Source organism: Lathyrus oleraceus, chromosome 6 (genome assembly GCF_024323335.1).
Source record: "Lathyrus oleraceus cultivar Zhongwan6 chromosome 6, CAAS_Psat_ZW6_1.0, whole genome shotgun sequence".
Lineage (NCBI taxonomy): Eukaryota > Viridiplantae > Streptophyta > Magnoliopsida > Fabales > Fabaceae > Lathyrus > Lathyrus oleraceus.
Window position 1 is genome coordinate 451,572,080 of NC_066584.1, and position 64,488 is coordinate 451,636,567.

The 64,488-nt window shown below is 37.8% G+C and overlaps 3 protein-coding genes across 4 annotated transcripts; 1 reads left to right on the forward strand and 2 right to left on the reverse strand.

Annotated features, from left to right (window-relative positions):
• Positions 1-33,664: 33,664 nt before the first annotated feature.
• Positions 33,665-34,609, reverse strand: LOC127096199 (uncharacterized). Its single transcript, XM_051034801.1, has one exon. The coding sequence runs from the start codon at positions 34,607-34,609 to the stop codon at positions 33,665-33,667; it is 945 nt and encodes a 314-aa protein (XP_050890758.1).
• Positions 34,610-40,900: 6,291 nt separating this feature from the next.
• On the forward strand, positions 40,901-42,272 carry LOC127097173 (uncharacterized). 2 transcript variants are annotated; one of them, XM_051035684.1, is made up of 2 exons: positions 40,901-41,049; positions 41,489-42,272. In XM_051035684.1, exons 1-2 carry the CDS (start codon positions 41,024-41,026, stop codon positions 41,955-41,957), a joined length of 495 nt encoding a protein of 164 aa, XP_050891641.1. In that variant the 5' UTR covers positions 40,901-41,023; the 3' UTR covers positions 41,958-42,272. The 2 variants fall into 2 exon arrangements, with proteins under 2 accessions (XP_050891641.1, XP_050891642.1); XM_051035685.1 differs by having other exon boundaries at positions 40,907-41,049; positions 41,499-42,272.
• A 4,188-nt stretch (positions 42,273-46,460) lies between these two features.
• Positions 46,461-48,782, reverse strand: LOC127096200 (uncharacterized). Its single transcript, XM_051034802.1, has one exon. It carries the CDS (start codon positions 48,780-48,782, stop codon positions 46,461-46,463), a length of 2,322 nt encoding a protein of 773 aa, XP_050890759.1.
• Between the last annotated feature and the right edge of the window lie 15,706 nt (positions 48,783-64,488).

The window sequence follows — 64,488 nt, forward strand, 5'->3', positions numbered from 1 at the left end:
GTACATAGTTGTTTCTCTTTGTGCATCTCAAGCAACATGGATGGTGAATATGGTCGAAAAAATTACAAGGAAGAATCATGGGGCGATTACCATGAAGATCGACAACATGGTGTCATACGGTGAACTGACTTTTTTGTGTTTTTTAATCGCAATGTCGCGGTTAGCAAGAGTCGCCACCGACTTTTCTTTTATCCAATAAGGAAAGGTGGAAAAGAACAGGAAAGACCTCAATAGATTTTGGGTTCGGGAGGTACATTATACAAAGGGAAGGTGTTAGCATCCTTTGTATCCATGGTTATCCAGGGGCTCTTAATTGCGCAATCATTTATGTTTTTTTTTTTAGTTTGCAAAAGAAAATAGTGCCTGAGAAAGGTGTAGGAAACGCTTCAAAAGGAGAATTTAACTTTGTAATGATTCTGGTATGAATGTATACAAAGTGGTTATCTCGTTTAATTTTGAAAGTTGTTTAGAAAAATATAACTCGGCAATGATCCTAGTACGGATGTATGCTAAGTGGTGATTTTCCAAAAAGGATGTTTGAAATGTGTGAGGTGTGAAAAGTATTTTTTAGGTTATGAATGAGCAATTAAGGGTTATACCTGTCCGAGGTCTTTCCGGGAATTTCCCATCCTCATGAGGGTAAAACTGTCCTTACTATTGAGAAGTAAGTAGTTTTATCCTTTGGATGTTACAGGGTCATCGAGGGGTCATCAATTGGTCATTGAAGGCAACAGTCGTGAGGATACCTTAACATTCGAAGGGACTATCATCATTTAACTGTAGGCTACACCGAAGGGTCATCGAGGGACAAAATCGTATTTTCGAAGGCAACGTCCGAGGGACCATGATTTATTTTATGATGATTTAACCGAAGGGTCTTTGCTAAGGGTATCCCCATATTCGCGGGACATGACCGTAATACCGTAATCGTGGGGTCACAAAAGAGAGGTCCGATATCATTTATTTAAGGTCCATATTTTAAAGTTAATTAGGTAAATCTCCACATTAAAATCAATACATTAACAATGATACATTAAAAGTACTATATTAAAATTAATTGAGTAATCCAGAGTGAATTTCCATAAGGGTATCCCACACATAAGGTGGAACACCTGGCCAGCCGTTTCTTCGAGAATATGTAGCCTTTGCACAATTCAACACACAGGTTAGAGTATCGAGGTAAAATACAATTGAAATTGCACCACAACATAACAGTCCCTAAATCAGACCAAATAATGCAGAATTATCATGAATATTGATCGGACAAACATAAGGCACCGCAGCAAAGAAACAAAACAGCCACTGCTTCGTTCGCTCCTGCCTCGCCTAGCGAAGGCTCAGCGAATGCTCGCTGCAGGCTCGCTTAGCGATGTGCTAGCGAGTGGCCACAGGTTTTGGATTTGATGGCAGCATGATCGCCGGAAACCTGAACTTTCATGGCATTGGATTACAGGCATAGCATAGACAATTATACAGGATATTCAGACATATTTAGATTCACATATGAAATCAAATTACATATCAAAACTTTAATCGTAATGCATCATGTATGTAAAGAATATCGATTGGAAACGCAAAACAGTGGTGATACGCAAACCTGTGTGCAATTGCGATGTTGGATTGCAATGTTGAAAGGGACTGATCACTCTGGATGTCGGCTTGAGTAGGGCGGCGGTAGCTTCGGTGCGGACGAGCTGCCTTCAGGGTTTCCTTACTCTGAATTCTCCGGGTTAGCAGGGTTTCTGTCCTTCTCTGTCCGTTTTGGTCTCTCCGTTTGCCTCTGTTTTTCGTGGCTGAAGAGCTGGTATTTATAGTGGTAGTGGTGACCTAATGGGCTCAGACTGAAGCCCGAAAATTATAATATTCGCAAGCTTCGCTAGGCGAGTCTGTAGCGAAGGTTCGCTAGGCGAAGGATTTGCTCGCCTAGCGAGCATGCAGTTTATGACCTAATGGGCTCAGAGTGAAGCCCAACCATTCTGGTAATCGCGAGCTTCGCTAGGCGAAGGAGTTGCTCGCCTAGCGAGCAAGCTAGTTTGGGCCTCTTCTGGATTGGGTCTGTTGTGAGCTGGGCTTTTGTTTCTTTAAGATCAGTGCCTTGCAGAATAAGTCGGAACGCCTTGAAAGATTCCTTGTAATACCAACGGGCAAATTTTGGGGTATGACAGCTGCCCCTGTTCAATATTCTTGAACCGAGAGAGTAGAATGGTATGTGCCGTTCGTGGTCTGGAGGTGAAAGAATATTGAACACTAGAATGCCCAAAAATTTGCGCCTGTCAATTAGTCTTGATGGAGATGGGCTTAAAGATGTCATCCAGGTAGTTGGATGATGAGGGCTCCGGATTGCGTCGTATGTTAGACGATACCTGGAGACATGGGTGTCATACCGGGTCATACGCTAGACAGTATAGTGAGTCATCCATTATGCTGGGGAGTCAGCGTGTGCTATATACTGCTGGGGATAAGGGATCAGAATGGATCGTACGTTAGACCGTGTCTGAATACCAGAGTGAGTTGTTCATTAGGCGGATGGCTTTGCTGGGGATGAAAGATCAGAAGGGATCGTACGCTAGATCGTATATGAGTTGCAGAATGAGCCGTACACTAGGCTGTATCTGACGAAGAAAGTAGTCGTACGCTAGACTACACCCCGGAATGTACCGTACGCTAGGCAACATTTGAGGATTTGAGTATCCAAATGGGTCGTACGTTAGACCGTATTGGAGTTGTTGAAAGTCAGAATGGATCGTACGTTAGACCGTATCTGAGCTGAAGGTCCAAATGGGTCGTACGTTAGACCGTATTGGAGTTGTTGAAAGTCAGAATGGATCGTACGTTAGACCGTATCTGAGCTGAAGGTCCAAATGGGTCGTACGTTAGACCGTATTGGAGTTGTTGAAAGTCAGAATGGATCGTACGTTAGACCGTATCTGAGCTGAAGGTCCAAATGGGTCGTACGTTAGACCGTATTGGAGTTGTTGAAAGTCAGAATGGATCGTACGTTAGACCGTATCTGAGCTGAAGGTCCAAATGGGTCGTACGTTAGACCGTATTGGAGTTGTTGAAAGTCAGAATGGATCGTACGTTAGACCGTATCTGAGCTGAAGGTCCAAATGGGTCGTACGTTAGACCGTATTGGAGTTGTTGAAAGTCAGAATGGATCGTACGTTAGACCGTATCTGAGCTGAAGGTCCAAATGGGTCGTACGTTAGACCGTATTGGAGTTGTTGAAAGTCAGAATGGATCGTACGTTAGACCGTATCTGAGCTGAAGGTCCAAATGGGTCGTACATTAGACCGTATTGGAGTTGTTGAAAGTCAGAATGGATCGTACGTTAGACCGTATCTGAGCTGAAGGTCCAAATGGGTCGTACGTTAGACCGTATTGGAGTTGTTGAAAGTCAGAATGGATCGTACGTTAGACCGTATCTGAGCTGAAGGTCCAAATGGGTCGTACGTTAGACCGTATTGGAGTTGCAGAATGAGCCGTACGTTAGGCTGTATCTGAAGAAGAGAGTAGTCGTACGCTAGACTACACCCCGGAATGTACCGTACGCTAGGCAGTATCTGAGGATTTGAGTATCCAAATGGGTCGTACGTTAGACCGTATCGGAGTTGTTGAAAGTCAGAATGGATCGTACGTTAGACCGTATCTGAGCTGAAGGTCCAAATGGGTCGTACGTTAGACCGTATTGGAGTTGTTGAAAGTCAGAATGGATCGTACGTTAGACCGTATCTGAGCTGAAGGTCCAAATGGGTCGTACGTTAGACCGTATTGGAGTTGCAGAATGAGCCGTACGTTAGGCTGTATCTGAAGAAGAGAGTAGTCGTACGCTAGACTACACCCCGGAATGTACCGTACGCTAGGCAGTATCTGAGGATTTGAGTATCCAAATGGGTCGTACGTTAGACCGTATCGGAGTTGTTGAAAGTCAGAATGGATCGTACGTTAGACCGTATCTGAGCTGAAGGTCCAAATGGGTCGTACGTTAGACCGTATTGGAGTTGTTGAAAGTCAGAATGGATCGTACGTTAGACCGTATCTGAGCTGAAGGTCCAAATGGGTCGTACGTTAGACCGTATTGGAGTTGTTGAAAGTCAGAATGGATCGTACGTTAGACCGTATCTGAGCTGAAGGTCCAAATGGGTCGTACGTTAGACCGTATTGGAGTTGTTGAAAGTCAGAATGGATCGTACGTTAGACCGTATCTGAGCTGAAGGTCCAAATGGGTCGTACGTTAGACCGTATTGGAGTTGTTGAAAGTCAGAATGGATCGTACGTTAGACCGTATCTGAGCTGAAGGTCCAAATGGGTCGTACATTAGACCGTATTGGAGTTGTTGAAAGTCAGAATGGATCGTACGTTAGACCGTATCTGAGCTGAAGGTCCAAATGGGTCGTACGTTAGACCGTATTGGAGTTGTTGAAAGTCAGAATGGATCGTACGTTAGACCGTATCTGAGCTGAAGGTCCAAATGGGTCGTACGTTAGACCGTATTGGAGTTGCAGAATGAGGCGTACGTTAGGCTGTATCTGAAGAAGAGAGTAGTCGTACGCTAGACTACACCCCGGAATGTACCGTACGCTAGGCAGTATCTGAGGATTTGAGTATCCAAATGGGTCGTACGTTAGACCGTATCGGAGTTGTTGAAAGTCAGAATGGATCGTACGTTAGACCGTATCTGAGCTGAAGGTCCAAATGGGTCGTACGTTAGACCGTATTGGAGTTGTTGAAAGTCAGAATGGATCGTACGTTAGACCGTATCTGAGCTGAAGGTCCAAATGGGTCGTACGTTAGACCGTATTGGAGTTGCAGAATGAGCCGTACGTTAGGCTGTATCTTAAGAAGAGAGTAGTCGTACGCTAGACTACACCCCGGAATGTACCGTACGCTAGGCAGTATCTGAGGATTTGAGTATCCAAATGGGTCGTACGTTAGACCGTATTGGAGTTGTTGAAAGTCAGAATGGATCGTACGTTAGACCGTATCTGAGCTGAAGGAGTCATATGTTGGGCTGAATCAGAATGAACCGTACGTTAGGCTGTATCTGATAATATTTGTTGTATTTGCCGTGAATATCTGGGATGGGCTTAGAGATGCCACAATTGGGAGGATGTCAGAACGTTCGTCAGATGGATTACATCTGAGAGCTGTATTCGAATCTTGAATGTGATCAGGAGGATAATTAGCCTGAAAAATAAAGTTAGTTTCATGCAGTGTCATGATGCATGAGATGTAACTGTTATATGCATGCGTATGTATATACATGCTATGAAATGATGTAAAGTATATGATGCGGAATAAAGTAAATGTGCATATTGTATGCAGGTATGTAATATGAAATGATGTAATGAATGCACTATGCGTCTGAACATTCTTCCAGGGAACTCTACTGGGGAAATAAATCTCCTCTTCTGGTCGGAGATATTGGTATTGATGACCCTGTCTCAGCTGGGGAAATACTCCATTTCCGTCTGATGGTGGAAAGATCCAACAGCGCCTGGCTGGGGATAGAAGAGGTGACCAATTCGTCCGGTTTTGCCAATTTCTTCTGGGAAATAGCTGGTTCTTGTTGGGGGACAGAATTAGCGACGGACTCATTGGAAAGCGTGATTAGACCTTCTCCTCGATCCTGAAGTCTAGTAGTAATCGCTATTTCTATTTTATGCCCGTATTTTTGGTAAACATCGATCATATCCAAATGCATATATTAATTCGAATTAAATCAATGGACGCTTATGCAAACAAAACAGAGAAAGTAAAACAAAAGCATTTTTATTTTTTTTGAAACTAAAATTATATTGATTTCGAAAGAGGGCCTATAAACAGGCAATTTGTGTACAAGGAGACAGAAATCCTAGTAAGAGGAAATTGTCAAGAAAACAAAGAGAAAGCTATGCCGAAAACGTCCTATTGACTTTAATTCCACTACTGCCATTATGTCTTCAAGCCTCTCATCTCCTGCTGTCGGATAGAAGTGATTGGCTTGTTCCGTCCCTTTGACTTGGATGAGGCTGTCTGAGAACGGGACATAGTCATACGCTTTAATCCCTAATTTTTGCCTGGACCGCCTTTTCAGGTTTTCAATCCATCAGGATACCCCTTTTTGCCCAAGCCGCCTTTTCAGGTTTTCGACTTGCCGGGTGCACATTTTTTTATATATTTATCCCTAATTTTTGCCCGAACCCTTTTGGTTCGCCGGGATGCCCTTACTTTTGCCTAGGTACGTCGACCTAGCGGGTCTCTTTTATGCGTAGTATTTTTTAACTATGTCCGCGTTCACAGGATGCGGGAAGTCTTCGCCATCCATTGTAGCAAGTATCATGGCTCCACCGGAGAATACCTTCTTAACCACAAATGGCCCTTCGTATGTGGGAGTCCACTTGCCTCTGGGATCCCCTTGTGGTAGAATGATACGCTTGATCACCAAGTCGCCAATTTGATACATCTGTCTCTTGACTCTTTTGTTAAATGCCTGGGTCATGCGCTTCTGATATATCTGCCCGTGACAAACAGCCGCAAGTCTCTTCTCATCAATCAAATTTATCTGATCGAGCCGAGTCTGAATCCATTCATCCTCGCCTAAACCCGCCTCTTTCATGATCCTTAGAGAGGGAATCTGAACTTCCACTGGTAAAACGGCTTCCGTTCCGTAGACTAAAGAGAAAGGAGTTGCCCCTGTCGAAGTGCGTACTGAAGTGCAATAACCATGGAGAGCAAACGGTAACATCTCATGCCAGTCTTTGTACGTTACTGTCATCTTTTGTATGATCTTCTTGATGTTCTTATTAGCAGCCTCTACGGCGCCATTCATCTTTGGCCGGTACGGAGAAGAGTTATGGTGTTTAATTTTGAACTGCGTGCAGAGTTCAGTAATCATCTTGTTGTTCAAATTAGTACCATTGTCAGTGATAATTCTTTCAGGGATGCCGTATCGACAAATAAGGCTATTCTTGATGAACCGTGCCACCGCGTTCTTGGTGACAGAAGCGAATGAGGCTGCCTCTACCCACTTTGTAAAGTAATCAATAGCGACGAGAATGAAGCGATGTCCATTAGAAGCCGTGGGTTTAATCTCTCCAATCATATCGATGCCCCACATTGCAAAGGGCCAAGGTACTGTCAACACGTTCAATGGAGCAGGAGGCACATGTACTTTGTCCGCATAGATCTGGCACTTGTGACAGGTTCTGGAGTGATGGTGGCAATCAGCTTCCATGGTAGACCAATAATACCCTGATCTCATAATCTTCTTGGCCATCGTATGTCCACTAGAATGAGTCCCAAAAATACCGTCGTGCATATCTCCCATAATCTTTTCTGCTTCCTTTTTATCCACACAGCGAAGCAAAGTCGAATCGTGGTTACGTTTGTATAACACTCCATTACTCAGAAAGAATTTAGCGGAGAATTTCCTCAGGAATTTTTTGTCATTGATGGATGCCCCTTTAGGGTATTCCTGAGCTTCTAAATATCTTTTTACATCGTGGAACCAAGGTTTCCCCTGTACCCTCTCAGTGTGAAGTTCATAACAGTGTGCTGGTTCATCCAATCGTTCAATAGTGATCCTAGGGGCTTCACTGTCCCATCTGACTCTGAACATAGATGACATGGTAGCTAATGCGTCTGCCAACTGATTCTCCTCTCGTGGAATATGTTCAAATGCAATCTCTTCAAAGTATGGGATTAATGTCATTACCCGCTCTCGATAAGGGATGAAATTTGGATGTTTAGTATCCCATTCTCCTTTGATCTGACTGATTACCAAGGCCGAATCTCCGTACACTCTCAAAAACTTGATTCGCCGATCTATAGCAGCTTTGAGTCCCAAAATACATGCTTCATACTCAGCCATATTATTGGTACACTGAAAGCACAGTCTAGCAGTGAAAGGTGTATGGTAACCTCCGGGAGAAATGATTACAACCCCAACACCGTGGCCCAATGCATTAGAAGATCCATCAAAGACCATAGTCCATCGGGATCCCAATTCGGGTCCTTCATCTGGTCTAGGTTTTTCGTAATCAGTAACAAGCATGACATCCTCATCTGGGAACTCAAAATTCATAGATTGATAATCGTCCACCGCTTGATGAGCCAAATGATCAGCGAGCACGCTTCCTTTGATGGCTTTCTGGGTAGTATACTGGATGTCATACTCCGTTAAGATCATCTGCCATCTCGCTATTCTTCCGGAGAGGGCAGGTCTCTCGAACATGTATTTGATGGGATCCATCCTAGAAATCAACAAAGTGGTATGATTCAACATATACTGTCTTAGTCGGCGAGCAGCCCAGGCCAAAGCACAGCAAGTTCTCTCGAGCAGTGAGTATCTTGTTTCACAGTCGGTAAACTTTTTGCTCAGGTAGTATATGGCATGCTATTTTCGACCAGACTCGTCATGTTGCCCCAACACGCACCCCATTGAACTTTCTAACACGGTCAAATACATGATAAGAGGTCTTCCTTCAACTGGTGGTATCAGAATTGGAGGTTCCCGGAGATATTTCTTGATTTTGTCAAAAGCCTCTTGACATTCGTCATTCCACATCATCTCTTGATTCTTCCTCAGTAATTTGAAGATGGGTTTGCAGGTAGCGGTCAAATGGGAGATAAATCGGGCAATGTAGTTCAAGCGTCCCAAGAAACCTCTGACTTCTTTCTCCGTACGGGGAGCTGGCATTTCTTGAATAACTCTCACTTTAGCCGGGTCAACCTCAATTCCTTTACCACTGACAATAAAGCCCAAGAGTTTACCGGATCTTACTCCAAAGGTGCATTTGTTCGGATTCAATCTCAACTTGTACTTCTTCAACCTCTCGAACAGTTTGTATAAATGATCGAGATGTTCTTTTTCAGTATAAGATCTGGCTATCCTGTCATCCACATATACTTCTATTTCATGGTGAATCATATCATGGAACAAAACCACCATAGCACGCTGGTACGTTGCCCCGACGTTCTTTAAACCGAATGGCATTACTTTGTAACAGAAAGTGCCCCATTGTGTCACAAACGTAGTTTTCTCCATGTCCTCCGGTGCCATCTTAATCTGGTTATAACCCGAGAATCCATCCATGAAGGAGAATACTTTGTGTTGAGCGGTATTGTCCACCAGAACATCAATGTGCGGGAGTGGAAAGTCATCTTTGGGACTCGCTTTATTCAAATCTCTGTAATCCACGCACATTCGCACCTTACCATCCTTCTTCGGCACTGGTACCACATTAGCAACCCATTGAGGATAAGAAGTAAGGGCTAGAAAACCGGCATTGAATTGTTTCATAACCTCAGCTTTGATTTTCTCAGACATTTCAGGACGCATGCGGCGAACCTTCTGCTTAACAGGACGACAATCTTCCTTCATCGGCAGCCGATGCACCACTATACCAGTATCCAATCCGGGCATGTCTTCATAAGACCAAGCGAAAACCTCTACATAATCATGTAACATCTGAATCAATCTTTCTTTGACACTGTTTTCCAAACCTGCTCCTATTTTGACTTCTTTTCTGTCCACTTCAGTACCTAGATTTACGATTTCGAGTGACTCTTCATGCGGCTGTATAGTCCTTCCTCTTGCAGTAACAGTCTGGCAAGCTCTCCAGGTACTTCAGAATCTTCCTCACTTCCATCTTCGGCTTGGTAGATCGGATTTTCAAAGTCATAATGAACAGTAGCGGAATTATTATCCATAGGATCCAGAGTGGATACGGATCTGCAATTCGTTACGTGAGTGTGTGTAAGAAAGCATAGCTTGTTTGAAAGACGACAGGAAAGATAAAGAGCGCAACATTTGAATGCAACAAAGTCCATTGATTTATTGAATATGAATATGCTTATGAAATGACAAAACCCTTAACAAATTAGCTATTGTGCTCCGGGCGTAGACACAATGCTTTAAGAAGTTCAATTGAAAAATTAAAAATTTGCAATACTAAATGGACAATAACAATTACTCCTGACTAAAGGAGATCGGGATAGTGTCTTCAGCCTTCCAATTATTGAGTCCGTCACCAATTGTTGGGAAAATCCAGCTATCCAGGTCGCAATCACTGTCAGCATCTTCTACAGTATTGATTTGATCTTTGACCATCTTTTCAGAGCTAAATCCCAGACCAGATTTATCAGACTTGTAGGGTATGTTGATCAGTTGACCCCAGCCAGTACAGCCACTATCTTCAACCACAGCTTGAGCGTCCTTCAGGGAAACCATGGCAGGAGGAGCTCTAACAACCTCGGGCACAAAGGGAGTTGGCTTAAGGACAGGACTGGGCGGAGGAACCACTTCAAATGATTGAGACGGAGTCTCGAAGAATTCACCATCCATCTCAACGTATCTGAAGGTGTGCACACTACTGACAATGTATTCTTCTTCCCCACACACAGTGACAATCTTACCCTCTATTGGATATCTCAGCTTTTGATGGAGAGACGAAGCTACGGCACCTGCCCCATGAATCCAAGGGCGACCCAGCAAGCAGGAATAAGCGGGGCGAATGTTCATTACGTGCAAGGCAGTGTCGAAAACCTGAGGTCCTATCTTGATAGGGAGAACCACTTCACCATGGACAACACTCTTCGCACCATCGTAAGCACGCACCACAATGTCACTAGGTTTCAGTTCAAGGCTTTTACAGTCAAGTTTATCGAGCACGGCTTTTGGTAGCACGTTCAAAGAAGAGCCATTATCGATCAACACATGAGACAAGGTGATCCCTTTACACTCAATGGAGATATGCAGAGCTTTATTGTGATTCTTTCCCGCTGGTGTCAGGTCAGCATCGGAAAAGCCTAGCCCATTGTCAACAGTCAGATTAGCAACATAGTTTTCAAACTGATCGACGGAGGTCTCCTGAGGTACATGGGCAGTCTTCAAGAATTTTATCAAGGCATTGGCATGAGATTCAGAAGATAACAACAAGGACAACATCGAGATTTTAGAAGGAGTATGCCCTAACTGTTCTACCACATCGAAATCGCTCTTGCGGATGATTTTCAGCACTTCTTCCATCTCTCGTTTGGCAACGTCCTCAGTAGTAGCTTCGATCGGTACCTCTGACTGAGAAGGGTTGACTGGTTCCTTTCCTCGGTTTTCAGGAACTGGAGGTGAGATTTCTGGAGAGAAGATCCTTCCGCTTCGAGTGACTTTACTAGTCCCAACAATGTCATTAGGATTAACAGAATCACCAACTTGCTTTACGCCATGGATGTAGACATCGCCTCCATAATTCCACGGAATGGCTTTACTTGAAGAATACGGTACTGGGCCAGGTGCGGTAATGATTAGGGGGGCTACCTTGGGCTCAGCAATAATCTTCACAGGTACTCTGGGAGCAGTAATCTTCACTGGAACCTTGGACCTTGCAATCACAGATATTTCTTCCATAGGGTTTTCCGCCTTAGGAACCCTTTCAAAGAGAATTGTACGATCGTCCATCAGCCGTTGAACACCATTCCCCAATTTCAGGCAACCATCGGGTCGGAATAGACAGAGATCGCATTTTCCGCACAACCTGGAAATAAACCAGCTTGCAACAACTTCTTCTTGATGATCAGGAGAGAAGATGTTAAGTCCGCTACAGTAGTGATGAGAGAATCGTCATCGAGAGCATTAACAGCCTTGTCATGATTAGGCATAGGGGCAGTGATGACATTAGGAGTCTCCGGAGGCTCGAATTCAATTTCCCCAGCGTCGATCATATCCTGAATTTTGTTCTTCAACAACCAACAGTCGTTTGTATCATGCCCGGGGCTATCGGAGTGATATGCACACCTGGCATTGGGATTATAACGAGGCGAAGCAGTGTTGACATTCGCAGGAGGACCTCTGAGAGTGATTAAGTTTGCCTTTAGCATACTTTGCAGTGCTTGTGCTAAAGTCATATTGAGCTTGGTAAACTGCCTTCTCGGTCTGTCTTGTCTTTGCTGGAAGTTTTGAGCTGGCGGGGCTGCGATTGTCACTGCTCCAACGGCGTGGTCACCATTTTTCTTATTATGATTCTTTTGACCATACACAGCATTCGATTCATTCTTCCCATGGTAAGACTTTTTGCTGCTTGTAGAGGTAGCTGCCTGTATCTTTCCACTTCGAATGCCGCTCTCCACCCGTTCACCTGTCAGTATAAGTTCAGTGAAACCTGATGAAGAACTCCCCAGTAGGTGGCTGTAGAATGGGCCAGTCAGGGTACCCATGAACAGGTCTACTAATTCTCGGTCAGTCATAGGGGGTTTGACCCTGCCGGCCAAATCTCTCCATTTCTGAGCATACTCTTTGAAGCTTTCTTTAGATCCCATAGCCATATTCTGTAACTGTAACCGAGTAGGCGCTAGCTCAGAATTATACTGGTACTGCTTATAGAAAGCTGTCGCTACATCAGTCCAGGTGCGGATGTCAGAGCTCTCGAGCTGATAATACCATTCCAACTGTGTGCCAGACAGACTCTCTTGGAAGAAATGGATCCATAGCTTCCTATCAGTGGTATGCGGCTGAATCTTTCTCACATAAGCCCTTAGATGCATCTGAGGACAGGACGCACCATCGTACTTAGTGAAAGTGGGGATTTTGAATTTGCGAGGAATGGTCACATCGGAGACCAGCCCCAAACTTTCGAAATCCAGACCAGGTGCCTTCTGACCCTCCATGGCTAGCATGCGTTCTTCCAGCAATCTGTACTTATCATCTCTTGGAGAGTACTGTTCATTTTCATACTCTTCATCGTCATCCTCAGGGTTGGAGAAATCAGCATTCTCTTCCTCTGAATCATTCTCCGCCCCCTCTTCTGGGCCATTCGGGATTCCAAATTTGATTCCCGTAGCCTGTCCTTTACGCCTTCTTCCCGGGTTAATGAAACTCACAGCTTTCTTGTCTTTCTTCTTTTCGACCAAAAGAGCCTTCAGTTCCTCCTGCCCCTTGGATAAGCTTAGCATCATCTCCTTGAATTGAGCATTCTGAGTCTGGAGATCTTTGACGGTTTGTTCGAGATCCATTTTTCTGTGTAAGAGGCAGACCGTGAGAATATGGTCCTTTAGAATACCTGTTATGCAATGTTATGTTATGCGATGAAATGTATGAAATGTTTTCAAGGACTTTTGGAATTTAACTTTGCGTAAATCACCCACAAGAGAGAAATGTTTATTGCTAAAATTTTTTTTGATCAATGTTCATTACAAAAGGAATAATAATGAAAGCTCAAGTCTCCCAGGGGCGACTTCTTTTTGGGCGAAGATATGCATTGAGTCTTCGTTCCTCATTAAGCTGGCTGGTGAGCTCTAATACTTTCTTCCTTTCCGCATTGAACCAAGCTTCGAAAGTATCTCTCTCCTCTCTCAACTGGGTCCAGGATCTTTTCAATTCCTCAACATCGGTAGGCATATCTGGGTAAGAAATGATCTGGGAAGTACCTCCTTCGACCTCTGATTCAACAATCGATGGTCCGACTGCAAGATATGGCATGACAAGTTCACGAGCTCTGGCGCGTACCCATCTGAGATAAGGCTCCATAGGAATAGAATTTTTCTGTCCTAAAGTGCTTCTTTTCACCATGCCCCAAGCTCGTACAAACCTTTGGCGGAGACCTTGAGAGTCGTCGTCATAATCAAACACAGTGCCTTGAATAATTACCTCATGTGGACCATCTCTCCGCGCATACCCAAACTGACGTAGAGATAAAGCTGGGTTATAAGTAATACCTCCTCTTATCCCCAGGAGTGGTACGTTAGAGAATTCTCCACAAAGGTCGATGAGGATAACATTTTCTCTGAGATTAGAACACCAACGGATGTCTGAATGGGAGAGTGCCATTATCCTTTGAGGCCATTTCAGATTTTGATCATTCTTCAAGACTGACTGAGGAAGGTGCGAAATAAACCACCTTGACAATAAAGGTACGCAGCACATGAGAGTCCCTTGTCTCTTCATAGTACGGGTGTGAAGGGAATGCAAAATATCTCCGAGCAAGGTAGGCACAGGGTTATGAGTGAGAAATATCTTAATAGCATTCACGTCTATGAACTGGTCTGGATTAGGGAATAACACCAAACCATAGATCAGTAATGCTAGGACATCTTCAAAAGCATGGACATTCATAACTTTTAGGAACTCTCGGGCCTTATTTATTAGAAATTTGGCAAGTAAACCCTTCACTCCACTCCTTGTTACCCAATTAGTTTCAATGTCGGACTTTGTCATGTGTAAAGCTGCGGCAACTTCTTCAGACTTTGGCATCCTTTCTAAACCACTGAAAGGTATTTGATCAAGAACAGGTATCCCAAGCAGCTTGGAGAATTCTTCTAATGTGGGTACCAACTGATAATCTGGGAAAGTAAAACAATGATGTTTAGGGTCGAAGAACTGGAATAGGACTCTCATCATATCTTCTTTGAAACCAGTGGTAACTAGAGTGAGAAGAGAACCATGTCTCTTGTTGAACTGAGCATGATCGGGAAGTTCTGACACCAAATCCTTGAGTTGAGGAGAGATTGCTACAAGATTGATCCGGATAGTCTTCCTGGAAGCCATAACCTGTTTAACAGAGCAAAGCTAAATTCCTAAGTCCTTGAAATGGTTAGTATAATGATGTTATGATGTTATGTAAATAACAAGCACAAGCAAGTCACACAACAATCATTCCTAGGTTTTAAGGCTTGCATGAGTTCCATAGGTAAGTACCCTCCCCACTGAAGTTTGGTTGGTTCAACCTGTCCTAGAATAGTAACCGGGTTCTAGAAGGATCTCCAATCATTGACCTTCCTTCAAGTCCACTTCAGTGCAACACCAAGTGGTTGACCGAAGCTTCCCTAAAGTCCAATCTCAAAGAGTGTAGTATCGAGTCTCAACCAACCCCAGCCGGAACCGAAGTCAGTTATCTCACTACTTTCTAATGGCTAGGATGAGTCAATTAGGGTTCTAAAGGTTTGGTTAACGCTTTGATGACACCACGCGAACGCCAAATTTTTCCTCAAGTAAACAGGAGGAACATCAGGACATCCAAAGCGTCACGTTAACCGTAGCCATCATTTTAACCATTCCAGTATACGCCGGATAGTCGCGATGATCTATTGCTACTTACCTAAGGCACACTAGATCCGGGTGTAGGATCTTTCACGCGACAATACCCTTAAAAGAAGGAACAATTTAAAACATAAATGATTTTTAAGGTGACATCTCTTTGTTTTCCCCAGCAGAGTCGCTAGTTCTGTCATACGGTGAACTGACTTTTTTGTGTTTTTTAATCGCAATGTCGCGGTTAGCAAGAGTCGCCACCGACTTTTCTTTTATCCAATAAGGAAAGGTGGAAAAGAACAGGAAAGACCTCAATAGATTTTGGGTTCGGGAGGTACATTATACAAAGGGAAGGTGTTAGCACCCTTTGTATCCATGGTTATCCAGGGGCTCTTAATTGCGCAATCATTTATGTTTTTTTTTTTAGTTTGCAAAAGAAAATAGTGCCTGAGAAAGGTGTAGGAAACGCTTGAAAAGGAGAATTTAACTTTGTAATGATTCTGGTATGAATGTATACAAAGTGGTTATCTCGTTTAATTTTGAAAGTTGTTTAGAAAAATATAACTCGGCAATGATCCTAGTACGGATGTATGCTAAGTGGTGATTTTCCAAAAAGGATGTTTGAAATGTGTGAGGTGTGAAAAGTATTTTTTAGGTTATGAATGAGCAACTAAGGGTTATACCTGTCCGAGGTCTTTCCGGGAATTTCCCATCCTCATGAGGGTAAAACTGTCCTTACTATTGAGAAGTAAGTAGTTTTATCCTTTGGATGTTACAGGGTCATCGAGGGGTCATCAATTGGTCATTGAAGGCAACAGTCGTGAGGATACCTTAGCATTCGAAGGGACTATCATCATTTAACCGTAGGCTACACCGAAGGGTCATCGAGGGACAAAATCGTATTTTCGAAGGCAACGTCCGAGGGACCATGATTTATTTTATGATGATTTAACCGAAGGGTCTTTGCTAAGGGTATCCCCATATTCGCGGGACATGACCGTAATACCGTAATCGTGGGGTCACAAAAGAGAGGTCCGATATCATTTATTTAAGGTCCATATTTTAAAGTTAATTAGGTAAATCTCCACATTAAAATCAATACATTAACAATGATACATTAAAAGTACTATATTAAAATTAATTGAGTAATCCAGAGTGAATTTCCATAAGGGTATCCCACACATAAGGTGGAACACCTGGCCAGCCGTTTCTTCGAGAATATGTAGCCTTTGCACAATTCAACACACGGGTTAGAGTATCGAGGTAAAATACAATTGAAATTGCACCACAACATAACAGTCCCTAAATCAGACCAAATAATGCAGAATTATCATGAATATTGATCGGACAAACATAAGGCACCGCAGCAAAGAAACAAAACAGCCACTGCTTCGTTCGCTCCTGCCTCGCCTAGCGAAGGCTCAGCGAATGCTCGCTGCAGGCTCGCTTAGCGATGTGCTAGCGAGTGGCCACGGGTTTTGGATTTGATGGCAGCATGATCGCCGGAAACCTGAACTTTCATGGCATTGGATTACAGGCATAGCATAGACAATTATACAGGATATTCAGACATATTTAGATTCACATATGAAATCAAATTACATAACAAAACTTTAATCGTAATGCATCATGTATGTAAAGAATATTGATTGGAAACGCAAAACAGTGGTGATACGCAAACCTGTGTGCAATTGCGATGTTGGATTGCAATGTTGAAAGGGACTGATCACTCTGGATGTCGGCTTGAGTAGGGCGGCGGTAGCTTCGGTGCGGACGAGCTGCCTTCAGGGTTTCCTTACTCTGAATTCTCCGGGTTAGCAGGGTTTCTGTCCTTCTCTGTCCGTTTTGGTCTCTCCGTTTGCCTCTGTTTTTCGTGGCTGAAGAGCTGGTATTTATAGTGGTAGTGGTGACCTAATGGGCTCAGACTGAAGCCCGAAAATTATAATATTCGCAAGCTTCGCTAGGCGAGTCTGTAGCGAAGGTTCGCTAGGCGAAGGATTTGCTCGCCTAGCGAGCATGCAGTTTATGACCTAACGGGCTCAGAGTGAAGCCCAACCATTCTGGTAATCGCGAGCTTCGCTAGGCGAAGGAGTTGCTCGCCTAGCGAGCAAGCTAGTTTGGGCCTCTTCTGGATTGGGTCTGTTGTGAGCTGGGCTTTTGTTTCTTTAAGATCAGTGCCTTGCAGAATAAGTCGGAACGCCTTGAAAGATGCCTTGTAATATCAACGGGCAAATTTTGGGGTATGACACATGGCTACTATCAATTTGGCAAAGAATTTGATAGCGCATGGATGAAGCAAGCACATCGAAATGAGGTTCCATTATCTTCGAGAGCATGTAGCAAAAGCGAAGCTGAACTTGAAACACTGCAGAACTGAGAATCGAATTGCAGACATCATGACAAAGGGAGTGCAGGTCGAAGTGGTTAAGAAGTTAAGGCGTGTGATGAATATAGATTGCTTAGACGCAGTGAATTAGGTGTTGCGTTAAGTTGTAATTCCTTGTGTCAAAGCAGGTGTTCGACAGAAGCAAAGAAGTGTCGAATCACCTAGGTGTTGAAATGTTAAAGAGTATCTCAACAGTAATGTTAGACTTAACTTTATTTGTTCTTTTAGTTGAGTTAGTTAGATTAGTTTTAGACCTTACTTTAGAAGCAAGCAAGTTCAAAATCTATAAATATAGAGTAACCCATATTATTGTAAACACTTGAATCTTGCAGTTGCAAAGAATAAAATCTCAATTTGAGAGCAGAGAGTTACTCTCCAGAAACTCTTCTTCTTCTTCTTCTTTCCCTCCCTCGATGAAACCCTAATTTCCTTTCTTTCCAATTCAATTTTCTTTTATTGTTTCATCATCATTATGCAACGATACAATCTTGCAACCAAGGTTGATTGATTCACGTGACCAGGTGTGATTGCATCAAAAGATGTCGTTGATGATGAAGGTGGGCTGGTACACTATGCTTTCTATGCATATATCGAACCAGTCAATACAACTGAGGCATTGAAGGATTCAAACTGGGTGAAAGCAATGAATGAGGAATTGAAGTCCATCGAAGATAATAACACCTGGTCACGTGTCGAATTGCCTCAAGGCAAGAAGGCAATCGATATGAAGTGGATATACAAGGTGAAGTTGAATCCCCAAGGTGAAGTAACTCGACACAAGGCAAGAATTATGGCGAAAGGATTTCTTCAGAAGGAAGGAATCGACTTTGATGAAGTTTTTTCACCTGTTGCTAGGATCGAAACAATCAGGTTGATTGTTGGTCTAGCAAACACGAACAACTGGCACACATGTCAGATGGATGTGAAATATGCATTCCTGAATGGCCCCTTAGATGAAGAAGTGTATGTTGTACACCCAACTGGGTTTGTGATATAAGGCAAAGAAAGAAAGGTATACGGGCTGCATAAAGCCCTGCATGGACTTAAGCAAGCTCCAAGAGCTTGGAATAAGAAGATAAACAATTTTCTAAGGGAGAAGGAATTTGTGAAGTGCACCATTGAGCATGTAGTATATGTAAGAAGAAGAAATACTGAATTGCTTATACTATGTCTTCATGTCGATGACCTAAGTGAGGAGTTTGAAATGTCAGACTTGTGAAATCTCTCATATTTCCTTGGCATCCAAATATACATGAGTGGTAGAGGCTTGATGATGCACCAAAGAAGATATGCAGGTGAAATACTCAAAATATTTGAGATCCAAGATCACAATCCAACTTCAACTCTAGTTGAGCCCAAATTGTAATTGTCGAAAGACATAAATGAAGATGATGTTGATCCAACATAGTACGGAAGACTCGATTGGATTACTTCGATACCTTTATCACACTGGACCTTATCTAGCATACATTGTAGGTATGATGAGTAGATTAATGAAGAATCCAAAGGTATTACACCTAGCAGCGACGAAGAGGATACTAAGGTATCTGAAAGGAACTCTCGACTATGGCATTTTATTTTCTGCAGCTGATGAAGAAAAAGAATACAAGCTAGTGGGGTACACCGATTCAAGTTGGTGTAGTGATGTTGAGGATAGAAAATCCACAGCTGGACATGTGTTTATGCTAGGAGGTGCACTAGTTGCTTGGAGTTTGAGAAAGGAACCAATAGTAGCATTGTCTTCGTGTGAAGCAGAGTACATAGTTGCTTCTCTTTGTGCATGTCAAGAAACATGGATGTTGAATTTGGTCGAAGAAATTACAGGGAAGAACCATGGAGCGATTACCATGAATATCGACAACATGGTTGCTATAAATTTGGAAAAGAATCTGATAGCGCATTGACAAAGTAAGCACATCGAAATAAGGCTCCTTTATCTTCGAGAGCATGTAGCAAAAGTGAAGTTGAACTTAGAACACTGTAAAACTGAGAATCAAATTGCAGACATCATGACGAAGGGAATGTAGGTCGAAGTGTTTAAGAAGTTAAGGTCTATGATGAATATAGATTGCTTAGACACAATGAATTAGGTGGTATATTAAGTTGTACTTCCTTGTATCGAAGCAGGTCGTTCGACAGAAGCAAGGAAGTGTCGAATCACCTAGGTGTTGAAGTGTTAAAGAGTATCTCGATAATAATGTTAGACTTAACTTTATTTGTTTGTTTAGCTGAGTTAGTTAGGTTAGTTTTAGGCCTTGCTTGAGAAGCAAGCAAGCCCAAAATCTATAAATAGGGAGTAACCCCTACTATTGTAAACACTTGAATCTTGCAGTTGCAAAGAATAAAATCTCAGTTTGAGAGCAGAGAGTTACTCTGTAGAAACTCTTCCTTTTCTTCTTCCCCTATCTCGATAAAGCCCTAATTCCCTTTCTTTTCCAACTCAATTTTCTTTTATTGTTTTCATCATCATTGTGCAACGATACAATCTTGCAACCAAGGTTGATTGATTTACCCGAGTGAAGAGTGAAGAACAAGAGAGAATTTGATCGGTTGACTGAATCTTGTTCATTAAGATTGACTCGGAATTACTCAAAGTTTTGGGTTTAATTCCAACAATAACATTTTAGGTACATTGAATTTGAAAATATGAAGTGAGTTTGATGAAATGTTATACGTGCATGGCTGCGGGAATGAAAATCGGGTTTTTATTGGATTTGTAAATTAATTTAAAGTAAAATCAAATATTTAAATTGATCATTTATTTAAGTTTGATGTGAATTAGAAATGTGGAGTGTATTTTTACTCCGCAAGAAGCATGGCGTTAGTAAGTTTCATTTGTAATGAATGTTATAATTTGTAGGTCTTTCGATTTGGAAAAGAAAACACTAGTCGCATTTTTAAAAGTAAATTTATATTTTTAAAGTAATTTCTTGGATAAAATCTAGGGTGTGACACTACTAGGAAAAATATTTTTGGGTTGAGACGAGTTTGTGTGATACTTACTTTAATTATGCCTGAATGTTTGATTTTCTTGTTGTTGGACTTGTTGTAAATTATTAACATTTAATAATTTTGAGTGTGTTTAAAAAAATGACAAAAATATAGAAGTGAAGGTTAATTTTTTGAATTTACAAATATGCAACAATTCGTGAAGTATTGCAGAATGCGAAACAGTATAGCCTTTGAAAACTGTTGTTGTAGACGAAACAATGCCACGTTTGAAAAGTGTTGTCGTAAGCGAACAATGCAACATTTAGCAAAAGTATTACTGAAAGTGAGAATTTCATCAAGGGTCGCAACCTTATGAAACAACACCGGTTTGACCTATAAATTTAGTATTCCCGATTCAGAAAAACACATTAGAAAAATCTATTTCTTCACACAAAATCCCGAATTCATCTTTCCCACTTCAACTTTTCATCGGTCTTTTGCAAACTCGAGTATAGGCTGAATTATCCGAGATATTCCTGCATAAAAACTCTAAGACAATTTGAGAGTGCTTGAAATATTATAAAAAATATGATTTACTCACGATTCTAATCTCGATCCTTTTGATTTACAATCAATTTTCTAACAATCTTATAATATTTTAAATAATAGCAACCAAGACAATCAAGACTTCTATATCAAAAATCAATAACAATAATTAACATCATAAATTCAGATATGTTTTGTTATTCTTTTATAGAAATTCATATAAGTATGAAATTTATATTATAAAAATTTAAATAGAATTTTTGTAACAATTGATATTAGAGTTTTGATTGCCGACATTGTAATTTTCCTGTATCTATTGATATGTATGATAATTTAGTTTTGATATGTCATACATAAAATAATGTTCATAATGTAAGTAACGTTGTCGTAAGGATCCAGATGTTTTCATACAATACTTATTCAAAATCTAAAAGAAAAAAATGCATGTGCAGTTTATTGGCATAAGAATATGATTCATACTATATTTTTTAAAAATAAAATTCATATAGGCATCTTGTATAATGTTTATTAAAGAAATAAACAATAAAAAAGTTTTTTTTGGTAATACATCATGTTTTGGTACACTACGAGCATTTCATTTTCATACTATTTTCAACTTTTTGTTACATGCATATTGTCGATAGAACAAATGTTCATCATGAAAAGGAGATGAAAAACAGTTAGGTATTCATCAAGAAGAAGAAGTTACATTCAAGAAGAAGAAGAAGAAGAAAGTACTATTTCATTGATTGATTAATAATGATTACAACTTGGTTTATATATACAAAATAGTGTTATATAGTGTAAGCTAAGGTGTGTCCTCTGTACAATATAATGTGCTATTTCTAATATCCCCCCTCAAGGTGGACTTTGGATACTACAAAGACCAAGCTTGGATAAAAGAGAAGTAAAGGTTGGAGAATGTAAAGGCTTAGTGAACACATCTGCTAATTGTTCTTTAGTAGAGATAGGTATCAAGTGAATGAGTTTAGACACAATCTTTTCTCTAATAACATGACAGTCCAACTCAATGTGCTTACTCTTTTCATGAAATGTAGGATTGTGAGAAGGTACACTGCTGATTTGCTGTCACAGTAAACAGAAGCAGCCTGAGGAAACTCAATGAGGAAATCACGAAAAAGAACGAGAAACAGTGTTTTGTTTCTTAGATTTCCAGCAAATGAGTGAGGATCCAAGGATAACACAAAAACCTGTAATTGATTTTGTAGATGTTTGATTGGCTGCATTTTATGGTAAAACACTAGCTGGATTCTAATGTCTTGACTGATGCCATGACATGCTGTGGAGATGTTTGTTTGACTGCATTGTGTGTTAGATCATCTAACTGTACTCTGATGTCTTGACTGATGTCATGACATACTTGAGTAGTATGCTGCAGGTTTAGCTAATACAAGACTTACTGAATGTCAAACTAGATGTTATGACATTCATCCATGTAAGCAGATACTGAGGAATAGAATAGTTGGTGTTCTTTTATAACTCAGTATTTATTGTCAGTCTATTTATCAAGGGAATAACAGACCTGGCACAAGGCCTGCTGTCTGAATGTCAAACTGGATGTTATGACATTCATTATTGACAGCATATACTGAATAATAGGCAGGTTGGTTTTCTGCTACATTTCAGTATGTATCTCAGTCTGTTCTTCAGGAGAACAACAGACCATGGCATAAGGCCTTATGTGTAAATGTCAAATTGGATATTGTGACATTTATTAATGTAAGCTGATACTGAACTATGGACTGAGTGGTCCTGTACAATACAACATTTTGTACAGTCTGTTTTCAGGAAAAACAGACTTAGCATATGGTCTATGATGTGGAAGTCAAACTGAATGTTGTGACATTCATTCCTGACAGCATATGCTAAATTGTAGGTTGTTTAAATTCTCTGTTTCAGCATTTTTCTCGGGCTATTCTTCAGGAATTCAACAGCTGAGCTAAAATCTAGGAAACTAACAACTAAGCTACAATTAGTGAACCTAACAAATAGCCTATTTATTAGTACCCTAAGATGTGGAAATTAGGTTAACTTGCTTGACCTTAATTTCAGGAAATACAAGTACAAGGCCCAAGTGCTGCAATATAAAAGGATGGCTATCCTTCATTCAGAACTCGGGGATTTTAGGCGTGAAGATTTTGTTGGTCCATTATACTTCACTGCTGTATTTTTGTGTGAGTCTTGTATTAGGTGTATCTTGTAAGCCAAGCAATTATCACCTAGATGATTGCATTGGACTAGGGTGTTCATTGAGTTGTAAATGTTGTGTCACTCTAAGCTTTTAAGCGTGAGTGCTGTGTATCTTGATTAACGCTGTTAAGCACAATCAAGAATTGTTTGAAGTGTGACTTCACTATAAACTTTAATATAATTAAAGGTTGTAATCACTGAGGTGATTGAGGGGGAGTGAGTAGGAACTCTGATCTTAGTGTAAGATTGAAATTACATTGGGTAGGTATTAAGTGATAGGATTAAACAGTTGGTTTAAGGTCTAAATTAATACTAGTAATAGTGGATTTCCTCCCTGGCTTGGTAGCCCCCAGACGTAGGTCATGTTGGACCGAACTGGGTAAACAATTCCTTGTGTTATTTACTGCACTTACTTTTTAAGTTCTGCATAATTCTTGTCTGCGCAGAATTGGATGTCATAACATCCCGTGTGACATCGAAAGTCTGTTAACTAGAATTTCTATTGGTATCAGAGCAGGCACCCTGCCTGTTAATTTCTGGGTGAGATCTAGGGAAGTTATTTTCTAGTACCATGGACAAGGATGTAGGATACTCAAATAGACCACCCATGCTGGATGGTTCAAACTATGATGACTGGAAGCCTCGTATGATAGCCTTCTTAAGGTCTCTAGATAGCAAAGTCTGGAGAGCTGTCAACAAAGGATGGGAGCATCCAACGAAGACAGGTCAAGATGGAGTCAGTGTGCAAATTCCTGAAGAAGAGTGGGACAAGGAGCAAGAGGCATTAGCCCTTGGAAATTCTAAGGCCTTGAATGCATTGTTCAATGGAATCAGTAAGAACATCTTCAGACTGGTGCATCACTGTGAGCTGGCTAAGGAAGTTTGGGATACCCTCAAGATAACTCATGAAGGTACCTCCAAGGTGAAGATGTCTAAACTTCAGATGCTGACCACCAAGTTTGAAAATCTGAGGATGAAAGAGGATGAGACTATTCATGACTTCCACATGAATATTCTTGAAATTGCAAACACCTCTGGTGGCTTAGGTGAGAAAATGGCTGAAGAGAAACTTGTAAGAAAGATTCTCAGGTCATTACCTAAGAGATTTGCCATGAAGGTCACTGCTATAGAAGAGGCTCAGGAGATCTGCAATATGAAGGTGGATGAGCTCATTGGTTCTCTCCAAACCTTTGAAATGGGTTTGTGTGAGAATGTTGAAAAGAAGAAAAAAAGCGTAGCTTTTGTATCAAATACTGAAGAGGATTCAGAAGCAGGATGTACTGGAGGTGATGAAAGCATATCAGAAGCCATAGCCATGCTTGGGAGACAGTTCAACAAGTTCGTGAAGAAGATTGATCACAAAGGGAGACCAAATGTCAAGAACATCTCGTCTGACATCAGGAAAAGATCAACTTCTGAAGAAAAGTTCAACCAAGGCAAGGGAATCCAGTGCCATGGATGTGAAGGTTTTGGACACGTTAGAGTTGAATGTCCTACTTACCTCAAGATGCAAAAGAAGGGGTTATCTGTCACATGGTCTGAAGGAGATTCTGAGAGTGAATCTGAAGGAGAATCTGCTAAACATGTCACTGCACTAACTAGTGTCTGTGCCACTGATGATGACTCAAGTGCGGATGAACTGACCTTTGATGAACTTGCTGCATCATATAAGGAGCTATGTGTCACAAGTGCAGAAGTGCGTGTACAAGGAGAAAAGCAGAAGAAACTCATCAAGGAGCTGGAGGATGAGAAGCAGAGGCATCTGACAGTCATAGATGGTCTAAATGGTGAGATAACCTTGCTGAGCTCCAAGCTAGATCAAATGACAAAATCCATCAGAATTATAAATAAAGGAACGGACACCTTGGAAGAGATCCTAAAGGTGGGACAAAAGTCTGGAACCATCTCTGGTTTAGGCTTTGTGAAAAAATCCTCTGCTGAAATCAAACGCTCAAAGGCTGAAGTTCAGAAATTCAAGCGGAGGTCACACCCAATGTCTCAACATCAGGGAACCAGGATGAGCAACCATCTGAGGAAGAAATTTTAGAGATGGAGGTGTCACTACTGTGGTAGGTTTGGTCATATAAAAGCCTTCTGCTACAGGATGCATGGTTATCCTAACCAAACCCCTCATGTCAGACCTAAGCATAAGGCATATAAGCATAATGCCCCCAGCAAGAAACGACAATGGTATGCTAGGCTAGCTCACACAGCTCTAAGGGCATCTACCAGAGAAGATTGGTACTTTGACAGTGGCTGCTCAAGACATATGACTGGTATGGAGAATTTATTGGTAGATATACAACCTCACAATACCAGTTATGTGACCTTTGGTGATGGTGCTAAAGGAAAAATCAAAGGTGTGGGTAAGCTGGACAGCTCTGGAGTTCCAGAACTGAACAATGTGTTGTTAGTAAAAGGACTAACTGCCAACCTCATCAGCATAAGTCAGCTGTGTGATCAAGGGTTCTATGTTCAGTTTACTAAGGAGCTATGTGTTGTGACAAATGGAGATAATCAGGAAGTTATGAGAGGATCCAGATCCAAAGATAACTGTTATCTGTGGGAACCTAAGTTCTCAAACTTTTCCATAATTTGCTCCTCAGCCAAGGAAGAACAGGAGGTGAAGCTGTGGCATAGACGTCTTGGTCATCTCCACTTAAGGGGAATGAAAAAGATCATATCCAAGGAAGCAGTTAGAGGAATCCCAAAGCTGCTTATTGATGAAGGAAGAGTCTGTGGAGAATGCCAGGTCGACAAACAAACCAAGATGTCACACCCTAAGCTGGGACATCCTACCACATCCAAAACTCTGGAACTTTTGCACATGGACTTAATGGGACCTATGCAGGTTGAGAGTCTGGGTGGAAAGAGGTATGCCTATGTGGTTGTTGATGACCATTCCAGATACACTTGGATAAGCTTCATCAGAGAAAAGTCAGATGCATTTGATGTCTTCAAAGACCTGTGCATCAGACTTCAAAGGGAAAAGGACAATTATGTTGTCCGAATTAGGAGTGACCATGGGGCGGAGTTTAAGAATTCCAAGTTTGATGAGTTTTGCTCGTCTGAAGGGATAAGTCATGAGTTTTCCTCTCCTATCACTCCTCAGCAAAATGGGATAGTTGAAAGGAAAAACATAACTATTCAAGAATCTGCCAGGGCAATGATTCATGCAAAGAAGCTTCCTATGCACTTTTGGGCCGAAGCGATGAATACAGCTTGCTATGTTCACAATAGAGTTACCTTGAGAAAAGGAACCTCTTCCACTCTGTATGAAATATTGAAAGGTAGAAAGCCCACTGTGAAGTACTTTCATATCTTTGAAAGTAAATGTTACATTCTTACAGATCGTGAACAGAGAAGGAAAATGGATCCCAAAAGTGATGAGGGTATATTCCTAGGATACTCAACTAACAGCAGAGCCTACAGAGTGTTCAACTACAGGACCAGTGTCCTGATGGAATCCATAAATGTTATTATGGATGATAAAGAGGAAGGAATCGATGTCATAGAGGATGTTGGAACATTCCTTGATACTTCAACAGACATAGCAGTCAAGTCTGAAGAAGTACAGGAGACTCCTCCTGAAGGTGAGGTAGATGCATCCACCAAAGTGCCATCTATCAGAATTCAGAAAGACCACCCTAAAGATCTTATCATAGGGGATCCCAATAGTGGTGTGACTACCAGGTCAAGGGAAATTAGCTCAAATTCCTGTTTTGTATCCAAGGTTGAACCAAAAAATGTGAAAGAAGCCCTGACTGATGAATATTGGATCAATGCCATGCAAGATGAACTGGAGCAGTTTAAAAGGAATGAAGTATGGGAGCTAGTTCCACGACCTGAAGGGACTAACATCATTGGTACCAAGTGGGTTTACAAGAACAAGTCTGATGAGAAAGGAGTAATCACTAGGAATAAAGCAAGACTAGTGGCTCAAGGATACACTCAAGTTGAAGGGGTTGATTTTGATGAGACATTTGCACCTGTTGCTAGACTTGAGTCAATCAGACTGTTGTTAGGTGTGGCCTGCATTCTGAAGTTCAAATTGTTCCAAATGGATGTGAAGAGTGCATTTTTAAATGGCTACTTAAATGAAGAAGTCTATGTGGAACAACCCAAAGGGTTCTGTGATCCTAACCAACCTAAACATGTGTACAAGTTGAGGAAAGCCTTGTATGGGTTGAAGCAAGCACCTAGAGCTTGGTATGAAAGGTTGACTGAATTTCTGACCTCTCATGGGTACAGAAAAGGTGGGATAGATAAGACCTTGTTTGTGAAGGATGAAGATGGCAAAATCATGATTGCCCAAATTTATGTGGATGACATTGTCTTTGGTGGAATGTCAGAGAAAATGGTGAAACATTTTGTTCACCAGATGCAATCTGAGTTTGAAATGAGTCTGGTTGGGGAACTGGCTTATTTTCTTGGAATGCAAGTTAACCAAATGGAGGATTCTATGTTTCTCTCCCAAAGCAAGTATGCCAAGAACATAGTTAAGAAGTTTGGTATGGATAATGCTAGGCACAAAAGAACTCCTGCACCTACTCATTTGAAGTTAACCAAAGATGATGGAGGTCCCAGTGTTGATCAATGCCTGTATAGAAGCATGATAGGTAGTCTACTATATCTAACTGCCAGTAGACCTGATATTTCCTATGCAGTTGGAGTGTGTGCTAGATACCAAGCAGAACCCAAAGTGAGCCACTTAAATCAAGTTAAGAGGATTCTCAAGTATGTCAATGGGACTTGTGACTATGGTATGCTATACTCTCATGGCTCTGAGCCTGTCCTATCTGGGTATTATGATGCTGACTGGGTTGGGAGTGCTGATGACAGAAAAAGCACATCAGGAGGATGTTTCTTCTTGGGAAACAATCTCATATCATGGTTCAGTAAGAAGCAGAACTGTGTATCTCTGTCCATTGCAGAGGCAGAATACATAGCGGCTGGAAGCAGTTGTTCCCAACTGGTGTGGATGAAACAGATGCTTACTGAGTACAATGTCTCTCAAAATGTCATGACATTGTTCTGTGACAATCTCAGTGCCATCAATATTTCCAAGAATCCCATCCAACACAGCAGGACCAAACATATTGACATTAGACATCACTTCATCAGAGATCTGGTGGAAGACAAAGTGATTACCTTGGAACATGTAGCCACTGAACTACAACTTGCTGACATATTTACAAAGGCTCTGGATGCTACTCAGTTTGAAAATTTAAGGGGAAAACTGGGAATATGCCTTTATGAGGACTTATAGCAACCAATGATGTTTGGATGTATTATTTAATATCTCAACCTATTAAACAATTGAAAGTGTGCTATGACTGGACAACAATTCACAGCTATGTTACTTGCTGCAAGTGTGGTAACACGATGATAAGGGGATATCCTAACATAGGACAGCCTATGTGCCTGCTGGACTTCAAGAAAGTGTTCATGTAGGAGTGGTTCAAGATGTCAGACTCAAAGTCATGGCATCTGATATGGGTGTACCTGCTGTAAAGCAAGAGTGTGTAACTACTTGATCAGAGCTGTGAAGCAAGATCAAGTGGGTGATGTCTTGATCAAAGTTGTAATGCATGATCAAGAGGGGATATTCTTGATTGAAACTGTGAAGTAAAATCAAGTCTGTAATTCTGTCATTTGTGTGTAATTCTGTTTATTGTGGTCTGTAATTTAAAGTGTTGCTTTGGCAACATTTTTGACAAAAAGGGGGAGTAACACCTGTGATGCCCCAGGACAACAGATTTTTTTCTAAACAGATATTGAAGATACTCTAATCCAGAGGTTGTGCTGCAGCTGATGTTCCACTTCCATGAGTGTGAGTGTGTTTTTGTGTGCTGCTACTAGAAGTTTTTATTTAACTTCTATATGTGTGCTGATATGTGAAGTTTTTATTTAACTTCTATGTGTGTGAGTGTGCTATTGCTCTGAGTGTATTAACTAGTTTTTTTCCTGCTAGATGTGTGTTTTCCGCTGCTGTGCACTCTGTTGTGAGGCCAAAGTGTTTGTCAAAAATTTGCCAAAGGGGGAGTTTGTAGATGTTTGATTGGCTGCATTTTATGGTAAAACACTAGCTGGATTCTAATGTCTTGACTGATGTCATGACATGCTGTGGAGATGTTTGTTTGACTGCATTGTGTGTTAGATCATCTAACTGTACTCTGATGTCTTGACTGATGTCATGACATACTTGAGTAGTATACTGCAGGTTTAGCTAATACGGGACTTACTGAATGTCAAACTAGATGTTATGACATTCATCCATGTAAGCAGATACTGAGGAATAGAACAGTTGGTGTTCTTTTATAACTCAGTATTTATTGTCAGTCTGTTTATCAAGGGAATAACAGACCTGGCACAAGGCCTGCTGTCTGAATGTCAACCTGGATGTTATGACATTCATTATTGACAACATATACTGAATAATAGGCAGGTTGGTTTTCTGCTACATTTCAGTATGTATCTCAGTCTGTTCTTCAGGAGAACAACATACCATGGCATAAGGCCTTATGTGTAAATGTCAAATTGGATATTGTGACATTTATTAATGTAAGCTGATACTGAAGTATGGACTGAGTGGTCCTGTACAGTACAACATTTTGTACAGTCTGTTTTCAGGAAAAGCAGACTTAGCATATGGTCTATGATGTGGAAGTCAAACTGAATGTTGTGACATTCATTCCTGACAGCATATGCTAAATTGTAGGTTGTTTAGTTTCTCTGTTTCAGCATTTTTCTCAGGCTATTCTTCAGGAATTCAACAACTGAGCTAAAATCTAGGAAACAAACAACTAAGCTACAATTAATGAACCTAAAAAATAGCCTATTTGTTAGTACCCTAAGATGTGGAAATTAGGTTAACTTGCTTGACCTTAATTTCAGGAAATACAAGTACAAGGCCCAAGTGCTGCAATATAAAAGGATGGCTATCCTTCATTCAGAACTCGGGGATTTTAGGCGTGAAGATTTTGTTGGTCCATTATACTTCACTGCTGTATTTTTGTGTGTGTCTTGTATTAGGTGTATCTTGTAAGCCAAGCAATTATCACCTAGATGATTGCATTGGACTAGGGTGTTCATTGAGTTGTAAGTGTTGTGTCACTCTAAGCTTTTAAGCGTGAGTGCTATGTATCTTGATTAACACTGTTAAGCACAATCAAGAATTGTTTGAAGTGTGACTTCACTATAAACTTTAATATAATTAAAGGTTGTAATCACTGAGGTGATTGAGGGGGAGTGAGTAGGAACTCTGATCTTAGTGTAAGATTGAATTGCATTGGGTAGGTATTAAGTGATAGGATTAAACAGTTGGTTTAAGGTCTGAATTAATACTATTAATAGTGGATTTCCTCCCTGGCTTGGTAGCCCCCAGACATAGGTCATGTTGGACTGAACTGGGTAAACAATTCCTTGTGTTATTTACTGCACTTACTTTTTAAGTTCTGCATAATTCTTGTCTGCGCAGAATTGGATGTCATAACATCCCGTGTGACATCGAAAGTCTGTTAACTAGAATTTCAGATTTTCGAGTTTCTGGGCATCTGGCCCAATCTGAATCTGCAAAACCATATAGTTTGAGAGGACTAGCAGCAAAAAAGAAAATCCCCTTAGCAGGTATAGACTTGAGATATCTTAGGATTCTAGTGGCAGCCTGATAATGAGGGGCAAGAGGCTTTGCAACATACTGACTCAAATGCTGTACAGCATAAGATATATCAGGCCTGCTATTTGTAAGGTAAATTAGTCGACCAATAAGTCTCCTGTAAGATGAGGTATCAGCTAGAGGTTGACCAGCTGAAGTAGACAACTTTAGATTGAGGTCAAATGGTACAGAAGATGGTTTGGCTGCCAAATAACCTGTGTCTTCAAGCAAATGGAGGGTATATTTCCTTTGGTTCATGAAAATACCTTTAGTTGACCTAGCAATCTCAAAGCCTAAAAAATATCTCAGCTTGCCTAAATCTTTGATGCTAAACTGTTGATCCAAAAGATGCTTAACAGAATGAATTTCATCAAGGGAATTACCAGCTAAAACTATGTCATCCACATAAACTAGTAAAGCTGTGAAACTGGTGGAGGTGGATTTAACATACAGAGAACAGTCGGCTTGAGATTGTGAATAGCCAAGAGATATAAAAAAAAAAAAGTTTAGCATACCATTGCCTACTAGCTTGCTTCAAGCCATATAAAGATTTGTGAAGTCTGCAGACCTGTGGGGAATTAGAAGTAACTAGGCCAGGAGGTACTGTCATATACACTTCTTCATGTAAATCTCCATGCAAAAAGGCATTGTTAACATCTAATTGCTCTAGGTGCCAACCTTTGATTGAAGCTATATACAAAAGAACTCGAACTGTGGTAATCTTAGCCACAGGAGAAAAGGTATCAAAGTAGTCTACTCCCTCCATTTGTGTATAACCCTTTGCCACAAGCCTGGCTTTATATCTTTCTATGGATCCATATGCCCTATATTTCACCTTATAGACCCATCTGCATCCAATTGGTACCTTACCAGATGGAAGATCCACTAATGTCCAAGTATGATTATCAGTAAGAGCCTGCAATTCAACATTCATAGCATGCTTCCAACATTCAAATTTGTTAGCCTGTAGAAAACTGGATGGTTCAGGATTAGAGGAAATAAAGCTACAAAAATGATGAAGATCTGGGGAACAGTTGCTGTAAGACAGAACTGAAGACAAAGGATAAAGAATTTTAGAGGAAGAAGAATTTGCAGAAGTAGAAAAACAATGATAATCAGCAAGGTATGAGGGAGGATTAGAGACTCTAGTAGAATGTCTTATAGGAGGCTGGTCACAATGTGGAGAACTATTATCATTAGTATTCATAGGAGCAGGAGTAGGACTGATGGATAAAGAGGATGGTGGAGAGTTATGGACAGGAGAGCTAGGGCTGATATTATCATTAATGAGGAGGTTGGAAGGAGAACCTGAGTTGGGAGTATTAGGGACATTGGACAAGGTATTGTCTGATGGATGCAGGGTAGGCAAGTTATTGTCTGATGGTTCAATGGGGGTTGTATCGTCACATAAAGGAAGGTCAGGGTTTGTACTATCATCACAGGGAGGAGCAGAACCTTGGCTATCTTGGGAATGAAGTTAAGATTTGAATGGAAAGATGTTTTCATAAAAGATGACATGTCTTGAGACAAAAATACTGTGATGAGTCAAATCATATAGGATATAGCCCTTAGTTCCCTATTTATAGCCTATAAAGACAGCCTTGCGTGCCCTAGGGTCAAACTTGGTCCTATGGGCCATAAGAGAGGTAACATAGCTTAGACATTCAAACACTTTAAGGTGAACAAGGGAGGGAGGCTCTTGGTATAGAATTTCATAAGGGCATTTTAGTTTAAGCAAAGGGGTAGGGAGTCTGTTAATAATATGGATAGCTTGCTGCACACAAAAATTCCACATTGTTAAAGGCACATTGAATTGAAAGTGTAGGGCCCTAGCTACATTAAGGATATGTTGATGTTTCCTCTCAACAATCCCATTTTGTTGAGGGGTTTCAACACAAGATTTTTGGTGTAGAATGCCCTTAGCAAATAGGAAACTGTGTAAGGCTAGAAACTTTGTACCATTATCATACCTCAAGCATTTTACATGTTTATTAAACTGTTTCTCAACATATGCTACAAAGTTTATAAGACTATCTCTAGTTTCATCTTTGGTTTTAAGAAAAATCACCCATGTGAACCTAGAATGATCATCAACTAGAGTGAGAAAGTATTTGTGTCCTAACATAGAGATAGTAGAAAAGGGACCCCATAAGTCAGCATGAAGAATGTCAAAAACATCATTAGTGCAAGTAACACTATCAAGAAAGGGAAGTTTTCTTTGTTTGGCAAAATGACAAGAATCACAAGGGGAAACATTGTCGTTACAAGAAACAAAAGGAAAAACTTTTGCTATGGTTTGTAAACCTTTATGAGATGGATTGCCTAGCCTCATATGCCATATATCACCATCATTAGTAGATACAGAATTACAAGAAGCATGGAAAACATTAGAATGAAGGACATATAAGCCATATTGAAAGTCAGTTATACCAATCGTTTCCATGGAAGGGTTCTGCATAATAGAACAAGAGTTAACAGTGAATTGAACAAAACAATTGTTTCTTTGAGACAATTTTGCTACAGAGATAAGATTTACATTGAAAGATGGAATGTAAAGGACAATGTGCAGTGTTAAAGATGGTGTAAGTTTGACAGAGCCAGAAATTGAAGCAGATAATTGAGAACCATTAGGTAAAGTGACAGAGATAGGAATAATATTGTGATAACTAGTAAAGGCCGAAAGATTAAAGGATATATGATTTGTAGCTCCTGTATCAAGGATCCATAAAGAATGAGACTTACCATTGGCAGTGGAAGACAAAGAATTTAGCACAAGAGGAGATGTAGACATTGAGTTAGCTGTGGAAACAAGTTTTGAATGTTGAAGCAGTGCCAAAATGTTGTTGTATTGCTCTTAAGTCAAGCCATAAGAGGGATTAGTGGAACTTGAACCTGATGCAGGTGTCTCTGATGCATTGTTGGCTGTTGTAGACTATTGAGAACTGAATCCATTGCCTTTGGTCTTGTTCTTGAAGCCTGGTGGATACCCATGCTTGATGAAACAAGTATCAATGGTATGGTTATTTCTTCCACAGTGAGTACAGACACGATTTTGACCTCTTGAACCAGCTGCACCCTGATATTTTCCTCTATACGAATTGGATTTGTTTGGCTGAGCATCATGAGAAACATTCAAGGCTATACTCTCTTCAGTATTGCCAACAACAGGAAGAACTGCAAAAGTAGCATGATTCGTTTCTCTTTCTTGTTGAATCACCAAAGAGAAAGTCTTATCAATATCAGGTAGCGGGTTAATCATCATGATTTGGCTCTTGGAATGAGTGAATTTCTCATTCAAACCCTTAAGGAATCGAATCACATAGTCTTGATCCCTATAATGACGAATCGATCTAGAAGCACCACAAGAACATGAAATCGCAAAGGAACAAGATGGAATTGGACGATAAGTTTCCAATTCATCCCACAGAACTTTCAAATGACTAAAATAATTGGATACATCTAAGGTACCTTGACGGAACTTGTAAAGATCTTCTTGAATGTCAGATATGCGGAAAATATCACTATGAGAAAATGGAACCTGCAGATTCTTCCACACACCCGCAGCTGTGTCAATCCATAGAACCGATCGTGCAATTGATGCAGAGATTGAGCGTTGTATCCACGCAAGAACCATCGTGTTGCAACGAATCCACGACGCATAAAGAACGTCTGAAACAACGGATTTGGGAAGAGTACCGTCGATAAATTTGTCTTTGTTCTTGGAGATCAACGCGATTTGCATTGAACGAGACCAGGTGTGGTAATTTCTGTCATCGAGCAGTGAAGAAACGAGAACAATAGTTGGATTCTCGTTCGGATGCAGATAATAAGGATTAGCAGAGTTGGTAGCGAAATCCGTAAAACTCTGTGCAACCATTGTTGCAGAGAAAATAGCAAGAAGGAAGAAAGGGGAAGAACAATGGCTACCAGAGTTGGGATAGCTCTGATACCATGTCGATAGAACAAATGTTCATCATGAATAGGAGATGAAAAACAGTTAGGTATTCATCAAGAAGAAGAAGTTACATTCAAGAAGAAGAAGAAGAAAGTGTTGTTTCAATGATTGATTAATAATGATTACAACTTGGTTTATATATACAAAATAGTGCTATGTAGTGTAAGATAAAGTGTGTCCTCTATACAATATAATGTGCTATTTCTAATACATATGTTGGAATTGCAATATTAATGTACTGAAAACAAAATTTAATTAAGTATATAATATACATATTAGTTGCCGTGCTGTATCATGTTGCTATAATGTTCAATGTCAAGTAATTTTTATATAGCCTATTCATAAGGAAAACATATATAGATGATAGTAACATTGATACAGGTTAATTTATAAATAGGCATGATGATAGTAATATACATTCTATATGTATTTATGATAGCATATTATTATAATGCATTTATAATTCAATTTATCAAAAGTTAGCTATGCATTTATTGTTTATATATACATGTACGCTAATGTTATTGAAATAGTGTTGTTTATATTTATTTGCTTTGTGCATACATTCAAACAGTTGTATGTCAAATGTGCAGATATGTTGATAAAGCATCGAATGATACCCTGTATACTGATAATTATAAATTAAAACAATTGAATTTTTTAAATTGAATTTTTTAAAATTCTTTATCAATAAAATTTTGTTAATCACCAAAGTGTAGTGTTTATGATTTCAAAATTATGCGATTGATGTTGAGAATGTATCAAGTGTGAGTAGTATGGATAATAGTCCCACATTGGTTGTGAATGTGGAGACTGGAGCATTTATAAGTGAGAGAACCCATTCACCTATAACCTTAAGGTTTTTGATGAATATGTGGTGTGCCTCTCACAAAGAGGTTACTCTACAAAAGAAAGTCCCACAGTATTCAATGCTCCCTTGTGAAAAACTCCACCGACAAATGGTATCTACAAAAAAAATGTGGAAGTAAGAAGAACTTTCACTTGAGGGGGAGCATTGTGGACTCACACTTGAGGGGGTGTTGAGAATGTATCAAGTGTGAGTAGTATGGATAATAGTCCCACATTGATTGTGAATATGGAGATTTGAGCATTTATAAGTGAGAGAATCCATTCACCTATCACCTTAAGGTTTTAGGTGAATATGTGGTGTGTCTCTCACAAAGAGGTTGCTCTAGAAAAACAGTCTCACAATGTTCAAAGCTCCCTAGTGAAATAACTCCCCCAACAATTGAATTATAACTTAGATGTTATGTGAATAACATATTTGTGTTCAATGAGATTTATCATTGTAATAAGGTATATAAAGATCATCCAAAGATAGATCATAATTTATATAGACATTTGAATTTGAAGTTTAATGTAACTATTGAATCTCAATCCCGGGATGTAGAATTTGAGAACCTTATCACGAGGGATAAGGAATTCGAGATTCCCACAAATAAAGAAGCTCGTGAGGAAGGTTCTCCACGAATTATTGAAACAACAAATATGAAGTTCTTCATGGATTGTTGAAACACAACCCGAACTTAGATAAGCAAGAGAGCCCAAAAGGCCTAGGATCTAGGATCGAACAAAACTGACGCTATCCAAGATGAAATGGATTCAATAATGTCAAATCAGAACTTGTCGATCTACCTAAAAGATCAAGACCCATTGGATGCAAGTGGGTGTTTAGAAGGAAGTATCATAATGATGGTACACTAAACACCTACACGCCTAGATTAATGACCAAGGGTTTTAGACAAAATGAAGGTGTTGGTTATTTTGACACATATGCGCTAGTAGCAAGCACAACAAAAATTAGAGTATCGTTTGCATTAGCTTCTTTGCATGACCTTATAGATCATCAAATAGATGTCAAAATAATATTCCTAAATAGAGATCTCGGTGAGGAGATCTATATGGATCAATTGGAAGGTTATGTACTTCCTAGTAATGAAATAAGGTGTACAAGCTTGTTAACTTCTTGTATGGATTAAAATAAGCACTGAAGCAATGACATTAAAAGCTTGACTTTGTCATTGCAAGATTCACCAATTAAGAGAGAGACAAACAACTTAGGGGGATGTTTTTTTTATCAAAACATGAATTCAAAGAGTTTGTCATCATCAAAAGGGAGAGATTGTGAAGAATAAATCTTACGTCTAGTTCAGTTTTGATGAAGACAAAGATTATCAAAGAAGAAAAGGATAAAAAATGTCATGTACATCAATGAGGAACTTGATCAAGAAGGTTTAATATAGAAATTCAAGTGGAGATTTGAGATAAGTAACTAAGGTGTTCATTTCAATTTATACTATACTACTTTAAATTGTTCATAGTTTCATCTCTCACTTCATCTAAAAACATTCTTGCATCATCATGCATGATTATCTAAAAACCTTCTTCATCTAATTCTTGTTACAAGTGTTTATACACAAAATTGTGTGAGAATATTATGATATTCATTTGTCTCTGTGTTGACTATATGATTGATCATTAGCAACAAGATGAATGGAGTTTTAGAAACAAAGAGGTTTCTAACTTTCACATATCAACATGAGAGATCTTATACTAGTTGACACAATTTTAGGGTCAAAGTAAAGCGAAATAGTGGGGGTTATGAACTTAGTCAAACACACTATATTGAGAAAATGCTTGACAAGTTCAAACACTCATGCTTTAAGGAAATGACCACTCTATTTGATCATAGTGTCAAACTTCAAAAGAATGATGGAAGAGTTGTGGCTCAATTAAAATATGCAAGTGCATGCAATGTACTTGACTCAACATAGCATTTGCAATAAGTAAAATGAGTAAATTTTACTAGCAATACAAATGGTGAGTACTGGAAGGACATCATTAGGATTTTTGGCTATCTTATAAAAACCAAAAATCTCGGTCTCAATTATGGTAGATTTCCTGCCATATTAGAAGGATATACAGATGCGAGTTAGATGTCGAGTGTTGAATATCATAAATATGCATTTTGGTGGATATTTACAATAGTTGGGGTGAAATTTCTTGGTAAAACAAGAAACAAATGTGGACCAATCTCTCAACCATAGAATTAGATTTTTAGGCTCTTGCTTCTGCTTATAAAGAAGATAAATGGTTTAAGGACCTTATGTTGGAAGTTTCATTGGCTAAAGACAATGCCTCAAAGGTGTTGATACATTGCGATAGTCAAGCCACTTTATCTAGAGCATACAAAAGTGTATAACAGAAAGTCTAAGCAAGTAGGACTTAGACATTCTTTTGTGAGAAAATTAATTAAGGATGTAATCATTTCATTCGCATATATATGACCGAGCTATAATTTTCCTGATCCATCTTCTAAACCACTGGCTAGAGATTTAGTAAAGACTATCTCGAGAGATATGAGATTAAAACTCCTTGAATAAGGATTCCGACAATGATATAAACCTAATCTAAAGTTAACAAACCTTAACCTAAGATTCAATGGGTAACAACAAGTCGTTGATTTGGATGTTAGTGCAACATTCTTTGACAATGCTGACTATTACATATTGATGGTTGAGTTTTTCCAAACTCTTAATGAAGTTATATATCGATGATATCTATCTCAAGAAATACATACAAAATGAACTTCACCTATATGAATTTCGAGACGATGTTATCTCAAAATGAGAGTTGGAGTTTCTCTCATGAAAAATTCACGAAAACAGAAAAAGAACATGACCATAAATAGTGTTAGGCAAGAGATGTATGTGAAGAACCACTCAAGAGTGTGTGTAAGGCAACGCCGGTTTAATCACAAGGGATAAAAGTTTAAAGCAATTCTACCTAAGATTTCGATTAGACTTTGAGTTATCCTTACTAAGGTTAAGTTCAAATTGAAAGATACTTAACTGTATTAACACTCTTTGTTTCTTTTTCTTGAATTGGTATTGTCATTATTAGAACAAGTGGGGGATTATTGTAAATTATTAACAATTAACAAAACCTTGAATATGTTCAAAAAAATGACAAGAAAATATGGAAGTGAAGGTTAATTTTTTTAATTCAGAAATAGGCAACACTTGTATAGTATTGTAGTAGGCAGTTTGTATTTTGAATTAAGAAATAGGCAACACTTCATGAAGTGTTGACGAATGTGAAACAATACAACCTTTGAAAGTTGTTGCTGTAGGAAAAATAGTGCAACGTTTGAAAAGTGTTGTTGTAGGCGAAACAATGCAACATTTAGCAAAAGTGTTCATGAAAGTGTGTGTTTCATCAAGGGTCGTAACCTTATGAAACAACACGATTTTGACCTATACATTTAGTATTCCCAATTCAGAAAAATACATTAGAAAAGTCTATCTTCTTCATACAAAATCTCAGATTTCGTCTCTCCTACATTCGAGTTTTAATCGGTCTTGTGCAAATTCGAGTATAGACTGAATTATCTTGGGTATTTTTGCATAGAAACTCTAAGACAATTTGAGGTTACTTGAAATACTATAAGGAAAGTGATTTGCTCACGATTCTAGCCTCGATCCATTTGATTTACAATCAATTTTCTAATAGGATTTTCTATTTTTATTCTTTTTACTAGAGTGGTCGAAAGTTATTTCTACTAATAATATGCATTGGTTTATATTTATGTGATATATGTGCTTGTTCTTGAGTTTGTATTTAATGGTGGTAGATATATAAGCATTAGGTTGCCTATTTGTTTTTAATATTTAAATAATTTGCAATTTTTATTTAATAATTATTTTGATGGGTAATTGTATCATTTCTATTATTGTTGAAGAGAAGAAGAAAAAAATCTACCCTTACAGGCCCCGTGCTTAAGGGACTGTGAACCACCATGTTTCTTACTTAATCACTTTTCCTCTATAAACCTCGTGCTTGAAGGAATATGAACCGATATACCTTTAAAGGCCCAAGCTTACTTGGCAACAATTGGCCTCGGCCCTCTAGGGATAGAGCTTGCTAAGCCCTTGGAGAATAATCAAAATGGAATGGGTGAGTCAGGACGATTTTGAGTCATATCAGTCTAACAAGTTGTAATAGAAAGGATGAAAATTTAAATGGCGATGAGGTCGACTCGGCCCTAGGTTAGGAAATTAATTCAACCCCACTGACTCAACTACAACTCATGTGATAGTTATGATAAAGGTTACACGCACTCAAACAAAAAGACAAGACAAATGGATGTATAGGCGTAACAATCATAACAATTAAGACTATTAAGGCAGGAATAAGAGATACCTAAGTACACTAGTAGACTGGGAAGAAAATACATGACTTATTTAAAGAACACTTAGTGTATGTTTGGTTCTACGGTGAAAAAAATGTGCTTTTGAGCTAACTGGTTATGCAAAGTGATTCTGATTAAAGTACGTTAAATGTAAAGTGATTTATGTTTAGATAACTCTATGTAAAACTAATTTTAACAATAAAATTTAATGTAAAAATAACGTTTAAACTCAAAAGTTGCCAATACTACCTTCAAGAAAAATCAATTATGGAGGCATAACTAATTCTACTTTAGAAAAAACAAACACCTCAAAATCATTTCAAAATCAATTCTACACCTTTAAAAATGCTTTTGGATCTTCCAAAAGCTAAAACAAAGATACTTTAAACTAATTCTTTATTGTTTCACTCTCAATAAGAATACATGTGAAATACTTTTTGTAACTACAAAATATATAACATAATATAAAAATATACTAAAAACATGAATATTACCTTGCCACTATCACCGTCAATCATAGAGGTGGCAAAACGGGCCCGGTCTGCTGGGTATGCCCATTTTGCCCGCACTTTAGTGCGGGGAGGATCAAGGATTTATGCTGTCACCCTCTAATGTGTCCGCCCCGCCCCGCCTAAACGGGACAGGCATGCCCGTTTGCCACCCCTAGTCAATCATATGAAAAATATATTTTATTTTTTTTAAAATTAACATGAAATATTAATAAACTTTGCAAACGAATGTTATGGGATTTCAAATAAATAAATTCTACGGTGAAGTCATTAAAACAACTTTTTTGGTCTATTCACAATTCTGGTCAATCAACAAAGTCCCATAAACTCTACAGTGTCACATATGATTATATGGTTCATGTCACTTACTGTCCTCATATCTATTAATATTGCAACTAAGTCCATAACATATTAAATATTATATTTTGAAAATCAAAATTCAATAAAAAATGTAAAATATTCTCACGATATTTTCAACAACAACTTCATATTCTTTCCTTAACATGTAGAATTACCCACATCCATCATCTTCTTCCGCTTGTAAAAATACCATAAAAAATCTTATTCCTAGCTGTTATAGTGAACACGCATTTCCAAACTGTTTATAACGAGCACATGTTTCATCTTCTTCTTCTGCCATGGTAAAACGAGTTTTCTTCCCAACTTTATACAATGAGCGAACCTTTAATATTCTTCCATACAATCGCTCCTCGCACAATTTGTTATTGTTCGTATTGATAACATATTTGCTAAAGTATTTGGGTTTAAATTTTAATGATTTGAATTTGTTATATTATTTCAATTAGGAATTAGGTTTTACAATGTGTGTTGTTATCTGTAATTGGATTTCAAATTTAAGGATTCTGATTTTTAATATGTTAGTTCTTCATTACGTTAGATAAATTTTATTTAAATTTGGGAATTAGGTTTTATGATTGATGTCGTTATTTGTATGAGATTTCAAATTTAAGGATTTTGATTTTCAATTTGTTAGTTATTCAATATGTTGGTTAAGATTTTGTTTCAATTTGGGAATTAGGTTTTATGATTCATGTTGTCTTATGTTGTGTTATATGTTAGCCGATTTCAGATGGATAACTACGATGATTCTGTTGGTGTTGATTTGAACAATGTCCATTACGCTGATTTATCCGAAGATGAGTATATTGGTGATGAAAATGTTAATGATGTTGTATCTAGTGGACATCAAAGTTCAAATGATGAAGACAATGTTAATAATGAAGATGATGAGGAATCAGTTGGAGCAGAGTGGTTAAATAGCCAAACGATTATAGGTGATAGATTGGTGAGTATTAATTCCATTACTTCAGATGAAATTTCTGCTATGGAATTTGGAAATGTGAGTGAAGCTTATGAATTTTATTATAGGTATGAAAAATGTAAGGGTTTTTCCATTAGGAAAAGCAATGTTAGGCAAAGAGGGTCCGAAGGTAGTGAAATAATAGTAATGAGGAAGTTTGTATATAACAAACATGAATTAGGAGAAAAGAAGCACTTTTCTAGGGTAGATAGGAAAAGAGATCGCTGACGTATGATTCGTGATGGGAAAATACGTAGTGTCAACTTTTGAAGAGGCCCATAACCATAAATTAACCCCATCAAAGTTTGTGCATTTACACCTCACTTATCGTCAAATTTTTGAAGCAAATAGAGCTCAAATTGATGGTCTTCAGTCTCTTGGAATCATAACGTGTCATATAATAGAATATATGGTTGCTCAAAAGCGTGGATATACTGATGTTGGTTTTACAAAGAAAGATTTGTACAATCATTTTGATAAAAAAATGTGTGTTGTTATTAAAGATGGTGATGTTCATGTTGCTTTAAATCATCTCAATGTGAAATCATATGCCGAATTTATGCTATATGCAAAATATTCTGTCAATAATGGTAGAAAATTGAAATCACTTTTTTTTGGAAGACGACACTAGTAGATTAGATAATTTTTTGTTTTGGTGATGTTGTTGCATGACACAACTTATAAGAAGAACAAATACAATTATCCATTGGTTATATTCTTTGGGTGTAACCACCACTAACAAACTGTTATATTTGGTGTTGCATTGGTGTTAGATGAAATAACAGATACGTATAAGTGATTATTGAGGTGTTTCTTACAATGCATAGAAAATAAATATCCAAAAGTAGTGGCAACATATATAGATAGGGCTATGAGGGAGTCTATAAAACAAAATTATCCTGATGCAACCCATCAGTTGTATGCTTGGCATTTGAACATGAATGTAGGTAAAAATATAAATATTTGGGGAGAAAATGAACTTAGGGGTTGCAAAAACATATGAGAACAAGTCACTTTGGGCAACTACATATCTACGTGATACATTTTTTGGGTCATATAAGAACTATGTCTCAATGTGAAGTTGTTACTGCAATAATGAAGACTTATGTAAGGAAGAAAGGGTGCATTTTTGAATTTATGCATATATTTGAATAGGCTTTGAGAGAGTACATAAATAATGAACTTGTTACTGATTTTAAATCAAAGTTTTTAATCCTGTGTTGACAACTCATTCACGTCTAATTGAGAGGGATGTTTCTAAAACTTATATGACAAAGATTTTTAAAGAAATAAAAGAAGAAATTATGAAGGTTGGTGCACTAATTATGAAGGAATGATTATCAGAAAGGCTAACAATAGTTTTTACATTGACAAAATATTGTGAGTTTGGTTTTTGAAAGAGAAGTTGTATATGATGCTTCAGGTGTTCATGTAGATTACTTTATTTTTACGGACGTCCATGTTCTCACATTTTTTATTTCATGAAGGAAGAGCATATTGATCACATTCTTAGTAGTTTGATTTTGTCGCATTGGATAAAGGATGACAAAACTGGGATTTTGAACATGGATTCAATGGGGAAGTAGATTCGAATCTGATTGAGCTCGCTCGTTTCAGTGTTTATTGTTCACTTTTTACAACTTTTTGCAAGTAAGCTTAAAGAAAGAATGGTGTTTATGGGAATATAATAGATGGCATAACGAATCTGCAGAAAAAAATTGTAATTTTGACGACCCTATTGGGACCTAAAAGTCATTTGTAGGTGATCCAATAGTAAAGAGAAAATGTGCTTCAAAGAAAAAAAAAGAATGAAACTAAAACAATCAGACACTATAAATACTACAATAGTACAACTCATGATGCGATTAAAACATCCCTTTATTGTGATATGAATCTTATTCTTAGTATATATCTTACATTGAACATTATATTTTAGCTATTTCGGTATATTTTCTCAGAAACACAAGACGGGACATATGAACAAAATACTGAGTTCGAGTCAATGTCGTTTAACTGATTCTTCAATCAAAATACAAAGGTATATTTAGTTTTATTAATTATATTGTATTGATATTTATTTTTAAATATTAATTAAACTTTTATATTAAAAAACTAAAGGGAAATCCAGATGTAGTGTTAGTAGTGGCAAAAAAAATGTTCACAACCACCACAAAGTCAATATGATAACGTTACAACCACGCCACATATGGATGTTACCAGCAGATGTGTGAGTCTAATGTTTGGACTTCAACCTATGATGATTGTGGGGTCGTCTGTAATTCATCAAATGCATGTGGTACAACCTATGTACCTAATGTATGGAATGTCCATTGGGGAAAATTCAAACTCGTGCTTCAGTCTGCTGCAACATGTAATGAAATTCGGTAGTCATTGATGTGGTTTTTTTATTAGTAAACAATGCCTTAAAATTTCTAGTGATTTTTAAATAGATACTCTTAATGAATAATTAAGTTTGGGATGTAATGTGATTATTATTCGTTTAATGTTGAACAATATATTATTTTTAAGATTTCAGAATGTTAAAGCACTGATAAATTGTTCATCTTCATATCAATGTATAATCCATTAAAATTTATTAGTTTTGATGTAGTATATAAAATAGACCAAATCAGGCCCAATTGATCAGATTTGATATTCTTATCGAATAGACTCAATCGGCCCCAACTTAATTATCATTCTTATTAGGTTTGTGAAAAAATTTGATAGTGGATTTTAGTATACAAAATAGACCCAATCGAGCATGGTTGAAGTAAAAATTGCAGAATAAAAAACATGAAATTCATTATCATGAATGTTGGGAATGCAATTTCAATCCTTTGAAAAAATTCTTTAAAAAAACATGTGTAATTCACTTGGAGTGTAATATCACATTTCTAGGAAGAAAAAACTTGAAAAAAGTGTTGGGTCAAACATGCATATTTTGGCTTTGGGACGCAAATTCACATTCGGTCCTTTTTATGCATTCAAGCAGTCAAACTATTAATAACCTTTGGATCTTAACCACACAGCATAAAAAATCAACATTGATTTTCATAAAATAATTAAAAAAACTAATTTTAAAACAAAACTGTTTGCGTATGTAATAGGATTTTGTCATGGTGTTGTAAAATCAAAATTGGGTTTCACATAGTCCTGTCAAATGCGGGGCTACTAACAACAAATAAAATAAGATTATTATATAGAAAGGTAGGGTTAGGGTTGGGTTATTAACTATTGTACCTTCCAATTTTTCTTCTGCGCATTGTCTTGAAATGGACACCTATATTTCAATTTCTTCCTTATCTACCAGAGTTTTTGCTTGAAATGCCCCTATTTTGAAAAAATTGTCCCAATATACCCCATTCTGAAAAAAAAATCTCAGTCTACCCCTTTTTTAGTTGGGCCTCGTCACTTGGTTTGACGAGGGGATGCTGAATTTTTTTTGCCTTGTAGGCTCGTCACTTGAAGTGATGAGGTGTTAAAGAAATTCGTTTTTTATTTATTTATTTATATTTTAAATAGGATATTAAATACTAATAATAATTAATATAATTGTTTTTTAAATATTAATTCTATATTTAATTAATATAATTGATTTAATTAAAAATAATAATAATTTGTTTATAAAAAAATATTTAAAATAAATAGTAAATAATTTATAATAAATAGTAAATAGTAAATAATAATAATAATTATTATTATTATAATAATTTGTGATATTATTATTTTTGAAATATTAATAATAAAAATGAATAATTTTTAGAATATTAATAATAGAAATAGTTGGTGTTTTATATATTAATAATAAAATTGTTATTTTTCCCTCCAAAATGTCAATATTTTTTTGGGAATGATATCTTTCCCGCCAAAAAGTTTTTGTGTTTGTACTGTCTCGGCCAATGATTTGTCGAGTATTCAACTATTAATTTTTGTATAAGTAGCAGAACTTGTAGAAATGTAACTCAGACCACAAAATCCTTTCTTTAGTTCATAATGTCTGTTTGTGGTCTTGTATTTTATGGACACGGTGAAAAAATGAGTGTTTGCCTTGATCCGCAATGGAATTTCAGAACACTGATTTCTGCCATCCACACTGGCTTCCGACAGTTGGGCGGGCGTCGTATGAAGGTGAGGAAAGTAGAGTATCGTTGTCCATACATAACGTTGACTGATGCAAGCCTCGATGGTACGTACATGTATTACCTGGATCGTATAGAAAATGATGAAGATGTCCAATGTATGTTTTCGGCACATAGTGGTGAAGTTAATAGAGGAGTTGAAGGTCCACTTGTGTTGGTTGTTGTTGTTGATTAGTTTTTTAATTACCAGTTGTGTTGGTTGTTGTTGTTGTTTAGTAATGTGGTCTTACTTTGTAACCATAACCCTTTGATTAACAAATGTATTTCATAAATGTTTGTTCCCAAAAGACATTAGAAATACAAAATGGTTTATATATATTATGTGCATAGTAGTTAATAAATAAATAAATAAACATAGTCATCTGAACGGATATTTAAAACAACAAGATAATCATCTGGAAGGTCTTTGGGATGATCCTGCAACATTAGGACATTTCCTACGCATGTGTCCTATTTCGCGACAAATTCCACACCTTCTCTTCTCCTTCTCAACGTCATCCATCTCGGTTCTAATCCTGGTGCTGTTTGGGCGCCCTTTCTTCCTCCTTCTCATAGAGTCGTCGTGGCAAAGAGTAAATCCTTCATATTGTGGTCAATTCTCCTCATGGGGAAGTCCTAGGAAACTCTCCTGATAGACCTTGAAGACGTTACGAATTTTGAAGACGTCTGGAATGTGAATGGAATAGTCCTGACGTATGCTCGAACATACTGCGATTACATGGGAGCAAGGTAAGTGAAATGCCTGAAATTTCCCACAGTCACAGTGTTGTTTCCTCAGATCAACGCTGAACGTTCCGGTTGGTTGACCGTCGTTATGATTAATCTTCTCTTGGACCATGAAATAAAATCTCTCTCGGTCGAACTGCATGACGTTATGCGTGTTAGCTTTGATGACTTCCTCAGCCATCCCCTTGTTGCAGTTATCAGTGAAAACCTGCCCAGAGGCTAACATTTTTGTCCACTGATGGCCTCTTTTACCAAATAGTGATCCTAAACGATAGTGCGTAGATTTGACCAATGCAGTGATTGGAAGGTTCCGGGTTTCTTTCAACACCGCATTCATTGCTTCTGCTAGGTTAGTTGTCATGTGACCCCAGCGTTGCCCTCCGTCAAATGCCCTTGCCCACTTCTCGCGAGGGATGTTGTCTATCCATGATAAAGCGTCGTTGTTTGTTCTTCGGATTTCCCCCCGATAGTAGTTAAACGTTGCCTCTGTTAACGCATAACCCATGTTAACAACTATTTTCCGCAGATCCTTGTCTTTAATCTCCCGCATGATGTTTTGCGCGATATGTCTGATGCAATAGACGCGTGATGAAGGAGGAAACTGCCATCCATTTTCCGGGTTGTTGTATGCACTCTTTATTGATTCATGCCTGTCTGATATTAGGCATAGATTTGCTTGGGGGGTAACATGCATTCTCAAATTCTTAAGAAAGAAACTCCAGGCTTCCTTTGTCTCACTTTCAACCAATGCGAACGCTATCGAAAATATGTTCCCGTTCCCATCCTGTGCCACAGCCATCAGAAGAGTCCCTCTGTACTTGCCATACAACCAAGTTCCATCAACCTGCACAATTGGTTTACAATACGCGAAGCCACGTATACATGGTCTAAACGCCCAAAACAGACGATGAAATATCCTTTGGTCACCCAAGTATGAACCATCATTTGAAATCACAGGTAGGGTTTGTAATTCTATAATGGTACCTGGCAGATATGTTTTCATTACAAGTATCCACTGCGGAAGATCGTTGTAAGATGTCTCCCAATTTCCATAGAGCGACTCAACCGCCTTACACTTTGCAATCCATGCCTTTTTGTATGATATGATATACCGGTATTTCTCAACAACATGAGCAATGATAACCTTCACCTTAAGAGAAGCGTCCCGATTTACAAGCTCCATTATGCTCTTGCTAATCATTTCTGAACTGAGTTTTGTATGGTCTTGTGACATGGAAGTGGTTGTGCACGTATGAGGCCCACTAGACTTACCAACTCTCCACCTTGAGTTGCCCTTGCGCAAAGAGACCCTGCATTTGAAATTGCATGTTGAATTTCTACATTTGATGACAAAACGTACACTGTCAGATTTAACCACAGAAAAATCTAGACTACGTTTTATATGCCATTGTTGCAACGCCCGAAGACACTCTTCCTTATCTTCATACTCTATGCCCTCCTCTATTTCGTCAAAGTTGTGAGTTGGTATGAAACTGCCAAAAATGGAGATTGGTTCAGCATCATCCAAACTTATGTTTTGCATGTGCGCAGGTGGGTTGTACAAACTAATTGGTTGCGCTCTTAGTGCAACGACCGGTGTGTCGAATATGTCCTCATTGCCATCGTCATCGCTAACACCGAATAGATCTTCAAATCGAACCTCCTCAAGATCATCCTCACTATTCTCTCCCACCTCTTCATTTGGTATGAAAGGTTCATTATTTTGAGTCGGCTCTTCATTAATGGCTTGACTTATTGCATAGTCGTGTGATTGTACAGATTGCGTTGGATAACAGGGATTTTCGTTGTGAGACGGTTGTTCCTCAACATTGTCACTCGGTTGCTCTTCAAGATTATCGACTAGACGAACATATATCTCAATGCTGGGTAATTGAGATAATGTTACATGACATTGAAACATCGATCTGACATCTTCGTCGGTCTTAATCGGTGTCATTATGTGAAAGACGGTATTATCATCTCCATTAAATAATGGTTGAAGGTAAATGATGTCTTCAACATAACGTTGCAACTTCTTTTCAATACGGTCTTTTAAATGATGATAGTCGGAGTTGATGTGGATTTTGAACATAGTTACATTCGTATTGCAAAATGAGAATCCCTCACTTTCATCTGTGAAAAGTGATCCTTCGGAATGGATAGAAACAATTAAATTTCTTTGAGCCATAGATGTGTAAAATGAGGATTTGAGTTGGTGTGATTATAAATGAGAATTTTAGTTGGTGTGAATATATATGAGGATTTGGTTTGGTGAATGTAAATGAGGTAGTAGTAGTATTTATAGGAAATATCAATTTGATTTGGTAAGCATAATAAAACAAAATCCAAATCACATGATATTTCTAAGTTAAATAGAGGAGAGAGAGAGGGAAACGCGTGCTGAAAATGGAATGTGATACCTCGTCACTTGGAGTGACGAGCCAAAACCCTAGGCATAAAGCCCTCGCCATTCCATTTGACGAGGCAACAAAGAGAACGAATGCACTCGTCATTCCATTTGACGGGGGGATGAAGAAGTAGGTACAGCTCGTCAATCAAAGTGACGAGCCATTGGTGCAGGAAATTGGCATTGAGTTTTCCCTTCAGCATGGGAATCTAACGTTGCAGGGAATCCTTACAAAGTTTTTTGCATGCATTACATGCCATGCAAGAGTCTAATCCTCTACTATTCAAAATTTTACCAAAGTTTTTTATTATAATTTTACCACTATAAATATTCAATACTTCTACACTTCTTACTCATCATCTACCTACAATTTCTATTTCACACATTCTTACCCTCTTCAAATATTTACTCTCTTCAATTTCTACACTTCCTTTCAAGATGTCTTTCCTATGGATGGGCGAATCACACCGTGGGACGGCGGCCAACATCGCCGAATACGTAAGTCTCATTCAAATATTCATTTTTATTATCGTTTTTTATTATCGTTTTTTATTTCCGTTCTTTATTAGACCAAATATTCATTACTGTTATTTATTTTAATTTCAGCAAGATGGAAACTTTCGGGTTCATTCGCATTCATATATTCAACCAAGTGCGGTTATAATACCGTACTTGGAGCTAGCAGGTTTTGCGAATGTGGCAAAAATTACAAGTCTAAAAGTAGACTATAAACTCATTGTGGTATTGTTAGAGAGATGGAGACCGGAGACACATACATTTCATTTACCAACCGGTGAATGTACCATCACATTAGAGGATGTGAGCATGTTATTCGGTCTCCGAATCCATGGAAAAGCTGTCAATGGGCCAACAAACGTAACCAATGACGTTTACATGGAAAATTTGGGAATCCAACCAACCGCCTCGGATAAAAATGGGGCCTCTATCAAAATTGTTTGGCTAGAAGCAGTATTAACGCAACTCAAAAATAACCCTAACCCGTCCGAGGCAGAAAATATTTTACATGCAAAAGTTTATATTTTACTTTTAATTGCTACTTTTTTAATGCCAGATAAAAGTCACAATTTGTTGCATTCTTCTTGGTTACCTTTAGTAGGAGACCTTGAAAAATGTAATTCATACAGTTGGGGTTCTGCTTGTTTGGCTACATTACATAGACATATGTGCAAGGCGGCCCATATAGGAGTAAAGAGCATAGGAGGATGTGTGGTATTACTAACTGTATGGGCATTCACACGCATACCCTTGATAGCCCCAGTTAGTAACGAGGTTCCATCATTTCCTTATGCATTAAGGTAACGATTTTCATTTAAATGCAATTTAAATTTATTCAAATTATTTATACATCACTTTAACGTATTTTTTTTTAATATGCAAGATGGTGCAAACGAGGTATGAATTATCGAACTAATCCTCGACATCATTTACAAGGGTACCGTGTTGCAATAGAACACATGGAAGAAAAAGATGTAAGAATGATTATTTATAATATTTAACTTATTTAAATTTATTATATACATTATAATATTAATTATAATATTAAACTTATTTAAATTTATTGTATACATTCTAATATTAATTATAATATTAAAGTTATTTATTTTATACATTCTAATAGTTATATTTCTTTTAACAGTTTATTTGGAGGCCGTACATACAATATCCAGTGCCTGATTATAATGACAGCCGAGTCTGGAGTGCAACAACATATATCATATGTTTCTATACCGTTGAGATGCATCAGACGGATCGAGTCAAACTCCAATTTGGATTTGAACAACAAATACCGTCTCCGCCAAGATGTCTAAGTGAACACCATAACATGACTATGGTCAAAGCTTGGGACATGCATTGGCAAGATTTAAATAAAGAAAAGCTGAAAGAATGGAAAAGAAGAAGGCATTTGGTGTTACAAGGAAACTCGGTCATTGGTGAGTCTAAGCCGGGTAGACAATACATGAATTGGTTTTTATCAATTCCTTTTATGCACGTTGCTCCGACACAATTTTTGGATGATCCCCGTCAACGTGTAGCTTCCTCAACCCAACACATAACCCAACACACAACATCACCCCCACAACAACATAACCAACCATCATCCTCAGCTCAACAAACATACCATCACATCCAGACCACCCAACAACACACCTTTTATTCCACCTCAACCCAACACCATAATCCCCAAACTCCATTCCCTCCAACAAACTACTTTTACAACCAACAATATCAACAACAACCCAACCTACGCCCACCCATACAATACACTCCAATTCCTCAACCCAACTTCGAATACTTAAACCCTCATTCTCAACCCCAACCTTCTAACACCACATACGCACATCCCACTCCCACATACAACCCTGATGATGTGTATTATCCTCCTATCCAACACACCCCACCCCAAACCTACACACAAACCACACATTCACTACCCAACTTTGACCTCACCGATGACCATTTAATGAGTATGCCTTCTTTTGGCGTTCAAGAACTCGACGTTATGGATATGCCTCCTAACACATCACAACAACGTCAAAGTCAACAACAACAACAAAACGCCCTTGATGAATTGTCTTCCGACTCATCTCCGTCTCCCGTAAGACAAAGACAAGAAGACTTGGGCAAGGGAAAACGAAAAAAAGTTGGCACAAGATGTGGAACAGGCGGTCACTATAGATAAAATGTATTGCTTCCATTATATCAATAAAATGTATTTCTTCCATTATATCAATAAAATGTATTTGCTTTCATTATATCAATTAATCATTTTTATTATTAATATTTCAAAAATAATAATATCACAATTTTTTTATTATCAATAAAAACTATAATTATTTACAATTTATTTAAATCAATTAAAAATTATCACAATTATATCAATTAAAAACTATAATTATCACAATTATATCAATTAAATCAATTAAAAACTATAACTACAATTATATAATTAAATCAATTAAAAAATATAATTATTTACTATTTAATAATAATATCATAATTTCCTTATTATCATTAAATATAGAATTAATATTTAATGAAATATAGAATTAATATTTAAAAAACAATTACATTAGTATTTAATATACTATTTAAAATATAAATAAAAAAAAACGAATTTCTTTAACACCTCGTCACTTCAAGTGACGAGCCTACAAGGCAAAAAAAATTCAGCATCCCCTCGTCAAACCAAGTGACGAGGCCCAACTAAAAAAGGGGTAGACTGGGATTTTTTTTTCAGAATGGGGTATATTGGGACAATTTTTTCAAAATAGGGGCAAGGCAGGAAAAAACTCTATCTACCAAGCATAATTCATGGTTACAAGTCTAGCATTTTTATATTGCATAGGTAAATGGTGTTTAAGCATGTAATATTTTATTTTGGTGTTGTAGTTCTTGTGATCATGACTTGAATGAAATAATGTCAATTGTCGCAAGAATGAGGAGAGAGAGACGTTCCTCATATAGATGTAAAAGTAGAAGATAGAGATGTCGAAATCAATCAATCTCAAGAGGGTATAGTTGAAAATGGTAATGGAATATATTGGGAGACAGAGATTACTCAAAAAAACAAAAAGAAGAAAACAAGTGTAGGTATGACTTAATTAAGAAAATACATGTTAGATTTAAAATAATTATAGGTTTATTATGTTATATGTTTATATGTTGGCGCCGTGTGGTTTGATTTGTGTTATTTTTTAAGGTTTAATAAAATAAAATAGAATAATAATAAAAAATGGGAAGTGTCATAATTATTTATAAATAAGAGGTTAAATAATGAGAATTAGTGAGAATAAAGAAAATAAAATAAAAACCTAATTCTATAAAAAGGGGGAGGAGGTTTAGAGCGTGTCAAAAGAGAAAAAACAAAGAGAAAGTTGGTGCAAAACCCTAGGAGAGGAACTTCCATCACCAAAAAGCTACAAAATTTCGGCTTTATCAGGTAAGGAGGGGGGGGGGGGAATTTTTTCATAATGGTGTTTAGCTTAAGGGATATTGGGGATGCCCATGCCCCCTTTTCTCTTTTATGATGTTGTTGATTGAATTGTGTGAGGTTTGTGCAAAACCTCTATGATTATGTTAATTGTGCTTTCTAAATCGTATTGTTGATGCTAGTTTCATTATTATTGATGTAAAATTCATGTAAATCTTTGCTGAAAATTAGATTGTTGATGTTCATATGTTATGTAAGGATTTGATGAAGAAAACATGAATATTTGATGTTATATGTGTTAGAATTGCACTCATTGATGATTTTTTTTTGTATAATCGTATGTGATAATTTCTGAGATTCTGGAATTGTTACATTGAGATATAATTTGAAATAAGTCTAATAAATCACAGAAAATACATGAGAGTAATGGTCATCTTATTTCACGCATAACTTGAGTTTCATAAGTCCGTTTGAGATGCGATTAGTCGCATTAGAAAGATAACATGATAACTTTTATGTTGAAATAAGGAAATTAGTGTGTGGAGCACTATAGAAGTAGCAATACTCTAGTTCTTATACTAGGAGCATAATCAAGTCTCACCAGTGTAAGACCCCAATTTTGACCCTAAGATCCCTCATGGCATCATAACATTGCATTTGCAAAGCCTCAAGGATCATGAGCATCTGGGTTCCCTTTGCCTTTGGGTGGGACCTCTTGTGAGTGGTTTGAGATCACCAAGCATGCTTGAATTGTATATCATTGCTTTTCTCATTTTTATTTACTAACCAAAAGCACAAAAATATGTCACTAACATTTCTTGTTTGTAGCTTGAGCAATCACAAGGTCTAAAGAGCTTCTAGGAGATCCTTTGTACAATGATAAAGTCAAGAGGAGATGAAAGCAAGCATGGTAATGGTTCCCAAAGCTCTCATCCATCAAATATGCCTCCCTAGTATCTCAATTCATCATTTTGATCAAAGTAAGTCAAGGGGTTTGAGGTTTGTTTCCCAAGGAAACCCTAATTCATTTGTTCATCAACTGTGCCTTGCTCATGAAGCAAACTCAACCCATGGTCAAATACCATCAAAGGAAGTTCTTTAATTCATCATTACATGCATATCTAAACTTACTTGAGTGCCCTCAATCATCAATTCATCAAGATATGAGTGGTGGACTTGAGAAGTTGATCAGTCAATTCATCTGTCTATTTTGAAATGCACTGAGACCTAACGTTTTATGTGTTGGTCAAATGGAGATGATCCCAAGAGAAAAAATGTTCTTAACGACAATATGAACAACGTTCATGTTCATCAAAAATTTATTTGAAGCTTGGAAGATCATCATCCACTCCAAGACATTATAGGTCATTTTGACTAAACCCTAATCTTTGGTCAACTTCCCAAGAACATAACTCATTCATTTTTTATGATTTTGGGGTGGAACCAAATGCATTGGAAATTTTATTGTGTCTACTTCAAATGTTATGTTGATCAAAATTTCAAAATCTCAAAAGAAATACATGTGATAATGCAAAACATTATAGGTCACTTTGGGCCAAATGCATTGAAATGGAAAAAAGTCCAACTTCAAGTGCCCATAACTTCTCCATTAAAAATCCAAATGATGCAAAATTTAAGTCTAAATTGATTTTGTTGAACAGATCTACAACTTTGGTGTTGAAGGTTTTATCATTTGGAGCTTGCATCATTGAGACAGAAGGGCTTGAACATTGGCCAAATTTGGAAACTTCACTTATGCATGTTTTGCACCCTACACTTTAAACTCAAAATTCACTAAGTTCCAAGGCCCAATTGAAATTTTGATCAACATATCATTTGTTCCTTATGCAACAAGATTTCTAACCATTACTCATGAGGTAGCATTTGGAGTTTGGAAGCACCATTTTCGAAGGCATGAAGATTAAGTGCATTTTGTGAAATTCAATTCAAGTTGCCATGCATGAGCTGATTACACTTAATATACACGTCCATTTGCAATTCACATGAACTCAGCAGGTCATTCCAGTCTTCATTGGGCCTTTCACATGATCACACAAGCCCATGCAATGAAAAATCCATTTGCCATGCACACGAGTTAACTCATGCACTCAGCTCTTTCCAGCTATAAATACATGTGTTATGCTTCATAATTCTCCAACCCGAAGGCGCCTGAAATGCTGCAAGAGTGAATCCCTAACCATACCAAAGGAAAAAAGTTCATCTTTCTTCAAAAATTCAGATCCGAAATTCAATTGCATTTGGTTGAATTTTCAGATCTAAAGTTCCTAGACCTTCATCATTTGATCTATTGAAGTTCTGTTTTGCAAAAGGAACCAAGGAAAGGGACTCAAATCTTCATAATCCAAAGGTTTTTGATCAACTATTTTTTGCTTCGAATCTCCTTATACTTTGATCCATTGGCCTTGATATTGTGTTGTCTGAAGTCCTCTCTATAGAGGCATTATTATTGAGTGCTTACTTGTTGAAATCAAGCAAGTTCAGTTGAACATCACCAAACTTCCATCTCTGATTTCTCTCTTAATAGGAATCTAGAGTGGAAGTGAGTGCTATAGGAGTGATGTACATCACTTCACCTTTCGAATGGTGCCTGGATCGTCCATTTTAGTGAGCATTTGAATCTCTGCATTTTTTGACCTTCGTCGGAGCTCACCGGAGAAGACGGTGGCGCTGGCCACCGTCTCTTTTCCAGATTGATTGTGAGCCATTGATCTCAATCTCCAGATCTAATCTCCACGCTCCATTCTTATGACTTTTTTAAATACCACGCGTGGCTGCATTGACCGTGGAACATGTTGGACGCGCGCCTCTAGATGCTTGGATCTGCCAGCTCAATTAATGAGCTCAGATCCAAGGGCTCACGCTTTTTGCCATTTATTAATTCTGATTTTATTTTCTATTTCATTTTTTAATTCCATTTTATTTCTAAAATCCATATCTCTTTTATTATAGGTCCAAAAAATATGGGACCAATTGCATTATTTCTCTTTTAATTTCTAGTTTCTAAAAATGATTTTTAATATTTTTTAGTTTACCATTTGCTATTTTTTAATAATTTTCTCTTTTTTGGTTATTTTTAATTCATTTTAAATAGTTTTTGATATCCAAAAAATACAAAAATATTTTTCTAACCTCTTTGAATGATGATGGATCTATGAAAAATATTCTCATCAATTTATTAATTGATTTGAGATTTATTTTAGATTTTAGTTCAATTAGGTTATTTTTATTCATTTTTAATTGATAAAAAATAGTTTCTGACTTTTAAAAATGCTAAAAAAAATTGTCAAACTTTGTTTGACCTTGTTGAACTTGGGATAATTCACTTGGACTTTTTAAAGTTGATTTGAAGTGATTTTGAAGTTTGACCTTTCTTTAATATTTTAATTCAAGTTTATTTTCAAACATTAAAATGCCAAAAATATTTTGTTTATTTCTTGACTTCCAATCTTCATCTCATTTCTGATTTTATAGTTTGACCTTGATCTTCCCTATCTTTGGTCAACATTTATGGATTGGTACATTCCTTTTCATTTGATGCATTTTATTTTCTTCTTTTCCATTATCCATCTTCTTCTTCTTCTTCTTCTTCTTCTTCTCCTTCTTTTCTATTTGATCAATGAGTTAAAGGTTGATAAGTTAGCATTGATTAGGGAGGTTTAATCTTTCTTGATTCAAATCTAATTCATCTTGATCAAATGATCAAGTGAATGGCTTTGCATTAAGGATAAGTTGCTTTCTAAATCATGCAAAGGACTTAAACCAATACAAGATCATTTCTCTTCCTCTTTTTGGCATGGCAAGTTGTTGGAACTTGGTTCACTAATCAAGACTTCTAACTTGTGTTGTTGCCTACATTATTATTGACCGGCCTCAGATAGTTGTGACTTCTACATAAGTCCAATTATGATTGCTTAACATAGCGCTAAATTTGCCTTATGGCACACTAACTACTAACATTAACCATTAACAATTAACATTTACTTTTTGCTATTTACTTTTATGCAATTTACTATTCTTGTACATATTATTCATTTGCTTTTTTCCTTTGCTCGTTTGAGCACATGTTTATGTTAATGCAAATCGCCTTTTGCTCACTTGAGCACATAATTGTATATATATTATTGTGCTTGTGCTTTTGTTTTGATTATTGTGGACCAAAATACAAAGAAATGGACAAATGGACTTATTTTCTAGGACTTCCCCTATGCAAATTGGAGTAAAAGGATCTTAATGTGAAGATGGATTAGAAGGACCAAACCTCTAAACTCACTCTTGTCCGTTATTGATTTGTTTCATAAAACTTTTGATGTGTGTGCTCTTGTGCTAGGGAATCCTATTTGAGCCAAAATGAAGAACCATCACCATGTCCATCCAAAGTGAAAGATACAAGAGCCATTGGGGATCTTCTAAGAGCTTGCTTGATTAATTTGATTGCTTGAGCTTTTACTTATTTGCTTGCATATTCCAAAGGATGGGAGCTACTTGGATAATCAATACGATCTCAAGAGAAGAACTCCATTTATGGTCTTGTTTCTTATACCTTATCTTTTGTATGTTTAGGACCTTAGCCATTCTTCTTCTTCCCTCCACTCTAACCCAAGCCAAAACTTTTTGTGCAAACATTTAACACTTCTTTTTTTCAAACATTAGAAACCTAAGCCTTATGCTTTAAATTTTCAAACTTTCTTTTCATAACACTTATTTTGAATTGAATCTTTAAGTCAACTTTGACCAAATTTTGTACACACTTTTAATTGGTAAATATAACCCATTCAAATGTCTTTTTGTGGTTTCAATGGCCACTTTCTTAAACAAAATTTTCATAACCTTTAGCTATTAGGTTTGAGTTATCCTTGAGGTAGATGTAATGCTCACCTACATCCTTAGTGATGGACAATAAGCCTTCCATGCTTATTATAGGGTTAACCCCTCACTAGCATGTTGAAGCTATCCTCGCATGGTGGATTTGTGGTTTTAGGTTGAGTTTTCTCCCTTGGATAACAAAAGACCTTAAGGCTTTTGGACCAATCAATTCACCAACTCATTTTGAGATTTTTACCCCGAACTACGAGGTTTTGATCCTAATATTTTTTAAGATGGTACGTAGGCAATGGGTTTATCCATCCAAACACAAAATGTAAATAAACTTGTATATTCTCTTCTCATCTCTTCAATCATGTTTGCACAAACAAATTTTCACAAAATACCAACCTTACAACAAGTATGAAAAGGGCTCCCTAGGAGTACCTAGGATGTTTTGGGTGCTTAAAACCTTCCCATTGCATAACCAACCCCCTTACCCCGATCTCTGACTTTTTTACTAGTTTTTGATTTGATAAAACTTTTAGGTTTTTGTTCGCTTTCTAACCATTCCTTTGGATAAATAGAAGTGCGGTGGCGACTCGACTTGTATGGTTTACCTTGGATTTAGTCAATATCTCTAATGGTAACGAATACCCCGCTACAGAAAAGTGGCGACTCTACTGGGGAGCATTTTCCTAGTGGGTTTTGCCTACTTTTCATATTTGTTGTATTGTATTGTATATTGCTTTGTGACATATTTTTGTGGAATTTGGGATTACTATATTGTATGTAATGATTGATTTGCTTGAGTATTAATTCCTTGTATGCTTGGTGATCTTTGTGAGATGAGTTCTATACCCGAACTCGAGTGCACTTAGGATAGGAGAATGGCATAGTCTTGTTGACTTGTGTGGAGTTATTCTTTAGTAAGTTGACTTGCAAGTCCATTCACTTGGTGGAGGTCATGTTGGGATCAATAATGTCACACAAGTAGTTGTGGTTAGACATTACTCTTTCCAATATAGACCTTAGAAGCCAAGGACCTTAGTTTACCAAGCCCATCTTGGCCTATTCTTAGGATCTAGTGCGAAAGTCGTTCAAGTGTAAGATTTGATACGATTGTTACGCGATACTACACTCATAAGAGTCTCTCTTGAGAATATTTTTGGAATATGAGTAGTCGTTTATCCGATAATATCCGAAAGATGGGATGATGACTATGGGAACCTCTTGTAGAACATGTTTGGCAGGTTTAAACTCTAGTACACTCCCTTTGGGTGGTTCTTAACCGAGACTCCATGCTCGTGACTTGCAACAAACCCTTGATTCATGGTTGATCTGTTCATGTATCCTTAATATCAATGGAACTTGGGTGTTGATAAGGTGTAAACCATAATCCACCAAAATGGATGATTGATATTAAGGATGACATGATCCATCCCATGACCTTTGTTTGGTGTGATTTGCTTGATCCTTGAGTGTGATTGTTGCATCCATGCATTCATGCATTCATATACATCCATATCATCAACAATAATAAAATTTTCAAGGAACTTAAGAGGTCTATTTGCAAATTTTCAGACATGGAAAGACAAAGAAGGAATACAAAGAAGTACAGTTTCAGACAGGCTGACTTGAAAGAGTTAAGGAATTTGACATCCTATGTACTAGATCCCTTGGGTTTCAAGGCTCGTTTTGGGAAGCTTCTTTCTCTTCTGACTACTCAAGTGGAAGAAGGATTGATGAGTGTATTGGTGTAGTTTTATGATCCCTTGTACCGTTGCTTCACATTTCCGGATTTCCAGCTTTTGCCTACGCTTGAGAAGTATGCCTACCTTGTGGGTATACCTATTCTAGACCAGTTGCCGTTCAGTGGCTTAGGGAGTGTTCCTACTTATCAGGAGATCACTGATATGTTGCATATAGATGAATCTCTGGTTGGTGCTCATATGACTACCAAAGGTGGAATTCAAGGTCTCTCTTCTGAGTTCCTCATTGCTCAAGCTACTATGTATGGGAAGGCCATGAGTGAGGACGCTTTTGAGGCCATATTTGTACTTCTCATCTATGGATTAGTGTTGTTCCCCAACATCGACAAGTTTGTGGATGTGAACACTATTAGGATTTTCTCTACTCTTAATCCCGTTCCAATCTGTTGGGCGATACATACTTTTCTTTGCATATGAGGAATGCAAAGGGTGGTGGTACCATTGTGTGTTGTTTGCCTCTATTGTACAAGTGGTTTATTTCTCACTGGCCGCAGACGGTCGCCTTCAAGGAGAATATAGGATGTCTACGGTGGTCCACGAGACTTATGTCTCTCACTAATGATGATATCTTTTGGTACAACCGTGTGTATGATTGTAGCGGTGTATTCGTCGCTTTATGATTTATTGATTAAACCAAAAGCAAAGCATACAAAGAAATCGAGTCGCCACCGCACTTTTATTTATCCAAAGGATTGGCTAAAAAGCGAACAAAAGCCTAAGAAGTTTTACACATAGAAAACTAATAAACAGATCAGAGAATCTGGGTAAGGGGTAAATTACGCAATGGGAAGGTGTTAGGCACCCAAAACGTCCTAGGTACTCCTAGGGAGCCCTTTTCACACTTGTTGTATAAAAAAGTTTATTTGTTTATGACATATTGTGCAAACATGATTGGGAAGATGAGAAAAGAATATACAATTTTTATTGTTTTTGTGTTTGAACGGATGAACCCGTTGCCTACGTACCTTCCATGAAAGGTAAGGATCAAAACGCCGTAGTTCGGCTAAAAGATTTCCAAAATGTAGATGAATTGATTTTAAAACAAGAGCACTAAGGCTTTTCATTATCATCGGGAGAAAACTCAACCAAGACCAACAATCCACCATGCGAGGATGGCTTCAACATACTAGTGAGGGGGTAACCCTATGATAAGTATGGAAGACTTACAATCAACTCACTAAGGATGTGGTGAGACTTACATCAACCACTATGATAATTGAAACCTATGGCTAATGTGCGAAAACATATCAACAATGGACAAAGCCACAAAACAATTGAATGAGTGTGATTAACCAATTATGAGTATTTACAAAATATGGTCAAAGTATGATTAAAATTCAATTCAGAAAGAAGTGTTATAAGAAATGGAGTTTGAAAATCAAGGGCTTAAGGCCCAGGTTTCTAATTTGAAACTGGTGAAAAGTTTGCACAATAATATTTCAAGTTTTGAAAGCCAACAAGTGCAAAGAGGTTTGAAGAAACAAAAGGGTGGAGGGTGAGGGAGTGTAAAACTTCTCAGATGTTCACCTCTTGAAATCATATAGAAGATGATCCAAGTGTGTCCTTGGGAATAAGTAATGAGCAATAACAAATAAGCAAAACAAATGATACCGGATGCCAATTGCTGGACTTACACCAATCTCATAAACAAAGGTGGATATCGGATACCAATCAATGGATTTACACCAATCTCCTAAAACAAACAGGGATATCAGATGCCAATAAATGGACTTATACTAATCTCCCAAAACAAACAAAACATGGATGTCAGATGCCAATCTATCTGGGCTTACTCTAATCTCCAACAGATGATCATGGGAAAACAAATGCCAACAACATGGACTTACAATTGAATCCTCACATACAACAAACAAACAAAAGCACTAAGCAAAGAGTACATAAGTGGCCAATGAAATGGTCTTACACTCGATCCCTTCCAAATCATAGGAACAATGGCCAATGAATGGACTTACAGTTGATTCCTCAATGGACAAACAAAGATGTGTCACAAAGATATGAAATGATGATCATGCAATAATGAACAATTAATGATGATAAATGCACAAAAGCACACAAGCAACAGGTACAGATGAATTAAGCAATCAGACAAACAAGTCAAATAGCACACACTATATACAAGCAATTAGGCTCAAACAAGGTTAGACTTTACAGTCAACTGGGATGGGGTAAGTTGTGCTCTTAACCTTAACATTGAGAGTTAAGGTGAAGCAGATGAATAGGAAATGAGGGGTGTGCCTCATTGCTCTTATCCCTGGTCAGGGAGAGCTTCAAATGATAGAAGGTGTGGGAGCTCAGAAAGTTGGAACTCTCTCCACAAGTGAATGACTCTATAGATCTTGGGTTAAGATCCACAATGCATCAACATGTAATGTGAGCAAAGGGATGACACACTGAATAGTAGGAGATGGACTACACATCTCTTTTATCTACCAATTGCCTCATATGAGGACTTTTCCTGCTTGGCACAAAGAATAAACAATCACAAGCATTGCCTCTTAAGGAGGACTTCAGACAGGTGCCTGGCCACATAACAGGCCATGTCTTCCAGACTACATGAAGAAGAGAAATTATACCTAAGTGGTTAAGCAACAAAGCAAAATCAAGTTCAAAATGAACTTAAGCAACTAATGTACCTGAAAACAATCCAACTCAATCAGTATACAATTCAAAAAGTCAAACAGATAATCCAACAGTCAACAGACAATGCACAATCAAACAAGCAAGGCTACAATGTGCAAGGTACAAGCTCAACTCAAATGAGCTAAAAGCATCCTACAAAACAAGTCAAGGTTAGTCAATATTAATCAAATAAACCAACTCAAGCAATGTGAATTAATCCCCTTATGGCCATGTACTTCTTAACCTGAAAACAAGCTCAAACATGAGAAGCAAACCACTAGGTCAAGGCCTAGGGTCAAAGAAGGAGAAATAATCCTAAACAGAACATGAAAATTGACATGAATCAAACTCAACCAATTAAGAACATAATCCAAAAGGTCTCATGTCAATAGCATCAACCAAATTCATTTCATAAATCCAATAAGGCAAAGTATGCAAGTTGGAAACACATTGAAGCAACGGAATGAACAAATCCACATCAATTCAAAAATGGTTCAATAAATCTCAATAAAAATCATGGCTAAACAGAACTCATCACATGATCAACACACCAAAAATCAAGGCATTTGGACAAGTATAAGCATGGCAAATAAATTCCATATGGCAATGTAAGCACAAACAAGCTCAAAGGAGGCACAAATTGATACATCAACTTAAGGCAATCCTAAAACAGAGATGACAAATGATAAATGACTCAAACCAAAGCCACAATAAACTTTAATGTGTCTAGAAACAATGTGCAAAATTTCAAGTTCATATGATAAGGCATAAGCATTTCCCAAATCATTAAAGTTCAACACTCATCAAAAGTCCAAAAATGGTCAACCAGCAAAGAAAATCTCAAACAAAGCAGAAATGGATCCAAAAATTCCACAACATTTCATGAGCAATCCTAACATCCAGAAGAAGCATCATGCAATAAATCACATTATTTGGCATTTATTTGGCATGGCAAAGAAAATCAACAAATTGAGCAAGCAAAGGTGTGACACACATTGTCACACCTACATTAACCAGATCATATCTTAACAACCAAAAATGCTAAAAATGAAAACTCAACACCAAAAGGTCAATTAGGATGTCTAGTTTAAGCATGTCAATTTTCACATTCATTGAATCAACCATCATTATTTCACAAAGAAAATGGCAAGCAAGGTACAAGATAGCATATGCATACACAAACCCTAGGCAAATTTAAATTCCAATCGAGCACAAATTCTGGAAAAATAGCCATAAAAAAGTAGACATCATGAGGAACAAAGTGCAAAAAATCTCATGTCATTTGGATGATTATTCATGGAGTTATGATTTTTGGAAGTGGAGAGAAAAATAAAAACACATGAATGAAGCATGGCATGGATGAATGAAGAAGTGAAATAAAATGCAAATGGCCTAATTGGAAATGTTGTAGGCCGGAATCGAATGGATGCACGATTCAAAAACCAAAGCGCGCCAAGGCCAAACGCGGTCGTTTGGACCAAACCTTAAGCGCATGCATGCATACGCTGGAAGATGAAATCCGCAGGTAAGCTTATGAACTTGCAACAAATTTCGCAGGAAACACATGAATGCCATAGGTAAATTCGTAGGAAAAGTGAAGCAACTCAAGAACACGATGAAGATCTTCATGATCTTCATCAACAATTTTCCAGAAATTTTCAACATGCACAGAAACACAAATTGAGCATTGCATCATGTAGATCTAACATCAGGCATCAATAATCAACAACAATTCCATCAAACAACATCATATCATGCATGAATCGAGCGAAATAAAAATCATCCACTAAACTTAAATCGATCGGTTCTTACTCATTTTGGCACGGATTAACACGATTCAAAGCTCATAACAACCAGCAATCAAAGATCTATCACATCATATCAATAAAAAGCAAAATTATGAAAGTCGAATTGTAACCTCTTGTAGAAACAGAACTTGATTCAGCTGCAATCGAGGACTTGTGATACTTGAAAGCTCTCCTACAATGCTTATGAAGTTAACTGGATGAGAATTGGAGGCTTGGATGTGCACGATTCTTCAAGAACTTGGAGCTGCCATGGATGATTCAAAGCTTCCATATGCTTCAATGTTGCTCGAATTCCTCTGTGTCTATGAAAGATCCTGCTCAAAATCAACTCAGTAACAAGAATCAAACCAGGAAATGCAAAGGCAAATGAAGAAAATGGAAGAAAATTTGAGAGAGAAAATTTGTGTTCTAGATCTAGATCTTGAGAAATGAAGTGTGGTTACTGATTTTCTGTTATGCTTAGGGTTATATACTCCCTCCTAATCCAATCCCTA

Bases quoted from the DNA above. Each gene is read 5' to 3' on its own strand.
- LOC127096199 (XM_051034801.1), bottom strand. From the start codon at position 34,609: ATGGTTGCACAGAGTTTTACGGATTTCGCTACCAACTCTGCTAATCCT.
- LOC127097173 (XM_051035684.1), top strand. From the start codon at position 41,024: ATGTTTCATCTTCTTCTTCTGCCATG. The intron at 41,050-41,488 runs GTAAAACGAGTT...GTTATATGTTAG, and splicing joins CATCTTCTTCTTCTGCCATG to CCGATTTCAGATGGATAACT.
- LOC127096200 (XM_051034802.1), bottom strand. From the start codon at position 48,782: ATGGCTCAAAGAAATTTAATTGTTTCTATCCATTCCGAAGGATCACTT.